We start from the raw sequence: 61,024 nt of genomic DNA, 5'->3' as shown, positions 1-61,024 counted from the left end.
ACAGACACTTCACCAAGGAAGATATACAGATGGCAAATAAATACATGAAAATAAATTTCACATCCCTTATCATTTCAGCAATACAAATTAAAGCAATGAGATGATACTACACATCTATTAGAATGGCCCAAAATCCAGAATTTTGACAATATCAAATGCTGGTGAGGATGTGGAGCAATGGGAAGTCTTATTCATTTCTGGTAGAAAAGCAAAATGTTGCAGACACTTTGGGAGATAGTTTGGAAGTTTCTTACAAAATTAAACATACTCTTACCATACAATCCAGAAATCAGCAAAGGGAAGAGTGGTAGGAAATGAGATCAGAGGATAGAAAGGGCCAGATCATGTAGGGCCTTGTAGGTCAACTTAAGGACTCTGCTTTTACCCTGGAGAGTTCTGAGCAGAGAAATGACAGGATTTGCCTATATTTGAGAGTATAACTCTAGCTTCTATGTAGAAAGTAAACTATAGAGTGTGAAAGTGGAAGGAGAGAGATCAATTTGGAGGACACTATAGTTAGGGTGATGGTAGTGGAGACAGTGAAGGATTGCTCTTGTTCTTTCAAAGGCCAAGCCAGTAGGATTGCTCCTGTGGATTTTGCAAGAAAGAGAAAAATCAGAGATGACTATAGAATATTTGCCTGAGCTATTTTAAGAGTGGGATTGTCATCACTTGAGATAGGGGAAAGCTACAGGACCAAACAGTTTGTTGTTTTGTTGGCATTGTGGTGGGGGTGGGGTATTAGAGTCATGTTGAGTGGAGATGTTGAGTTGGCAGTTAGATGCATCAAATTCAAGAACATGGTCCAAGCTGGAGATTTGAATTGGACAAGTCTCACTCAGCACATAGATGGTATTTAAAGGCATCAGCCTGGATAAGAGGACCAAGGGAATAGGCAAAGACCCAGAAGGAGAAAGTTCTAAGTACTAAGTCCTGGGGTTCCCAGCATTAAAGGGTTGGGAAAAGGAGGACCTAATAGAGGAGACTAGAAAGAGCGTTCAGTGAGGTGAGAAGAAAAGCAAGAGAGGATAGTGTGGCAGAAGGCAGAAAGTGTTTCAAGAAAGAGAAGGGATGATTCAGGGGACAGTGACTGAAGCAGAGACCTTCAATGAGTAAGAAAGTAGACCTCTTCAGCTGCATTTCCACCAACCACCAGGAGGGGGCTCAGTAGCAATTGCCCATAGCAACCTTGATGGGAAGCCCTTGGGAAAGGGTAGGCAAGATGGAGGCAAACTGTTAGTCCCTTCCTGGCTTTGCAGGGTGCTTGTCTGTAGCACTACCCTGCTTCATTAGTACTCCTGCTACAGGATGGAAGAGGAGATCCTTCTGGTTCTCTCTGAGAAATAGTCAGTGGCTCAGCGTCTGCTGAGGAGCCTGGGGAAGACTTTTTGGGAGGAGGATATCTGGGTCCAGCACAGTTAACACACTTCCCCAGGCCACACAGCTAGTTCTTGGCAGAGCTGGGGGGTAAGCCTTGGTGCCCTGGTTTGCAGCCTGCTGTACTGTCTACATCCCACTTCCATCAGCTAGGGTTAAGGCCTTCCCTCCAGAGTTCAAACTCTCCTATGGTACAACATTGGTGGGGGATGGAAGAGCATGAGGAAGCTCTCAAAATGCCAAGGGAGATATGACACGGATAGCACAAGAGAGCAGAGAACACTGTGGGCAAGGTGCATATTAAAAGTTAAGTTGCCCTGTTTCTTAGAGGAGACTTTGGGAAGTGAGTGGATCTGTCTAGTTAGAGAGGAACCACTCTGATAGAACTGGACCGTGTGAACATTTATGAGGGGCATGAGGTGTGGAGGGGATGGACAGAGGCCACATTGTTATGAGACCAGGGACGAAAACTTTGCTGCTGCTAAAGTTTCTGTTAGAAAGCCCAAGGGCCACCGCCTGGCGCTCCTGCCTGTGGAGTATCAGGTTTCCTATGAGAGACTGGTTGTAAGGATTTCTTAAGAAGTTATACTGTGATGATCTCATCATGGGAAATGAGGGAAGGAGAAGAAGTGACAGATATGTTATTGTGCTGAAAGTCCTGTTTCAAGAAAACAAATGCAAGATTGTATTCATCAGCAATCACTAACCATAAAACATGGAAGAAGTAGTTAGGCCAATAAGAAATAATAATCCACATCTGATGTAATAATCTTGGATGATTTGGGCCCCCCGGGTAGAAAGGATCACTTCTGGTAACAGAAACAGAATGGAAGGGAAATTATAAGAGGACTGACAGGTTCCCCGACACCCCGTGCTGGGGATGGACCTGGAAACTTGCACATACTAACATGTTCTACCATTGAGCTACACCCCGGGGCCCCAAGGGCTGGTGGATTCAGAGTGCCCCATTAGAAGAGAATGGGTACATTTCTCTCATCACTGCAGCAACTGAGCATTCCTTTGAGGGCTAAGACTATGGCAAGTTGCTCTGGAGATAACCAGGCAGTGCCGCAAGCCCGTCTGAAAACAAATGCCCAAGAGACCCTGTGACTCTGAAGACAGCAAGATTAGTAGTTAAGGTTCAGTATCTAAATTGAGATTATGATGTCTGGGTTTTATGGGGCTTATTTACTGTTTTCCATAAGGGTGTCAACCTTGCCAGCATCACATGCTGGACTCCCTGTTCTCCAAGCCAGGGCACTTGATCTTATTCTTCTGTCGGAATCCTTCATCATTCTGATCTGTACTCACTTCTTGGAGCCTGTCATGGTCCAAATCTAAGAGCAGGGCCAGGACTAGAGGAGTGAGGCAGGAAAGGACCCTATGGTGCAAAATTAAGGGAGGTGCCACTTTCAGGTGAGCACAAGTGTGAAGCCTGATTTGAATAATCTAATTATTTGTATATGGGAGCTATTAGTAATCAACAACTCCCAATAAGATGGAAAGTTTACCCTTGTATAATGACATTACCTCCATTTTGATCTGTTGTTTTGCCTTTTAACTGTCTCAGACCTCCTATTAGGAGGACACCGCTAACTCACTAGCAGCAGGACACAAGCTCCGAGACAGATTCCTGGTATTGGGAATGTTGTCAGCCTGGGCTATGGAGAAGGAATAGGAAAGGGAGAGGAGCCGGGGAGGGGGAGAACAAAATGGGAAAGAGTGAACAATAAGAAGAGGGCACAGTGGGTCAGAAGGAGGCTGCTAATTATACCAAGCTTGTTTATAGTTTGTTATTTCGTAGTGTATGGGTTGAAGTTGGGGTGGGGAGTTCCTGGATGATCCTCCTTGGAGGATCTGTTCCTCTCTCTCTTTACGCTGCTCCTGTTATTTTGCCTGCCAGATGCTTCCAGATGTAAGCATTTGGATCTAGACATGTGAAGCCTATTTTAAGATTCAATTCCCAGGAATAGGAAGATAGAAAGCAGGAACCTGCAGCGGTCACTGTGTCCCATACACAGCCCTATGCTGGATTCAGTCATCAGGGGGAAATGTGGTTGCCTTAGACTAGACTGGATGGAATGACTCTGGATGGCAGCTCTGTGAGCCCTAAGTGAGTGGGCAGAGCCAGGTGATGGGGGCAGTGGCCTTTGCCAAGACGTCAAGGACCCGAGGCCTGAAAATGCAAACAACTCGGGAAACCAATGCCAAATTAATTGGTTAAGTGTCAGAGCAACCCTCAAGAAAATGCCCAACTGGGGCCTTAAACCCAGGCATGGCCAAAAATTGATTTTTCTTTCTTAGAGAAGCAGACAAAATTAACAGATTTGAGTATCATTCTTAAGCAAGGCATCCCAATTTCTCTGAGCTGCTTTCTAAAAGATGGGTTGCTTTGCTGCTCTAAACAGCCAGGAACGTCTTTACAGCCCCCACTTTCAAGCTCTGAAGGGATCCAGTTTGTTTAAGTGCATTTAATAGATGAGGGAAATACTTGTCCTTTTATATGTCAAAGGGAGAAAAGAGAAGTAATTTCTGATTTTTCACAGTAATCTTATAATTTCTGCCCTGATGTATTACTCAGCCTTCTGGTACTGTAAGAAATAAATTAGATAATCCACTTATATAGAGAAAAGTTTGGACTGGGGATGTGGCTCAGTGGTAAAGCATTTGCCTTGTATGAATGAGACCCTAGATTTTATCTCCAATACTGAGAAAAGAAAGAGAGAAGGTTTATTTATTTATTTATTTTCTCCCAACTTCTGACCAGTGAGTTTCACTTTCATCTCATTGGCCACTCGAGCTGCAAGGGAATCTGAGAAAGGAAGTATTTGCAGCTATGCATAGAGCTTCTTAGAACAAAACTACTCTGTTGGTAAGGAAGATGAAAATAAATTTTAGGAGACCATTAATCTAAGGACAAATGAGAACAGTGGAAGGGCTTCAAGTGGCAGAGGGACAATATAGGAGGAGTCATAACTTTAGAAAAGTTCTCTGGCAGCTGTGGACTGAGGAATTAGAAGAATAAGCAATCCTCACAGCAATCCAGTGAGGACTGATAGGACCCCAGATGAGGCTGGGGTGGTAACAGGATATTCAGAGAAGGGATGGTTTCCCAAGATGTTCCTGTGCATCCCTTCATGCTAGTTTGGATATTGGCAGTGAGGGAGTGGGAGAAGTGTAGGCTGAATCCTGGTTTGGGGCTTGGGCTCTTCTGAGATATCTAGGAGGAAAAATGGTTTTAGGAGACAGGTGATAGTCCAATTTTGTACATGTTGAATTTAAGGAGACCAGAGGATGCCTATGTAGGGAAAGAAAGTGGGAGAAGGCCTGTCCCAGTCTGGGTTTTCTAGTTTTTAACTTCTTTGGGGAAATTGAGGCAAAACTGGAGACAGACTGCTCTGAATCATCCATGTCTGTGCTGGCCTAGGAAGCAGGTGGGGAGAAGGGGGTGGAGAGTTGTCCAAAACAAATTTCCATCCTGAATGTCTCTGCTTCTTATGGGAATCTCTGTGAAGCACCCCTACTCCCAATAGGCAACCAGAAACATTCTGTGAACTAAGGAGACTCCTATGTGCTGGGATGATCATGCTAGCTGTCTATGTCCAGGTGTCTGGCCCAGTGTCTGAGTGTCAGATGAACTAGTCCTATAGACATACCATCGGTGCCCCGATGAAGCTGCTTCTCTTTCCTGAGGGGTGAGAGAGCCCTAAATTCTGTTTCCAGGAATGACAGCTGAGACCCCTTTCCTTCCTTCCTATCCTCTGCTCTTTGTCAGTACAGACTGCCCTTACTGTTCCTTCATTATCCATCAAGGCTCACTCACATCTTCCCTGCCAGATTCTAAATCCTCTAGGACAGGACCTGTGTCACTAATGCAGGGCCCAGACTGACTCTTCATGAAAGGAAGGAAAATTCCTTTAGATCAGTTCAAATGCTATCTCTAGGGTTCTGCTGCAGGGTTCCTGGGTCTCTCAGCCCAGGGACACCTCTGCCTGGGATACTTCACCCCCAGGTTGCTGGGCCTACAGAGGACTACTCATTCTGAAACTTGTGAGGCCTAAGGGACAGTGGGAGGCAGTGTGGATTCATCCACAGTCCCTAGAGGTGATGACCATTATCAAATTCTTTTCAGAAATACTTGTGCACATAGACATAAATACAGAGAGTTGCTTGAGTGTGTTCACAAATATACACACCTGTGCCCCACTGCCCTACTCATACCTCAGGGATGAAGTTCAGTTTGACCACAGGCACATATATCAAGGGACAAATCCTGTCTTTTCCCTAAAGAGCTGAGTGTCCTCAGGTAAATTACATAATCTTTGTGTCTGAATCTTCTTATCTGTAAAAATTAGAATAATGGCATTCACCTGAGTTGCCATGAAGATTAAATGAGATAAAATGATGAAGAGCTTAAAATAGTGGCTGACACATCAGACAGACACAACAGTTTCATGTGTATTTCCTAAGTGCTCTTCAATACTGCTGCTGTCACTTGATGGCAAGTCTGGCAACAGAGCAAGGTTGGAATCACTTCGCCCCTCTGAGCCTCGATTTTCTCATCTGTAAAATGGGAATAACATTATTTTCTTAATAGGGCTGTTTTGAGGATCTAAGAGGTCCAGCACAGAAAGCTCCCAACGTAGACTCTGGCCTACAGCAGTCCCTCTACATTTGAGCCTTTCCTGATTGTGTGGGGAAGAACAGATCCAAACACAGGTGTGGGGGCCAGATGCACAGAGGTAAAATCTGGTAGGGCCTGACTCCCATCTCCTCCCAGGCTGGAGCTGGAACCTGTAGGGGCAAAGCCAAAGGCAGAGGTGTCAGGTCTACTCTTTTGGAGCCTGGGCTGATCAGCAACTTGGCATGGGGTCGGGGGTAGGGCTGGTCTCATAGTCGTGGGTGGAAGGAAAAGAGGAAACCAACTCAGTAGAAATTGCCCTGCGGTTGGCTCAGGCGCCCACGACACTGTATTTATAGAGAGCTCCCAGCAGCTCTTAATTCTCGCGGTCGAGTTAACCCTTTCCGAGCCGCTGTGCCTGCCTAGAGTCGAGGGAGAATAGAGGACTGGGATCGGACAGCCAGAATCCAGCTCTGCTCTGCCGCCAGCAGCCCGGAGGGTGGGAGTGGTCAACGGCCAGTCACCTGTCCTCTCTCACCGAAAAGAAACTTGGGCTTTTGAAGCGTGGGATACGGGTGGGGGAAGGGCAGTGAGTAGACCGTAGACCAGCGCCACCTTCCCAGAGTCTTTCCCTCCAGGGTCGCGACTGGGGTCTGGGGCGGGATCCAGGCCCGCGGCCCTGCCCAGCGGGCGGGCTCGCTCCAGCTTTTGCCCCAAACTGCCGCTGCAGGGCCAATCCGGCCTCTGGGGCTCACCCGGGCCGCCTTCCGGGCCCGCGGCTTCCTCCAGCCCGCCCCGCCCCTCGGACTCTCCGCCGCCCCCGGCCCTCATTCGGGCCGGGCCTCGCGGCGGCTGCGGCGACTTGGCTGCGCTCCGCCGCGTCCCCGAGTCCCGGGAGTCGGCGCAGCGCGGTGAGTGCTTTCGTGGCGCGGCACGGTGCGGAGCGGCGCGGAGCGGGGTGGGGCGGCCTTTGTCTGCGGCGGGGCCAGGGCCGCGCGGCCTGTGGCAGGGTGGCCGGAGCGCGGCCGGCGCCCACTCCCCCGCAGCGCCCCGCACCCCGGGCCCCTCCTGGCTCCGCACTTGTGAGCGCGCTGAAGCCGGGCCGCCGATCGGGCCCTGGCGCTCGGAGTAAGCTCCAGGGCGCACCGCACCCCTAACCTGGCTTTCCCTTCCCTGGGGCCGAGAGCCGGCTGGGGCACTGTCCCGCCCGCGTAGAGCCGCTGTGGGAGGCTGCGTGGGTGACTGTGATGACTGAAGCCCTGGGTGTGGAGCTGGGATGGGGGCAGATCTTGTCACTGTTGGCGGTTCTGGAAGCTTAGCGAAGCGGCTGTGCGGGGCTGGGAGGGAAGCAATCTCTGGGGCCCTGCCGAGGCAAACACTCTGCCTGCCAGCTCTGAGGAGGGGGAGCCGCGGAGAAGAGGAGGGTCCACCGTGTTTGACCCTGAAGAATGAAGGAGTGGATCATTGAGGGACTTCCACTGGCTGCAGTAGGAATGAGGAGAACAGATTCGGGGAAGGACTGGTAGGGGCAGCTTAAGAGGACCAAGAATATTAGGTGGTGAGGCGGGAACGGGATGGGGCAGTTTGGGCTTGGAAAGTCCTAGAGAGATTGGGGTGAGGTAGGATGGAGAGGAGTTGGGGAAGACAGTGGAGGGAAGGTAGGGGTCCAGGGTGGACACACTAGAGCAGAGGGGATTGAATCTCAGTGCCCCAGGGGCCCTCCATTGCTAAGATTTACTCACCAGTTGGCCGATTGGGGAGCCTAAGGCAGTGAACTGGCAGAAAAGGGGATTTATTTCTAAGCCAAGCCTGCCTAATGAGAAATGTGTGATGGATGACTCAGACATGGGATCTATCATTGAGGGAAAACATTAAGCAAATAGTAAAGCAAAGATTTCTGTGTGTACTTGGTGGGGGTGGGGTGTTTGATTTATTTGAGAAAACCTATTTATCCCCGTTAAAGTGATTGTGGATAATCTGTAAATGAGCCTGATCTCTTCATTGAATTAAGGCCCCAAGTCCTTTTCTTATGAGCATGTGTGTAGTAGTTACTTTCTATATTTGAAAGTAAGGAAGCTGTTTGAACTGTAAGAGAGCTCTTTATTTAGTTGAGCCTCCTCTCTAATTCCCTCTGGCCTCCCAGAAATCCCTAGGAAATCTGATGCTGGGCAGCAGTTTCCTTGTAGCTTAGGGGCCTGCAAATTGATGGGACATTTCTGAAAGCCAGGGAAATGGAAGTCTGTACTTGAAATTGAATTCTAAACCTGTGGGATGGGTTGGGCGGATCTGAGCAGCAGGCAGAGATGGAGGGCCCTGGGGCTGCTGGGTAGGAAGTGGTGGCTCAGGTTTCCAATTTGCTTGGGAATGGGAGTATTGTGGATGTATGCATTTCCTTGATTGCTGGAGTTTCCTAGCTTAAGCACTAATCCTTAGTTAACTGTGGGCCATGGGAATCGCCCCCCCCCCCCATGTTGGCTGTGCCACAGTCAGCTTAAAGAGTGTCCTGATGTTAATGAAAAATTTCCATGTGATTTTTGGATCAGCCCTGTGAACATCAGTTTTGGCTCTAACACATCATATGGCAAGGAGATTCTTAAGGGAGAAAGCTTTTGCTGGTGCAGTAAGTGGCGTCAGCTGCATCATTTGTCCCATGACTGATCTCCAAAGTTCTGTGCGCTCATGGCATCAGTGGGGTCTTCTGCACCCCTGCAGGGAGCTTTCTAATACACTATAGACTCCTGTGCTCTGAGAGATCAGACCATCGAGCTTGTGAGAGGAGAATCCTGAGCTAATGCAGCCTCAGTGTGAGAAGAGGTATTGGGATTTTGACCCAGTTTTCCTCTTGTCCTTGTCCTTTAGCTCTGTCCCCCGCATCTGATGGGGCAGGTTGACTGAATGTCCGAGATGCTCAGATGCCTGACAGCTGGGTTGGGTGCTTTAATGCTTTTGAGGGGAGTTATAGAAGTGGTGTTCTTTCAGAGTACTCCTTTAGGGAGTCTGTGTCATGATCCTAGTGAGGCTGGTTCTGAACCTTCCTGTGGGAATCCCCCTTCCTTAAACACTGGCCTTCTCTGCAGTAGGAAATCTTCATTATTTGGAGTAGGATTTGGATTTGATACTGAAGTGGGCAGTACTATTTGGGGTCAGAGATACAGTGTGATCCTAGAGCCATGAGTTATATTCCATACACTGGAAGAGGCTGCTAGGAAGTATTGTACAAATGCCTGTTGCCAGATGATTCTTCGTTGGACATACAGGGCTTGGGCCATCTGCAGAAAAATGACCAAATCCAAGCAACCTCTGAGATTATAACTGCATGGGGCTGCTGAGCTGTGGTTCTGAGTCACAGGGTCAGGGGAGAAGTAAGAAGGGAAGGATGACATCACTGCCCATTATCCTCTGAGTGGGTAGGACTTTTCATTGCTGTCCTTTTCCCATGTCCCTAGGCAGTAGGGTCAGGGAAGTCCACCAGCTAAAGAGAAGGGTATAGCCAGGGCCTGGGGGTGTGATGGGGTCAGAATGGGGTCAGATGTGGTCAGAATGGATCACACTTCGGGGGAGGGTCACAGATACTGTTAATGTAACCCTTGCCTGCCACCCTGTTTCAGCCAGTGCTGGATTGGAGCATTGGGTTTTCACATTTTGGGGACAGATCTATACTGGGTGTTTAATAGATGTAATCTGATGTGATTATCATAGCAGTCCTATGAGATTAGGGATCCTTAGCACCATTGCACAGACAAGGAAACCCTAGGCCCGGGGAGGGCAAGTCACGTGCCCAAAGACACACAGTTGGCAAATGGTGGAAGTGATCTATTGTCTGCCTAAAAACTGGCTCTTTCTGACACTCTGAAGGCAGCCGCCAGGTTTTATACTCATTTTGCAGCCTATCAAACAGGTTAAGTAAGGGTCCCCTAGGGTGGAGAAGACTCATCTGGGGAGCTAGGGAGAAGGACGCCCCAACCTGGAGACCCAGAGACTAGTGTTCCTCACAGTGTGGTCAGAGCCATTGCTGCTAGTTCTTGCTGTCCCAGAGGCCTAGTGTTTGTCACAGTGGTGCCTCCAGGAGTCCCTCCTACACCATCTGCTTCTGACTTATGCTACCACCACAGCTGACCCAACCCTCCCTCTCATTCTCTTTGTGATCCAGAGAATAAATGCTCTCTCCACACCCTTAATGTCTTTGGATATCTGTCCTTCCCAGGGGAAATGCTGGAACAGGTGCTTATGGGTAAGACCCTGTCCTGGGAGAGCCAGAGGGGTTTGCAGCTTAAGTGGAGAGATGTCAGCAGAGTCGTTCTGCCAGACTGAGTCTCTTTCTGGGTAGAATCTAAGAATTTGGAGGCAAGGAGGCATTGAGCAGAATGTACCTGGGGAAAATGTTCCCTTCCTTGTGTAGAGTCTGGAAAGGCTTCTGACAGGGGTGGGACTTGGAGGCCTGTTTAGGTGGACACCTGGCAGGGCTCTACAGATGGAGGTGCAGGTGCATGTGCTGAGGCCTGCTGGCATTTGACCTGGGATCTGCCCTCTGGTGTGGTCTCCTGTTCTCTCATCCCTTCTTTTCCCCTCTTGTTGTTCCCCTTGTGGCCATCCTTTCTTCTGGCTGGACCTCCTTTGATGCTCAGTGTGGCTTTGACTTCTTTCAGGTCTCTATGCCTTCAGGGGTGTGTGCATCCCTGTGCACATACAGGTCAGCTTCTCAGCCACTGCACAGATCTCTCTTCAAGATGACATCGCACCGGCCATGCCCATAATCCTAGCGGCTCAGGAGGCTAAAGCAGGAGAATTGTGCATTCAAAGCCAGCCTCAGCAACTTAGTGAGGCCCTCAGCAACTCAGCGAGACCCTATCTCTAAATAAAGTATAGGGGCTGTGGCTGTGGCTCAGTGGTAGAGCGCTTGCCTACCATGCTTGCCTAGCATACTGGGTTCGATCCTAAGCACCACATAAAAAAAATAAAAATAAATAAATAAGTAAATAAAGGCATTCTGTCCATCTACAACTACGAAAAAATTAAAAATAAATAAATAAAGTATATAAAAGAGCTGGGGATGTGGCTCAGTGGTTAAGTTTCTCTGATTCAATCCCTGGTACCAAGAAAAAAAAAAAGATGGCATCACACTGCCTTGTCAAGTGGCTGTTGGTCCCTAGAAGATGCAAACACATTTTGGGGCAGCCCCCTGGCCAGAAGAGAGTGATGGAGGCAGACTCGCTGCTGTACATGAGTCTCCCCATGTGCTCAAGCCTGCTGAGGCCTATGGTTTTGCCCCCTCCAGGTTCTGAGCCTTGACCTCGGTGTGGAAAAGATGCTTTAGTGAGGACAGTGTGTTTGGGGAGGCCACTCACTCTGTCCAATGCTTGTTCTGTTCCCTTCTCTTCCTTGTGCTTCCTCCAGGCATGGGGGAAGCAGGTGGAGGATGCCAGGGAGACCTTGGGCTACTCTGCCTGTCAGCCTTGATGACAAGCGGCAGTCCTGACTCACACAGAAATCACTTGGAGAGGAAGACTGGATTGCTCTCTTGGGTGGGATCATGGGACTGGGGTGTGGTGCCCAGTGGACAGCCTTGGACAAAAAAAGGCCCACACTGATTCAGATTGTCAGGAAAAGGGAAGGGCAACAGAAGCGCTTCCCAGGCAACTCTGAGACCCCACTTCCTTCTCCCCAGGGCCTCCACCCATTTATGGAGCCCCTAGTGTTCATTAGGTCTGTTTAGATCCTTTTACTCAGTTGAGTCCTATAATTATCCCCTGAGGATAGGGTTTATTATTCCCATTTTACAAGTGAGCAAAATGAGGATCAGCATATTTCCCTTAAGCCACCTGACTTTGGAGGTGGCAGTGTGAATTTGAACCTGGCTCTCCGACTCCAAAGTCATCTTCTTAATCAGTAGGGCTCATTTCTTGTGATGTCACCAGCCCAGCTTGTGATTATGATCATAGCAAGGGATGGTGGCTTGAGCTCTTCTTTGATGGTTGAGGGGATGAGGACCCAGAGAGGCCAGGGATTTGTCCTAGGGAATGGAGCAAGTGGGTGGTGGCACCTGGTCTGAAATCCATATAAATCGTCGATGTTGTGTTTTCCTTTTTATTTTTTCTTGTTAATTGCAAAAGAATTACATGTTTACTGCCAAAGTAGAAAGGAAATGTAGGCTCACCCTCACTCCCACATTCCAAGGTTGGGTTCATGGTCAGGTTTCTGGATCCTCTTCCCACATACAAACATCTGTCCATCCATCCGCTCTCCATCTGAACACACATGTACTCCTTCAGTGAGCAATGTACCAAGCTAGAATTAAGGACGTGATAGCCAAATAAAGCAGACATGGTTCCTATTCGGGGAGGTACCAGTATGACATGGGGACCACAAACGGAATGCGGTGGATAACAGGGACCTCCTTTGAGTGGCAGACCTCTGCCTTGGCTTTCCTGCCAAGGGCATCTTCAAGGTAAAGAGGTATTAGCCATGTCATCCAGGATGAAGGATGCATGTTGGCAGAAACCCTGTGAGGTTGGAAAGAGGGTCTTAGGATGTAGGAGCTGAAGCAGATCCCTGTCAACGCAAGGGGCAAGTAGGGAGAAGTGAGTATTGGGAGTTGGGCAGGGCCAAGCCAGACCAGGCTCTGTAGAGGCTGAGATCTTAGCCCAAGTAAAATGAGCAGCCCAGGGATTAACTGTCGAAGGTGGTTACTTGATGCAGTTTATGATTTTATAGCAGTTACTCTGGCTGCTGTGTAAAGCATAGGTCATAAAGGTGGGGGAGACAGTGAAGAGGCTTTGTAGTCCATCCAGGAAGAAATGATGGTGACTTGGAATAACCAGGAACAGAAGCAGAGGTGGAGAGAAACAAGATATATCCAAATATATTCAAGGACTCCTAGCTCAAATGGCCTTAAGAAAAAGAAAATATTGGTACAAGTATTTGTTAAATATTTGGGCAGCCTGCTTCAGGTATCAGAGCTTAAATCATGATATTAGGGTTCTGTGTGTCTCTAGTTTTCATCTCTGCCTCTACTTATTTGTTTGGATCTGTTCTTTAAATGTTTGGTACTGAATGGTTACTAACAGCCCCAGACCGTATCTTTCCCAGCAATCAGCAACAAAGAGCCTTTACTTCAGACTCTTTTGGCTCTTGCAGAAATGCTCTGGGGAAGTCTCGATTGGGTGCAGCTTGGCTCACAGCCCATTCCTGAACCAATCATCGAGAGGGGGTGGGGCAGGGGTTCTCCACTGAGTCAGATCTGGTCACATGCCCACGCTTGCTGCTGGTTGCAGGCTCCCTTTACCTTCCCCCCAGCATCCTACAGACTGGGTTCCTTGCAGGAAGGTGGACCCCTATTATCCGAAGGAGCTAGTCTGGAAGGAAAGGGGCATACTACGATGAAGAATACAGAGGAAAATAATTAATTGTTAAAGACTAGCTGCTAGAGACACGGATGATCTGCCTGGCAGCTGTTTTGCTTGTTTGTTAAGGAAGTAAGGAGCAGATATTCAGAAGGAATGGGATGCAGGCCAGGTGGGGAGGTGAGAGTCTATTTTAACTGGATTTGTAATCTAGCCCTTGGGGTTACCTGTCCCAGTGCTGAGTGAACTTGGAGATAATATCTGTGATAAGCTGTCAGGGATATTTCAGGACAGTCAATAGAAAGTGGGAGAGGGGGCGGAGGAGTGGTCACTCCTTCTCACCATTCCTGCTTTTCACCATGTACAGAATCAATCAATCCTTCCAGAATCCTTAACTGACCCCTGAGTACTTCCCTTACCTCATCTTTGACAGCCTCTCCCAGAGTCCTGTCTTCCTGGAATGTGATGTCATGTCCACTAGTTCATGCCTCTGTGACTGTTCCCCTCTACCCTCTGCCAGGCAGCTGAGTGTCCCCCTCTCTGTGCAGTTGTTACTAAGTCTCCCAACCCCAGTGAATTGCTTTACCCTGTGTGCCCAGATAACCTTGTATAAACCTAAACCTGTGTCAAAGATCTCATTACAGTTCTTTGTTTCCCAAACCCTTTCCCCTATTATGAAATTTGGCATTTTAAATATTTATGCCACTTAGCAGCTTTGTACCCTTGAGCAACTTATTAAATATCTCTCCATCCCTGAATTTCCTGTAAAGTGATATAATAATAGTTCGTAGCATGAATGAATGAATTAATGCTGGAAGGCTTGAAATGGACAAATAACCAGTTTTAGAGGGAAGAAGGCAGATTGCAGGAACAGGAAATGAGTGATCTGTGCTTGATTCCTGGCAAAGTTCTGGAACCAGTTATCGAATAAGCCCTTGAGGAAGAGCCCATCAGGAGGAGCTGGCAGGGCTTTACTATGGTTTTGCAAATGAGCCTTTTTCCTTGTTCTACACCATTTGATTGATCCCCAGCCAGAAATAGTGAAACCACTCCTGACAGCCTTGGGGATGAGATGGATAGAGGGCACTGGGTGGCAGCACAGGAGGAAACGTCCTCTGTCTCAATGATGAATTGTGGATGGCCATTAATCTGGGGGCAGATAGTTCTTTGAGCCTTTCCTATTCCTGTCCTTTCCCTGAGGACCTTGATGACATATGACCACAGCATGGAGGAGAGAACAACGTTTCTATATGATATTTCTTCTTTTTTTAAAATTTATTCACCAAAAATTATTAAGCATCTTCTGTGCACCGGGAACTATCGAAAACAATACTTCAAAAGCTCAAGGCATGGCTACACACACTGTCAGTTTGCTTACTGCCACTGAATTGTTTCCTTAAACAAGGTTAAAATTGTAAACTTCATGTTACAGGTATTTTACTACATTAAATAAAGAGATCATGGTATGAAGGGATGGACTTGGTTTATCTGGGTAATTGTAATAATAACAAATGGAACATTCTATAAGGCTCCACTCCCTCCCCAATTCCATCAGAGGAGGACAGCAGAGAGGTGAGATAGCAGCAATGAGTGCAGATGACTTCCACTTTGTTTTTTTTGCTTTTGTGGTACTTGGGATTGAACCTAGGGCCTTATGCATACTAGGCAAGCTGTCTATCACTGAGCTACATCCCCAGTCCTGCAAATGACTTGTGATAGTAGGCTGCGGATTTTATAGCCTGTTAGTTTGGTGACCCATGTGACATGGCTCCCCGGTGGTGACTTTGTCAAGATCAAATGGTTTAGGTCTATAAAGAAGGAGGCGTGCTTGTTCTTTGTGGTCCAAGGGATTGAATGTGTGGTTCATGGGATTGAGTGGGGTCAGTTGGACTATCATAGACTATATTAGAAGATACACATTGGCTCAGAATAAGGAAGTGCTTTCCACTGAAGAGAGCTGCCTGAAAGCAAGTGGACTATGCTAGGAGGTAGTTGGTACTTGTCACTAAAGAGGGTGAACAGGTGGTAGGGGTGGGCAGAGAGGGGTCCTCTGTTTTCTGTCTCTGTCTTTCTGAGCCCTTGCTGTGTGTCCAGGAGTCCATGAGGTATTTTGGAGTGGAAGCTCATTAGCTTGAGTTCAGTAGGAATTGTTCTTCCCCTAAACATGCTTCATCTCCAGGTTTCCCCATTCTATTCTGTGTACCTGGGACCATTTGTTCTTTTTCTTTTTTAATTTTTATTTTTTGGTACTGAGGATTGAACTCAGGGATACTCAACCACTGAGCCACATTCCCAGCCCTTTTTATATTTTATTTAGAGATAGGGTCTCGCTAAGTTGCTGAGGCAGCCTTTGAACTCACCATCCTCCTGCCTCTGGGATTACAGGTGTGAGCTGCTGTGCCTGTCTCATTTGTTCTTGACTTCAGACCATTCTTGACTCTTCTCCTTTTCAAACAATCCCCAGGTCCCTTCACCCTTGAAATATCCCCTGAGCTGGGCTGAGTGACTGTGATGAGACAGTCTCCAGTTCATATTTTGAGATACTTATTTTAGATGTGGTTTCCTTTTGTGGCTCTGAGCATGGCAATTTTCATAGCCTGGAGAGAGGGGGAGAAGAGAAGGGGGAAAGTAAGGGAGGGATGGTTCCCTAAATTAGTTAGTTTAGATGCTGTAAGAAAGACCCAAAATAACAGTGACTTATGCTAGAACAGATGCTTATTTCTCACCCATGTGACCGTCTGGGAATATCCAGGACTGATGCCGCAGCCCTGCAGGATCCTTCTGTCTTGCTGCTCTGCAGTGCCCAGAGTGTTGTCTTTGGCAGTGTGGCCCTGGAAGCCCCTGCTGTGTGCCAGCCAGTGGGAAGCGGGAGGAGAAAGAAGAAGATAAGTTCCTCCTCTTCAAGGGCATGACCAGAAGTTGTACATATCTGCTTCTCTCAGATCCTGTTAGCCAGAAGATGGTCATGTGGCCACATCCGCCTGCAAGGGAGGCTGTGATCTGTAGTCTATCTGAGTGGCCCTGTGCTACAGAATTCTACAGAAGGGGAAAATGGCTAGAAGGGAACTGCTACTGGTTTCTGCCAGTCACTATGTACATTTTAATGTGATGATGGCCGCTAATAGCCTGAAGTTTAAGGATATAGTACATAAAAGCTTAAAATACTGATGAAGTGCTATCAGTTTCTAGCAAATATTTTCTTTTAGAATGGGAACATGAAGCTCAGACAGGGGAAGGCACCTCATTAAGACTGAAGAGCAAGGCTGGGCATGGTGGGTGGCTCATGCCTGTAATCCCAGTGGCTCAGAAGGCTGAGGCAGGAGGATTTTGGGTTCAAAGCCAGCCTCAGCAACTTGTAAAAAAAAAAAAAAAAAAGGACTGGGGTTGTGGCTTAGTGATTAAGCACACATGGGTTCAATCCTAGTACAAAAAAAAAAAAAAAGATTGAGTAGCAAAATATCAGAGCAGGAACTGGAGACCAAACTTTGGACTTACTTTCTGCTATTTTAAGGAAGTCTGGTTGAGGGGGTGACAGAGCTAGGACTGGTCCCTTGAGGTCAGAGAAGGGGTGGCTTTGTCTTTCTCCAGCCTTACCTGGGGAGCTGCTCATTGTTCTTCAGGAGTCTTGGGGCTATTAGGACCCTGAGGTGCTTTTCAGGGGCCCTCACTATATTTTAAAATGTATCCTGTACTGAACTGTACCAATTTATGTGCATATCCATCTTCCCTGTTGTAGTCTGCTCCTTGAGAATAGACGAACTTGGTCGCCTCGGTCCCTACTGTCTCTCCCCCCCCCCCAGGCACTCAGTGAGTAGTTAAATGAATTTCTGAGTACATGACTGAATCTATATTGAAGGACTTCTTCAGTTGCAGATAATAGAAACTTGACTCAAATGGCCTTAAGGTAAAAAACAAAGATTGGCTCAAGTATTTGGCCGTCTAGGCATGCAGCTTGCTTCAGATATAGCTGGATCTAGGAGTTAAGATATTTTCAGAGCTCTGTGTCTCTCTGATCCTTCTCATCACTTTTGTGAGAAATTTGCCCAAGGAGCCTCTGCAGGGATTGGAAGGAGTTGGGGCTTGGGAGATTGAGTGATGCTGGTGGTCATGGAGGGGTTAAGCAGTTCTTATGGGGCATCCCAGGTTCAGGGCATTTTGACCCAGAGCCTAGTCTCGGCTCCCTTTGTTTTGGGTTCATGGGGATGCATCTTGGGTCCTCTCTTGGAGCGTCCCTGTGGCACCTACTTCTGCTGGGCTCTCTTGGTGCTGTGGAATTCTCAGTTCTCTTTGATTCTGGGCTGTCAGGCCACAAGGGTGGGCTTCCTGGGTCCATAGTCTAGGAAAGGAACCCAAGGAAGCAGGCCAAGTGCCCACCCATGAAAGCCCCTCCTCCTTCCTCTGGAGGAAAGGACAACTTGGCCCTTTGGGGAGTCCTGATCAAGAGAGGTGCTTCCTGTGCTCCCCAAATGCACAGAGTCAGCAGACATGCCCTGGTGACCCTAGGTCAGCAATCACCTTGACCAGTATGGACTACATGTACGGACTAGCTTGTCATAAGAAGGGTCTTGAGAAGCAGGCAGAGGAATGTGGGTTTCCTTCTGTAGTGAATAGGGAACCATGGGAGGTTCTTGAGCAGGGGAAGAATGTGAACAGATTCCTGTTTTGGATGCAGCTGAGAGAATGAGTTTGGAGGGGAAAAAGTGGAGGTGGCAGGCACCCGCAGCAGTGGGGCGGTGGGGGATGCAGCCCAGGAAGAACAGATAGGACTTGGTTCTGTCTGGGGGTGAAAGAGAGGAAGGAATCTGGGAGCTCCTTCGTCCTTAGTGCTGGTGCTTCCTGCGGAGTGTGGGTAGGCACTGTGGAGGCAGCTGCTGAGGTTGTCCTGTGGGCTGCGGTGGCCCTTGTAGGGGAGGAAGTGGTGCCTGCCAAGGGTGCCTTTATGAATGGAGCACGGGAGGCTGCTGACTCAGCAGGCAGCAAGGCTTTGAGGCCACCAGATTTTGGACCGGACGTGTCTGGAAAGGAAGTGGCTGCTCAGGGCTTCCCCACTGTGGGTGGCTGGGGCTGGCCAGGATGCACCCGGCTTAGCTGAGGGACTCCCTCAGCGCAGCTGCTGGGGATGGGGGAAATTTGGCAGGGATTGGAAGGGTTGAGCCTGGGCATCTGTGACTGGAACCGATGCTTTGGCTCTAGGTGAGGTTTGTTGCGTGGACAGGCAGAGAGGTAGCAGGCCTGGCCTCGGCTGTGTTAACTGGCAATTGACACGACATTAACAAATTAATTTATCTGGGCTGGAATTTTTTTTTTTCTCCTGCATAAATACAACCAAGTCATGCAGCCTGTCTGCCAGGGTCATTAGGAGATGGGGACCATTCGTATTCTTGCTGATCGGGGTCTGCTGGCATAGATGGACACTGTTTACGTGGCTTGAGCAATCAAGCCTGTGGGACACAGGGAAGAGGCATGTGCAGCCTGCCTGAATTGGGCACCTTGGGGGAGATCAGACTGGAAGCAGGGCTGTACCCAGGAAGTCTAGGGTCCCCTGGCCTAGGCCTGATTTGTGGCCATAGATCCACTTCTCTCTCAGTCCTGACTTCAGCCTTAGATGTCACCCCCACTCCTGGCCTCTTTCATTTCTGATGGGTCTTGGTGACTCAGTACACATGTGCTTAACTAGCAAATAAGCGTCTGAAGCCCGACACTCACATACTCGGCTACCTCCTAGTCCTCTCCCCTGGGAGTTTCTGTAAATTCCCACTTGCTTCACATGCCCATCATGGAACCCTTCCACGCTCTTTGCCTCAGTGAATGCCCTCCCAGTCATTGGGGCTCACAGCCAACCAAGGACAGCCTTGCTACTTCCTTTCTCGCTCCCCACATTCTCGACTGCTGTCACTTTTACCCAGACCTGCTTTGTCATTTTGGTACAGGTCCCCTTGATTATTCTGCAGTACCTGTCAGGTTAAACTTTAGGAAGCTCAGCCCTGACCATGCCATTCCCACTCTTCGAGAACCTTCAGTGGCTCCCAGCTGCCTTCAGGGCAGAGTGCACACCAAGGGCTGATCCCCGAGTCTGGCTGCAGTCTTGAGTTCCTACTGTCCCAGCAGTTCTTGTCTCGAGCCAAGGTGATCTGTGCACAGCCTTGACCCACAGCAGACTGGCCTTGCGTTCCTTGCTGCCTGGCCGCCTTCTCACATTTGGATGCTCACATTATAGGACTGAGGGTGGATGCCAGCTGCCCTTGCCCACCTGTCCTGGTCCAGCCTCCCCACTGACTTCCTCCTGCAGCTCCTCACCAGGCTCCCACAGCCAGGAGTCTTGCAGGTGAGGGCATTTGCATCCTTCTTCCAAGCCAGTCCTGGGGAGCTGAGAAGAAAGGGCCTGGGCAGGACCTTTGCAGACAAAGACCTCATTTCCTTTTCCTCTTCTCCACAGGCAGGGGCAGGGCAGTCTTCCACCACGGAGAGCCCAGCTGTCGACTGCCTCACGGGAAGATGCTGCACAGACCGGTCAGCCCTGGCATGGGTGTACATGTGGGCACAGCCCTGGGGGTACTGTGCTTCTGCCTCACAGGTGAGGGGAGGGTCAGCCATCATGGTAATGTGTGTGAGAGTACTCACTCCCACCTGGGCTCCTGCTAAGCTGGTTTGGCAGGCACACACTCATTTCCACCTCTTGGGATCCAGGAGGCAACCTTCTTTACCTTTCTTAGCATCTACTATCTTGTCTGTAGAATGGGTATGTGAGCACTGTGCACTAATGTAGTGATAGTGCAGTTTCCTGAACACACCGCGTGTTCCCTCCTCAGGTACCTTTGCACGTACCATTTCTTCTGCTTGGAACTTTCTCCCCTAGACATCAGCATGACTCCATCCCTTATTTAATTCAAGTGTTTGCTCAAATGACATCTCCTCTGCAAGGTTTCTCTGGCTACCTTGTATAAAATAGCATGCCACCCTTTGTCCCTCCCCATCCCCTACCTCACTGCATTCTTCCAAGTGTTCACTTCCACCTGACATACTGTACTTGGTTATTGGGAGCTGCTACCCTGCTCAAAGAGCAGGGTATATCTCCAAGATCAGGATGAGTATCTAACACATAGTAGGTACTCAGTAACCATATTGAAGGAATGATGTATACCACACAGTTCTTGGTACACTGTAAAGAAATGTCTGCCTCCCAGAGAGTCGTGTGTCTGGCGCCATCTTGTGGTCATAAGGAGGTAGTGCATGTCTCTACTGTGGCGAGTCTGATTTCTCAGTGACTCCCCAGGGGCTACTCCACATGTCCCTTAGAAGGGATACTCTGGTCCTGCTGGAAGGGGATGAGAACTTGCTCAAATTCTCATGGGTTTCAGTAAGAGATCCGGAGCTAGCTTAAGACCTTTTGAGATCTTCACACACTGCAAAGATTATGTGTGTAATTTACAGTAAAAATATTAACCATAAAATGCTGTTTTCCTAAACCGTCCATGGGTGCTATATTCAGTTAGCTTCATTTCAAGACCGAGCTTCACATATCTTGAGTGTGCCTACCCAGAGCCCTTGCCTAATGTAATTGTTACCTAAGAAACGGCAGTGCTAGCCTCCTGGAGAAAGGCAGCAGACCCTGCCAGTTTTCCAGAGCAGTGGAGGAGAGCTACAGCGGAGGCAGAGGTGCCTGGGTTGGGAGACTGCAGGGGAACTCCAAGGGATAGTGGCAGGAATGGGAGAGAGGATCCTGCCCCTGTCTGGGAGATCTGGACATGTCCTGGGGCCTGCTCTAGGGCTGGAGTTGACCTATGCTTCCAGGATTCAGGCTCCTGTCTTCCCCTCACCCCAACCCATCAGCACATTCTTTATTCTCCCTCCTGAATCAACTTTGAATCTGGCCACTTCTCTCCATCTACTTCTACTCTCCAAAGCCAAGTCACCACCATTCCTTATAGGGACCACTGATGTCACCCCTAACTGCTTTCCCTCCTGCCCTTCTACCGTCTAGTCTCCCTCTGCAGTGGAGCCAGAGTGAATTTTAAGCATTATGCCTGATTAACACCCCTGACCCCATGACTTCCCATTACAGATAAAAAAGCAAGAATCAAGCAAACAAACAAAAGCCCCTAAATTCCTTATCTGGTCTCTCAAAATTTTCTGCATATGGTTCAGACAGGCCCTCTCCCATCAGGGTACCTTCTGGATGGTTTCATTCTGGGTCCTGCCTCAGAGCCTTCCCACCTGCTGTTCTACCTGGGACACTCTTACACCGGCTTTCTATCTCAGCTGAATATGGACTCTTTCAAGAGCTTGTGATTTACCACCACCATATTTAAAGGCATGGCTCTTCTTTTTTTCTTGCATAAAAGCTAATGATATTTACTTAGGAAGAGAAGAAAAGAAAAAGCACTTGTCATCCTCTTATCCAGAGAAAATCGCTATTAGCATCTTGGTGAATGCCATCTTAGGTTCCACTTCCCAGTTTGTAAAACTAGAATATTAGGGAGCCCAGCAGATGCAAAGTACCTGCCAGTGGTGCATGCCTGTAACCCAGTGACTTCATGGGCTGAGGCAGGAGGATCCTGAGTTCAAGGCCAGCCTGGGCAACTTAGCAAAACTCTGTATCAAAATAAAATATGAATAGGGCTGGGAATGGAACTCATGGTAGAGCACCCCTGTCCCTGGTTTCAATCCACAGTACTACATACAAACACTTAAAACAGTACCCTCCAGATTTTGTAAAAAGCTATTTTCTTTCCATTCTAGGGGTAAACCTAGGGGAACTTTATCACTGAGTTACATTGTTATTTTATTTTGAGACAAATAAATTGCTGAGGCTGGCCTTGAACTTGTGATCCTTCTGCTTCAGCCTCCCTAGTCACTGGGATTAAAGGTATGCATCACTGTGCCTGGCTACCACCTTGCTTTCTAATCCATCCTCTGCTTCTTTCTTTCTTTCATACCCTAATCACAGGCCTGTGAGCATTTGTATGCTACTTTGTCCCTCTCTCCCATTAAGATATACGCTCTGCAGAATGTAACCTTGGTCTCATTCTCTGTTGCTTTCCTAACTCATGCTTGGCACATAGTAGGTGCTCATCATATTCTCCTTGACTGAATAAGGAACAAAGGCAATGAACTTACTTTGGGTCTCAGACCTAAAAGGCAGGGTGGACAGAGCCTAGGGAGAGCTGAGGAGAGAAGGAGGATCAGGGAGGCCCCTCCTCACCACCCACCCCATAACCCTTCCCCCAGAAGCCATGGCAATCCAGGTTCCTGAAGACCCGGTGGTGGCCCTGGTGGGCACTGATGCCACCCTGCACTGCTCCTTCTCGCCTGAGCCAGGCTTCAGCCTGGCACAGCTCAACCTCATCTGGCAACTGATGAACACCAAACAGCTGGTGCATAGCTTTGCTGAGGGCCGGGACCAGGGCAGTGCTCTTCCCAGACCTGCTGGGACAGGGGCAACACTTACCTGAGGCTGCAGGGTGTGTGTGTGGCTGACAAGGGCAGTTTCACCTGCTTAGTGGGCATCCAGGACTTTGGCAGCGCTGCTATCAGCCTGCAGGAGTGGATTGCCATCCTCTGCCCCACTGCCCCACCACTGATCCCAGGACCCTAGCCCCACTGCTGACCCCTGTGCTCACAGCCACACATGCCCTTGCCCTACTCTGCATCCCCCTACCCTTATTGTGTCCTTGACTCCCTGCTCTCTGCCATTCTCCAGCCCCCTATTCAAAACCCAGCATGACCCTGGAGCCCAGCAAGGACCTGTGGCCTGGATCCATGGTGACCATCACTTGCTCCAGCCACTGGGGCTACCCCAAGGTCAAGGTGTTCTGGCAGGATGGGCAGGATACATCCTTGACTGGCAATGTGACCATGTCGCAGATGGCCAATGAGCAGGGCTTGTTCGATGTGCGCAGCATGCTGAGGGTGGCGCTGGGTGCTGATGGCACCTACAGCTGCCTGGTGTGCAGCCCCGTGCTGCAGCAGGACGCACATAGCTCTGTCACCATCACATCCCACAGCAGCCCCACAGGTTTTTTTGTTTAAATATTCCTCTGAGGGAGGGGGCTTCTGGTTCTTTCTACAGGGGCTGGGAGGATCTAAATCTGTCTTCTATTACAATCTTCCAGAACAATGAGATGTCTGACAATGATGAGGAGAAAGCTGAGGGGACCCCAGGTGGTGGCATGGTATCAGTGTTTGTAGGCTTTCTTGACTCCAAGGCTTTTCAAACTTCAGGGTAGGATAGAGATGCATCCGGTCAGCAGAGAATCTTGGTATAGGAAGGGGAGCAGTCCTGCTCAGAAGGGGAGATTGCTGGCTGGAACCCCTGAGAATCACTCAGCCCCAGTCCTGGACCCCTGGGATGGATCTTGTCAGTCCAAGGCCAACCTGTTGTTTCCTCTCAGACTAGGGGGACTCCATATCTGAAAATCCTGTTTTGAGGTCTAAAGAGAAAATAGGAAGATGGAACAGGGACTGGGGTTTGATGGTGGAGGAGGCTGTGGGGGGTATAGAGTCCCTGCCCCTCCTCACTGCCTACCCCTCCGGTCTTATCCTCAGGAGCTGTGGAGGTCCAGGTCCCTGAAGACCCGGTGGTGGCCCTGGTGGGCACTGATGCCACCCTTCACTGCTCCTTCTCGCCTGAGCCTGGCTTCAGCCTGGCACAGCTCAACCTCATCTGGCAGCTGACGGACACCAAACAGCTGGTGCATAGCTTTGCTGAGGGCCGGGACCAGGGCAGTGCCTATGCCAACCGTACAATGCTCTTCCCAGACCTGCTGGCACAGGGCAACGCATCCCTGAGGCTGCAGGGCGTGCGTGTGGCTGATGAAGGCAGCTTCACCTGCTTCGTGAGCATTCGGGACTTTGGCAGCGCTGCTGTCAGCCTGCAGGTGGCAGGTGAGCACCAGGAGTGGGGTGCCATCCTTTGACCCACTGCCCTACCACTGATCCCAGGACCCTAGCCCCACTGCTGACCCCTGTGCTCACAGGCACACGTGCCCTTGCCCTGCTGTGCATCCCCCTACCCTGATTGTGTCCTTGACTCCCTGTTCTCTGCCACTCTCCAGCCCCCTATTCAAAACCCAGCATGACCCTGGAGCCCAGCAAGGACCTGCGGCCTGGGGACATGGTGACCATCACTTGCTTCAGTCACCGGGGCTACCCTGAGGCCGAGGTGATCTGGCAGGATGGACAGGGTGTACCCTTGACTGGCAACGTGACCACGTCACAGATGGCCAACGAGCAGGGCTTGTTCGACGTGCGCAGCGTGCTGAGGGTGGTGCTGGGCGCTGATGGCACCTACAGCTGCCTGGTGCGCAACCCCGTGCTGCAGCAGGATGCACATGGCTCTGTCACCATCACAGGTGAGGGGGCAGGATCAGTTGGGGAAGGACAGAGGGAGAAACTGCCTCTTTTTTAAGTAGAATCTCAAGGTGGTCAGAAAATTTTTTTAAAAATCACTCAGATTTTGGGTGTCTCAAAATCTCCCAAACAAGAAGTTCTTAAGAGACTTGCTTTAATGAGCTGATAAGAATCATTTATAATATTTGCTCTCTTAAGCATACTTGAGATGGTGCTTATGCTTCTTACATACAGGAAAAGTGCCTGCCTGGAATCTGGAGGAGTGGGTAGGAATTCTTGGGCAGCCACAAGGCACACCCAGGGACTTGGTGAGGGTGCTTTCCTATAGGAACTTTTCTGGGTGGTGTGAAGGCATTGCTGAGTCCATGGGCACCATTTGATTCTAAAGCTCTGGGAGACAGTGGGGCCTCCTCGGGTGGTCAGCCCCCTCACCTGGGTCAAGGTCAGCCCTTCTCCCTGCAGACTGGAGCTCCCTAAAGGCACCGGTTGGATTGGCCAGGGCTGTCTCTGCTGCCCCCATGTGGTCAAGATGCCCACTAGACCCAAACTGCCTGTTGGGTGATCCCTTAATCTGTTTTTCAGGTCCCAGTTAGCCCAGGTGCATACCCCTTGCATCTGGAGGTGCAAAGAGGGCTCAGATCCACCTTCAGGTCAAGGGAGGCAATCACCATCTGTGATTGGTCCTGAGAAGTCTCCGTCCAGTCCTTTCATAGCCTGTTTACTTAAGTCTGACTTCTCAGTTCCACAATCTGGGCCATCTGAGCTTTCCCAGGGACCTCCACATCCCTGAGGTCAGGACAGCAGGTCCTGTGTATCTGCTTCTCTTTTTTTCTTTTCATGACTTCTGCTTGACCTTCTCAGCCCACCCAGCTTCTTATCTCCTCTGGTTTCCTGTGTTTGCATAAACCTCAGGGCTCACTAACTTATTCCTGTCTTGCTTCTCCCCCTGGAATGTGCTGGGCCTTCTGTGGCCTTCACTTTTTTTTTGGCATAGGGGATTGAACCCAGAGGTGCTTAACCACTCAGCCATATCACCAGCCCTTTTTAATATTTTTATTTAGAGACAGGATCTTGCTGAGTATTTCAGGGCCTTGCTAATTTGCTGAGGCTGGCTTTGAACTCACAATCCTCCTGCCTCATCCTTCCCAGCTTCTGGGATTGCAGAGCTGCTGCACCCAGCCATGTGTCCTTTGCTTCTGAGGAATCCAGAGCCAATGCCCACCCTGCTAATCTTCCAGGGGGCAGGCTTATTCTTCTGTTTCCCTTAGGCATTTCCTTTCTGCCAGCCTAACTTCCCACTGCCCAGCCCCTCCCTAAGCCTGAGACCATCCTCTCCCTGGAGGCCCCAGCAGGTGCCTCGTGAGAGAGTCACTGTCTGTGTCCTAGGATGTTCTGAGCTATCTTGACCTTTCAGAGAACAGCATATGATCTGGAAGGGGAAAACAGTGTGTTCACAATAAAGACCAAAAAATGTAAGATAGAGTGAGGTGGACAGAGAACATGAAGCTCTCATTGGGGAAGAGGGAGGAATTTGAGATCATTTGCACGCTGGGTGCTGCTGTGTGCAGAAAGGGCTTTTGAGTTATAAATGTGATTGCAGGAAGAGCATTTACTCCACTGGAGAGAAAATTCTGTATTTTACACTTTAGTAGCTAAGATTTAAAGGGGTTCATTTAGGCTAGTGTTGCCAAATATGTTCCACAAATGAGGAAGCCGAGGTCCAGAGAGAAGAGGGTACTTCTCCAGGACCACAGACCAGCACTGTGGCTCTGAAACTTTTGGAAGTCAGGCACCTCTTTAAAAATTGAGTAAATGATAATTGTGATAGTTTGCATATAATTCAGAGGGTTCATGGCCCCTCTAAACTTGTCGGCAGGGGGTCTGTGAATCTTGGCTCTCACACTCTGCAGCAAGCTGATGAACCAGGATCTGAATCCAGCTTTGGCCTCCCAGCCTAATTTTCCCTCCTCCCTGCCAGCCAACCTCCTGGTTTTGTTAGAGCAGGTCTGGCCTACTTTGGAGCCCTTGGCCTGCATTTTGTTCGGGCAGCTTTGTGCTTTGTAAAACATTCTGGGATTCAGACTCTCAGTCCTCCAGCTGGTCTCTCCCACACCTGATGGGGGTTAGCGATGTTGAGTGTGCCATGCCAAGCCTCTCCACGGAGAGGACTTTCTGGACCAGGATCTGGACATGGGGCCTGAAGAGGAGAGTCTGGGCCCCAGCTGGCTCTGTCCTTTAATAGGTGAATGAGGGCGAGTCTGATCTGTGTTCCAGGGACCACCATTAGCTTATAGGTGAATGTAGAAAGAGACATTCCCTTTGAGGATTTCTGCAGTTCTGTCCCCTCCTTTGCTGCTGAAGCCCCATCCTGGGATTTCCAGATATATTTTCCTTTTGGGGGGGGCAGTCCTAGGGATTGAACCCAAGGGTATTCTACCATTAAGCTACATCCCCAGCCTTTTTAAATTTTTTATTTTGAGTCAGGGTCAGGCTAAGTTGCTGAGCCTGGCCTTAAACTTGATATCCTCCTGCCTCAGGCTCCTGAGTCACTGGGATTACTGGGGTGTGCCACTGTACCCAACCAGGTTTTTTTTTTTGTTGTTGTTTTTAATGTGTGCTCCTTGGACTGGCCCTCCTGGCTAGCCATGTCAGCTCCTGCTGACCTGGGTGTTGGGCTCCTTGGCTCACAGTGTCCAGAGAAGCAGTTTTGCCAGCCACGCCCTCTGAAAGTAACATCTGCTGCAAGCAGATGCAGTGGGAACTTCCATGAGCTTTTTTACTGCTTATGGTGCATCTGTCCGGGTGCCTCTGCAGCTGAACTGTTACGGACCCTGCTGGCTAAACTGCTGGTGGCTTCTGAAGAAGCTGCTGGCCCTGTGCTGCTGATGCCATGGCCATGTGTCTGCAGAGAGTGAGGAAGGGAGCACTGTTTTTGTTAGATTTTTTTTCCCCAAGACTCTTCCCAGGACCCATAAAGGGACCTAGCTGGGGGATGGTGAGGGTGATAGGCTCATGGAGGACTGCGCTCAGAACAGCTTCTGATCCTAACCTGGCTTGGGGTATGCAACTCCTTCTCTTTTGACACAAGATATCTAACAGGATAGTTTTCAGTGTTTCTCATGACTGTTCCCCTGGCAGGGCTCCCTCAGACCTGCATGAATCCTTGAGGAAACTCAACCCTCTCTCCAGGGCCCTCATCTGGTACAGAACTAAGAATACATTTTCTGAAAAGGACCAGAGAGTAGTAAATGCTTTATGGGTCACATACACTCTCTGCCTCTGCTTCTTTTTCCTTCTGTTCTTCCTTCTCCTTCCTTTTTTTTTTTTTTTTGGTAACACTTTACAAATGTAAGAATGAGTAGTAGTAGCAGCTCAGGGGCTATAGTAAAACAGGCCACAAGCCAGATTTGGCCCACAGGCTGTAGTACTGACTCCTGATTCATAGGATGGGGATATTGCCAGGTGGGGCCGGAGTGGTCAGGAGGCCTCCCTGGGGCATGACTCAAGCTAGGTGGAGAGTTTGGGAGCACTCTTTGGAAAGGGAAACTGGCAATGGTGTGGAGGCTGGAAGGAGCCAGGTGTCTCTGCAGAAGGTGGTTAGGATGCCAGTTTGGCTGGAGTCGAAGTTCCTGCAGTGAAACTAGAAGGAGAGGCTGGGAGAGGGTAAGCAGCAGCCAGATCATAGAGATCCCTGAATCATCCGGAAAAAATTGAAGCATTATTCTAAAATCAGTAGGGACCCTTAGAAGGCTCTTAAACATTACTCAACTGTAGATTTCCAGGTGGAGGCCTGTCTTCGACAGCTGTAGCCCTGTCAGGGTTTGGCAGGTGATTGGAGAAGAGGTAGCGGGAACTCAAGTGAGCTTCATTCATGGTGTTGGGGGCAGGGAGGGTGGGAGCTGCTGTTTGTACCTTGCAGTTAGGGGGTGCTGTCCTCAGGGGTGTGGGGCCAGGGATAACAGTTTCCTTCTCCCCTCTTCCCTCTCAGGACAGCCCATGACATTCCCCCCTGAGGCCCTGTGGGTGACTGTGGGGCTCTCTGTCTGTCTCATTGCACTGCTGGTGGCCCTGGCCTTTGTGTGCTGGAGAAAGATCAAACAGAGCTGTGAAGAGGAGAATGCAGGTGAGCGAGGGGGTGCATGTGTGTACACACACGCGGGTCTTGGGATATGTTGCTGTCTTGATTCATTTTGTACTCTTATAACAATATCAGGGACCAGGTAAGGTAAAGAGCAGAAGTGTATCAGCTCATGATTCTGGAGGACGGAAAGTCCAATATCAAGGTGCTAGTCTTGTTGCATTGTCACTTGGCAGAAGGTAAGAGGGGACAGCACCAATCCAACTCATGATTATACATCATGGGGTAAGCGTGTGTCTGCCTTGGTGTGCAAAACCTTAAGCTGCTGCTGTTGTGGGCTGAGGGTCAATGCGAGTTGACTTTGGGGATTGGTAGCTGGGTGAGTGGCCATTGGTGGGTGGTACATGGGCAAACAGATAGAGGCATGAGCCTAGGTGTCAGCAAGGAGAATGGGGAAGAAATGGGCCAGGTGCAGGTAGGTGGGTGCCTGTGCTATGGATGTCTGGGTGGGTTAATGGAAGCCTGGTGGGTAGACAGAGCTGGGTGCTCATGTTGGAGGGTGGCAGTTGACTGGGTTGGTGAGTGAGTGGGCAGGTAAGTGTGTGGGGTGGATGGACTGGCGGAGGAGTCAGTGAATGGGCCTTGGCTAGGTGAGTGGTGGGCTGCAGGCTGGGAGCTTGTTCACACTGTCCCAGGACCAGCTCTGCTCTAATCTCAAGCCCCAACCTTGTGCCTGGTGTTTGGATTGTAGGTGATGTCCCAGGTGGGGCAGTGCAGGGATGAAAGTGGGGCTGAGAAAGTATTTTGTTTACTCTGAGTTCTTGTCTTCCAGGAGCTGAGGACCAGGATGGGGATGGGGAAGGATCCAAGACAGGTGAGTCTGAGCTTGGAGCTGGTCCTCTTGCTTAGGGGAACACAAGGGAAGGAGAGCAAACTTGGGGAGCTGAAGGGGCCAGATTTGCTTTGAGGTTTGAGTGAAGTGCATCCCTGGACTGAGGTCTCCTATCCCAGAGTCGACTCTTTGCTCAGAGCTAGCTCTCCTGAATCCCTCCCTCAAACTGCTCCCTTTCTCCTGCCTACCTTGGCCCAGATGCCAGAGTTGATGACACCTGATGAACCTTGCACTGTGCATTTTGGGGGCTTCTAAAGGGTGGGAGCATGGCCTCAGGAGACAGGGCAGAGTGGGCTGTGTCCTCCAAGCAGTAGCCTTCGGCAAGCCACTGTGCCTCTCTGGCCTGTTTCCTCTTGTGTAAAATGGGGATAACAACAGGTCCTTAGGTTTTCTGGGTTGATTTAAATGGGATAATACATATGGAAGAAAATGTAGTACATACCTGGTGCCTAGTAAGTGCTTAATACACTGGAGTCCTGTTGCCATTAGGCAAAGAGCTGTGTAGCTTTGGGTGAGGTGCTTTGCTCCTCCAGGCTTTAGTTCCCCATCTATAAAATATCAACCTGGTCCTTCCCTGATGGCACCAGTGCTCTTTTGAAGCCTTCTCTAGTGACTTCATAGGAAAGTGCTTTTCAAAGGACGCGGAGCTGGAAGACCTGGAGACCTGCTTGGGGCGGGTGCTGAGGCCCTGGTGCCCCACAGCCACTGGAGGCCTCACTTCCAGGAGCACCCGGGCTGGGGGCGGCAGGTTCTCACTGAGCCGTTTGGAATGGTTCCAGTTGACACCACTTCCCTGCCCACCCCCGCACGAGGAAGGGCAGAAGATTGACACCTGGGGACTGCTATAAATTATGCCAATTAATTCTCACGTGTTGGTGCCCATGTGGCAGGCGTGGAGACAGCCCTGGGATCAGGCCTCATTTTTCATGCTCAGAGGCAGATGTCATTGGCAGAGGGAGGGAGTGGGGAGAACAGGTGGGGCGGAGAGTTGGGCAGCCTCCGTTGCACATGATCCCAGGCTCCCCTGGGGACATCTGCAAATACACCAGCCTCCTTTTGCTCCTCACTGCACTGTCTGTACAGTGAGCTCAGTGCAGCTCCACTTCTCCAGCAGAGCAAGGTGTTTGTCCCCAGTCTATAGATACAGAAAACTGACAGAAAGGGGAATGACAAGACACAGAGAGTGGAACTGGGACTTATGGACTAAAGCTTAAGATGGCTTCCTAGGGCTCCTCCCCTGGTGCAGTGATGGTGTCCCCATCCTGCCCACCTCTTCCTCCTGCCCCTTCCTCCAACCTTTCCCTCTCTCACTTCTCCTGCTTCTCCTGCACCCCCATTTTCCATGGTTTCTCCCTCATCTTAGCCTCCTCCTCTTTTTTTTTTTTTTTTGCAGCCCTACGACCTCTGAAACACTCTGAGAACAAAGAAGGTAAAGTCCTATGGTGCTGAGCCTGCCTGTCTGTGCATTCATGCATCTGCATAAAGGAGGGTGGGTGGTAATCACCCTTCACTGGTGACCTGAGGCTTCCCCAGAAAGCAACCTTCCCCTGGTGAGATGGCAGAGGGCTGAGTAACCCAAGTCCTAGCTAGCTGCTCTGATAGGACCCATGTGACAGAGGCTCACCCAGGCCAGGTATTTCTTTCTCTCTCGTAATAGTCTGAGCATAATGAGTCATAAAGCAGCTGATGGGCTGGGCCAGTTTCCTCTTTCTAGGATTCTGTCCTTTTCAGTTTGAAGCTTCCATCCTTAGGTCCTCAGGCCACTCCAGCTCCACACCCCTCCAGCTTCACACCCCCTCCAAAGGCAAGAGGGGAAAAGGAAGGAGGGAAGTGTGTCTTTCTAGAGTGTGACTAGAAATAGCTCCCTTTGCTTCTGCTTGCATCCCATTGGGCAGGACATAGTCATGTGATCTGTAACTCAGGTGAGACTGGAAATAAAGTTCCCAGCCAGGCATTCACATTCCTGGTGTTTAGCACTTGGTTAGTCAATATCAATTGTTGTTAAACATATTATTTTAACCTCAATGGTTATCTTAGGGAATGTAGGGAAAAAGTTGTCTTCCTCCTTGTTGTTTGGAACCAAATGAACATAGAAGACTCTAGCAGATGGGGAGAGGGTGCCTGCTTGGTGCCTGAAGACAGCTGCGGGGAATGTGGCCCTGTGGATGAAGCAGTGGGCTTCCTGATCCCGCCTCGCAGGGAGGCAGCCTGCCTGCTCTCCCCAGGTGTCTGGCCAAACTGGATAACCACAGAACAGTGCCCGGATGGGAGAACTACTTTTCCTGGGGACACACAGAGAGGGAGGGGCAGGGTGACACAAGCCCCTGAGGTTTTCTTCTAAACACTCTGCTCAGGCCAAGATGTGGACAGAGGCCAAGTGGGAGTTGTCGCTCCGCAGGGAGGTCAGAAGCCAGAGTGGAGGAGGTTCCTCTCAGCTGTGTTCTTAGGAGCATCCATGTGGGAAATTGAGGAGGGGCTTCCTGCTGGAGGAGGGGGAATTGAGCCAGGCCTTGGAGGGCAGGGCAGAGGGGCCCTCAGGAAGGAGCTGTGCCGGGTGAGTGGGCTGGTGGGGATTGAGAGGTGGTCTCCCTCAGGGCCCTTCCTCGTCATGCCTACTACCCAACTCCTGTGTCCATGTCTGGGCCTCTAGCACAGAAGGCTGTCAGCCTTAAAGCCCCCTCCTCCTTTTTTTCTTCCCTCATGAAATGCAGATGATGGACAAGAAATAGCCTGACCAGGAGCTGCTGCCCCTGCCTGGGGGCTCCCACCCTCTGGCTGCATTGGGGCCTCCGTGTGAGCCTTTCCTCAACAGATGAGTCCTGCTCTGACAGGTTTGCCTGTTCTTCAAAGGATGCGGTACACAGACTACCCTGCAGCCTTATTTCTCTCATGGACACGATTCCCAAGTCATCCTGCTGCCTTAGAACTCCAGAAACACAACACCAAATCTTCCTGCTGCTTTTTCTAATGGACACAATACACAGACCACCCCACGTCCTTAATCCCTCCAAAGCCACATGAGCCATCCGGCTGCCATTTTTCTCCAAAGGACACAATATTCAGACTAACCTCATGCCTTATTTCTCCAAAGACATACTACACAGTCACCCATCTTGTTTCCCCATGGCTCTGATACACTAGTTACCATTTCTTAGCCCTTTTCCTATCCTGTGTGTAATCATATCTTCTTGAGTCTTGAAACTCTCTCCTGCCTCCTTTTGCTCTGGCCCTGGCCTTGGCCTTTTCCCACCCCCACTGAGACTGGGCATGCTCCCGGCCACACACACAGGTGTGCAGAGGCCTGCAGCAGCACGTGCTGGACCACGTGTCATTCCCCCACCCACCTGGTCTTCCCTGTGCCGCCCTGGGCTGTGTCCTCTCCTCTGCCAGCCTTCTGGTAGGAAGCTGGCATTGGTCACACTGGTTCTCTGGGGGTCTGTAGAGGGCTCCCCGGGGGTCAGCTTTTATTCCTCTGCTTTTCCCGCCTTTAGAGGTTTTGTTCCTTTTATTTACTCTGTAAATTAATGTTCGTTGAGCAACCACAGGGATCAGCCCTGTGTTAGATGCTGAGGGCCCTGTGTGGGAGGCTGAGTCCCTCCTGCAGGATGTCTTCCTCCTGCTGGGAAACAGCTCACTGTGCTGTGGCCTGCTACTCCTGCCCTGCTCCCTGCTGTGCCCTCTGTGCCCACAGCTTCTGAGATACCTCACCCCCATCCCATCTGTGTCCCTCACCCAGAGCCTGGAATGGGACAGAACCCTGGAGAGAGAGACGCCCCCTTGCCACACTGGAGAAGCTGGTGGTTTTGGAGGGTCTTCCCAGGTGCAAGCTGCAGGCAGGAGGCTGAGGCCTCTGGACCTTGGGTAACAGCCTCACAGGCAAAGTGGGACACCTCTTCTCACTGACTGGAGCCCAGGGAAAGAAGGGACTGCTTCCTCATCACGGTGCTATTCTGAAGCCAGTGCAGACACCTCCTGGCTCGTCTCTGGCCAGCCCCTGGCCTGCAGTAGAGTAGAGCTTCACATGTTCTGGTCCTCCTGATACCATCTCTCCTTACCTTGGGAATGGAAGACGTGAGGATTTCTAATTTAAATGTGGGACTCTGTAAACTGGGGATGTACTTTGGGAAAAATAAATGCCTTGGTCAAAAGCCTTTCCTCTGTGACGTGTCTGGATGCTGTGGCAAGGGCCTCAGGTCTCAGCAGGAAGGAGCCCTCCTGGACATTTCAGGCTAGAGTCGGGTCTCCGTGGCCCTGTAACCCCGTCAGTTTTCTGGCCTAGTTTCCTTCTTGAAAAAGTGAAGTTGACCCACCAGGAGGCTAGGCTCTTTGTGAGGGGCTCATCCCACTTACAGGAGTGTCACCAATTTCTTTGCCTCAGAAAAGTAATCCTAGGCTTATTTAGGGCCTCTGCTAAAGTCCCCATTTTACAGATGGGGGAGCTGGGGCCCAGGAAGATGCTGACACCAGGAAAAGGGGTTCTACATGATATTATCTGACCAAGTGGAATGGGTACCAGGCTGGGACTCAGAGGCCCAGGCTCAGGCCCTACTTTTTTTTTTTTAATATACAAAGGATTGAACCCAGGGGTACTGACCCACATCCCGAGCCCTTTTTAATTTTTTATTTTGAGATAGGGTCTCACTAAATTGCTGAGGCTGGCTTTGAACCCATGATCCTGCCTCAGCATCCTGAGCTGCTGGGATTACAGACATGCACCACTGTACCCAGCCCTAGGCCCTACTCCTGCCCTGTGATGCTGAGCTGGACACTGACCTTTTCTGGGCCTTGGTTTTCTTGGATGAAAAATCTACTGAAGTTTTAATTATTGTCCACGCAGGAAATCTAAGAGGGGGGATGAATGTGGCAGGTTTCCAGAACCAGACTCAGGGATGTGTGAGCCTGCAAGGTGTATTCCTTTACCTCTCTATGACAGTATCTCTGTACTGGACCAGTGGTCAATTTCAGAGCTTTGAAGGTCCTGGGGCAGCAGGAGGAGCCTAGGTGGGAGTCAGGATGTTTGGCTTTTAACCCTGACTCGGCTACTAATTTGTGACCATATTCCTCATATCCCTGAACCTTAATTTCTTCATTGAACCGATGACAAGTCCTCTCCTTAAAAGCATGTGACATTCCTTACAAACTGGAGGTTTTGGTGTAAAGCTAATGTCTCTGTAACATAAGCCATCTTGCTCAAAGTCCCATTGGTGCTCTGGGTAGATTTTAGAATCAAAAGACTAGTGGGGGAAGGTTGGCCTTTGCCCCTAAACACACCCTCATGCCCTTGAATGTGTTACTTCACCTCATGGAGCTTGGATCCCCTCCTGAAGTGGGTAGGCAATAAAGTGCTTGTTTCAAAGGATAAGAAGTTCCAGCAGAGTGTGAAGTGCTGGGTACCTGTGTGGGTGAGTTCTTCCCCTTTCCGCATCCAGGGCTACACACTGTTGCTCTCTAGGTGATTTTGTAGATTGGACACAGTAACCCAGAGCTGTCTGGGCCTCTTGGCCTATCTGAAAATAGGCATAATGACCAATGCTTTTTCTTTCTGTCAGGGCTGGAGTAAGACTCAGACATGTTGTATCAAGGGCTTGAAGGAGGGACCCATCAGCTGTGGGATTTGCCTGTGAGCTGAGGGGTGAGGAGAGTGGCCACCAAGTTCCCCAGTGACGAGTGCCCTCAAGAGCAGTATTTTTAGCTGCCCTTCCTGGGCAAAGCTCCAACTCCTGCATTTTAATGGAGAAATAATTCTCACAGTGCGACAAGCTGTAGCCTGCAGGTGTCACATTCATATTAAAGAGGGGACAGAGTGAGGGTTCATTTGCCTCGCTCGGTGTGACCGGAATTCGCCTCCAGGACCATTTGTAACCAGGACTGTGAAGACCAATTAGTGGGCCTGACCACTCACCACATGTAGGGAGGAGATGGGGGAGGGATGAAGGTGGTGTGCTGGGGACCCCGTGTCGTCCTGCTTCTTTTACTTGCTTGTTACAGAGTGCTCTGTCTACACACACACAAACGAAGGATGCCTTCCCGGAGGGTCTGTTCAGGGAGACATGCCTGCCCTTGCCTTGTCCCAGGATGCAGTTCCCGTGTGGGCCATTGAACAGAGACCCTAGTGCCTTCCGAACAGGGCAATGTAAAAAGATCCAGGTGCAAAGTCCAAATTTTAAACAGAGACATGAATCTAAGTTTGCCCTGAGTAGCCAACATGCCTGGCCTCCAAATGCAAGGGACTAGGAGAAGCAGGAGCTGGAGGAGGTTGGGGGACTGGGGTTGGGGTGGGCATGGAGTGGAGCCGGTGGGCAGCAGATCCGAACAACACATTCAGACCATACGGAAATGTAGAAGGTGGTTGTCCTCACCTCTAGTTCCTCCACTCAGAGGGAAGTGTTCTTTAGGATTTGCTATCCTTCCAGACTTTTCTCCAGGCTTCCACATTTACAAAAATGCAGTCATACATATTATCTTGCAAGTTTTTCTGTTTTTCCTTACCATTTTCCTAAGTCAGGTCTGGAGTGCCCTCCTCGCTTCAGTCCTCATATTGATGTATAACTCACATCTAGTGTTTAAAAGATGCTGATTCCCAGTGTGTGGTTCCATGAGTTTTTACACAAGCTTCTACTACTCAGATAGGGATGTAAAATAATTCTGGAATTCCAGAAAGTTCCCTTGCATCCCTTTCCAGTCAGTGTTGTTATCTGGAGATACTCTTCTGGCTGCTTTCCCCTTGGATTAGTTTTGCTTGCTCTTGAACTTCACATAAATGGAATCCTACAGTGCCTGCTATTTTGTATCTAGATTCTTTCAAAGACCTTCTTTATTCCTTTTAAGTGGCTACGTAGCATCTCAGTGCTGCTGTTCTAGAATGTATTTTGCCAGTTCCTGTGGTTTGGATATAAATAATGCAGCCTTGTACGTCAATTTCCACAATATGGAGTTGTAGAAGTGGGATCTCTGGATGCATTTTAAATGCTGGTAGAGTTGCCAGTTATTTGGGCTGCCTTTTTAGCCAGTCCCACATAAGAAAGTGCCAGCAAAGAACACAGGGCCATGAGCAAAACTGATTCTAGACAGGGTAAGAACTGTGCTTGGAATTCATGCTCTGGCCGGGCTCTCAGGGATTCTCAGGGGTGGACAGGGCCTATGGTCATCCCATCCTCACATCTCCTCTGTCTTTGTGTCTGAGGACCCCAGTCCCTGGGTGAATGTGTCTGCCTCCTGCTGGACGGTGTGGGTGCTGCACCACAGTCTGAGTGTGTGCCAGGGCTGGACTGAGCTCTGTGCCCAGGAGAGTGGCCATAATTGATGGAGGAAGTTCATCAACATATTGCTGATGTAGGTGCCTCAGGGCAAGAGAAATCTTCTGCACTTATGTCTGAAGGTATTCATGACATACCATTTGGCGCCACCAGCTCCAGGGAATTATGGTGACACCATTTTATCATTAATGAAGCAGTGCTCTGAGAGCAGAGAAAAAGCCTGGGTTTCATGGAAGAAGGTCTGTGATCTTTGCCACCAGCCTTTCCCCAGTATCTGAGCAGCATAATATCCCTCTCCCCTCCACCTCCCTGGAGGTATCTCCACCCCCATAACCCTCCTCTGGACATGTTTCACAATTGTTCCTTTTAAATTGAGGCCCTGACTTGCATCATAATATTTCTGCTCATAATTGGCCAGCCCCTCACCTCCTCAATCCTGTTTACTATGCTCCTAGTGATACAGTTCCAGATCTTATTAGTCCAGTAGTTTTCAACCCTGGCTACTCATTAAAATCACTTAGGGGTTTTTAATAATGCTGGTGTCCTGGCTGCTTCTCCAGAAGTGATGATGCAATTGGTTGAGATCATTGCTAAATATTTGATGTGCATACCCCAGGGGCTCCAGCCTGGCTTTCAAGTTAATGCAAAATAGAATTCAGAGGGACAAACCTTTGAGATTAGGCACTTGAGAAAAGCCAGCTGTTCTTAGTGATCACTGTATCAGACCAAAAAAAGGTGATCAATTTTAGCATGGAGAAGAGGAGGGCTCTATTCACAACATGGGTCCAGGGGACAGCAGGAACCTCAAGTTTTTGCCATCAGACCAGACACCAGGCTCCAGGAGAGCAAGGATGGGGTGTCACAGGTGACAGCTAAATTCCTTTCAGCTCGGTGTATAGGAAATTAGGGTCCCTCCCTACTCCTGAGTGTCACCTCCTCCCTCTTCCACTGCTTCCCTTTCTTCCTCTGTGCCTCTCTCTTGTCGCCCTTGGGCCTCCAGATGTGCACAGTCACATGGCTGGTTCAGGCTCCCTCCTCCCTCCAGCACTGTGTGCTCCACGGAGGGAAGGACCATCTGTCCTGCTCCCCTTAGCTGTCAGTCTGTGCATTTGTGCCAACCTCAGAGGGAAACAGCTATCTCTGTCTTCCTGCCCCTTCCCCACGTCATAGGTGTGCTCCTCCCAGGGTATCCTGGGATCTCCACTATCCCATAGACCTGAAGTCTCCTGAGTGACCAAGCGCAGCATCTGGAGCTCCTCTACCACTGTCTCCCACCCCACAACCTCCTGCATGTCTCTGGCCCCTAGTTCTTCCTGTTTCAAGACTTACCTACCTGGAGTCTACCTCCCGAGTCCCAGGATTCACAGGCCTCGCGTTCCCTGGGTCTGAGTCTGCACCCTGTTCTGTTTCCTTCCTGCCCTTGTGTCAGCATCCTCTCAGAAAAAGCCCCTGCTCAGCGTGACCCCACTCCGCCCCCACTGTTGGGGGTGGGAGAGGGCATCATGTCTCTGCAGAATGCCAACCACTGATCTGATGTTTTGCCTTACTGGCTAAGATAATTGAGTATAATTTGCTGTTAATGAATGAACGCACTTCTTGTTCCTATTGCTTTTGTAATTGCATCAAGGTCCATGTGCTTGCCGATGGCAGTTTTAGTGGACATTCTGGGAACTGAAGCTGGTCAGGTTACTTAGGTTGCTCAGCCTCCTTAGATGACCTGGTCAGGGGCCTTGGTGACCTGGGAAGCATGGCCAGGGTGCTGATTTCCTTGGTGCCTATGCATGCTGTTCTGAGAGTCGTACAGTCTGCGGCAGCCAGGAGGATCTGGGTCAGCCCAACGGGAGATCATGCTGGCAGCTGGATTTCCGGACCTAGAACATGGGTGGAATGGACTCTGCAGGGCTGGGAAAGGAGAGTGCCTTTGGAGGACAGGGGATGGGGAAGTCAGGGTGGTATGAAGAAAGAGACGAGGAGGACTGACTGAGTGGCACAAGTTGCACGTCCCATGTTCAACTGTGTCTGCAAGCTGGTGCTCAAGTTCTCCCTTCCTCCAGGGCCGCCCTCTCCTCTCTGCCTGTGCTCATCCTTTACTCTCCCTCCCCTTGTCCCCAGATCACAGCCACCTGAAACACTTGCCCCTTCATAGCTCCCTAGGAGGGCCTCTCCCTCTCCCTAGAGGGTGGCAGGTTGGAGCTCTCTCTCCAGCTCGGTCCTGGGCACAGAGCAGCCCATCCTCAGATTCACTGCAGTCAGGGAAGGAGCAGAACCACATTAATTCAGGTCTCTGAATGCAACTGACTATGGCTGGAGTTTACTTCTGCACTAGCCATGAAAAAAGGATTTCCCAGCAAATGAATAATGTAAATGAGGCTGCCAAAGGGTGCTTAACCTATTTAAAGGCATAATCTATTTTAAAAATCTTTTAGAAGCCCCTATTTACCCAGAAACAATTGATATGGTAATTGCAAGTCATTCTTTTTCTTTTTCTTTTTTTCCTTTTATTTACCAGAGAAGGCTCCTTAGGTTCTGTTGGCCCACTCCCACGCTCTGTGGCTCCGTGGGGGGAACACTACCTGCCAACCCACAGGGAGCTGGTTCTGAATACTGTGTGTCCTCACAGCCTGCAGGTATAAAATAGAGTCAAGAGTAGCCAGCCCCCTTTCCTGGTTGACTAAAGGGGAGAGAGATTGCCCAAAGGACAGAGCCTTCATGGGGCCACCTCACTTGCATTCCGCAGGTCTGTGCAGATGGCGTTAGACTCGGCTAGGACAAAGGGGCAAGATTTGACCTGAGCCTGACAGTGGATGGATGGTCAGATGGGGTGTGTGTGTTGAGGGGCAGGATGGAGATGGAGGCAGAGATTGCCCGTTGTTGGCTCAAGATGGCACTCGAAGGAGCCCCAGGCACCCCAGGGGAAGCAGCCATGGCCCCCTGAGTGCCAGTACTGCAGATCAATGTAATTTCTTGGCCTGTAGATCGATGCTCCTTTCTTAGAGTTTAATTGGCTTGTTGGCTTTGGCTCCAGGAAGAGAAAGAAGCTCTTTCTCAAGGAGAGGAGCTGAATTAGAAGTGGCCATGGTGTTTCCATACCTGCTACAGTCCCCCCAGATGCATGATGGGTCAACAGACAGTACATCCGTCTTATCCCTCCCCAGACCCCAGCCAGTGCACTACCTGCCTGGTGGTGTGGGACGAGGCCCACCAAGCTGGCTTGGCTGAGGGGCTCCTAAGGACGGTAGTCTAGCCCTGTCACCTGCTCTGCGTCGCCTGCTCTGCCTCTCCTGCTCCTGATGGCCCTGGATGGTGGGTGGCCTATGATGTATGTGTGATTGGGCAGCAGGGAGGGAGGGGAGGGAGTAAGAGTAGGAGGACAAAGGACACCATCCACAAATCTAGAAATGTCAGCCTGCTGTGGAAGGGATCCCCTAGTCTCTTTTCTACTGTATTGTTGAACTCAGATGAGGAAGAATTGCCCAGCAATTGAGGATTAAGCCCAGAGTATCACCCAGGAGGCATCTGCCCCAGCTTAGTGCCATGTCCTAAGAATTCTGCTGTATACCTCCATGGGGTTCCATCTGAGGACAAGAGTATGAGTATGGGAGGTGCCACTTCCCCGGAGGGAGAGGGATCTCAACAAACTCAAAATAAACATCCCCTCTTTACATGCACAAGACCAGTCACTCCAAGTGGGTAAATGTGTTATTGGTGGCAGTAGGGGTAGTGGTGGTGGCAGCTGAAACCTTACAGGGCACCTTTCCTCCCAGTCTCACTAACCTCCTCTCTGCTCCTGTGGTTTTCCTAATAAACATCTCTAAAATATTAATGGAGGCAACTTCAACGAAGTAGCACAACATTGCTTTAAAATGATTTTCTTCCAATAGGAAGTTTGAACATGAACTCAAATTCCCAAGCTTCTCAGGGCAGCCCCTTCAGGGTGAAGCCCCAGGTGGGCACTCAGGTTAATGAGCTTAGTATGGGGATCCCTTTCCTTTCTTAGGGAAGAGGGGTCCAGGCCTGATGGTAGGGGTGGAAGTATGGCCCTGTGACAGGGGTCAGCAACTGGACTCTGGAGTCGGTGATGAGGTGGTCAGGGAGGCAGGCGAGCATTCTGGAAGAACTTCTGATAAGGGAGAGAGCCAAAGACGGAGTTGCTATAGAACCATGGACAGCACCTCCAAACTCTGCCCCTGGGAAACAGAAGCCCAGGAGATTGGGAGCACATATTCCTGGACCCAAGCCCCACCTTGTTGATAGGAATGGGGAAGGGCTGTACTATAGCAGAAAGTGACAGATATCATGGGTTGGTGGGAAGGAACCTGGGGTACCTTGACTCCCAAAGAGTTGGAGGCTGAACAGGGCTGCAAGAGGTCATGATAGCAAAGCTTTGAGTGCACGTTATGGGAGTAGTTTCTTTTTTCTTTTTCTTTTCTTTCTTTCTTCTTCATCTTTTTTTTTTTTTGGTGTGTATGTGTGTGTTATTTGGGATTGAACCCAGGTGCACTTGACCACTGAGCCATATCCCCAGTCCTTTTTATTTTTATATATACTTTATCTAGAAATAGGGTCTTGCTGAATTGCTTCACTAAGTTGCTGAGGCTGTCTTTGAGCTTGCGATCCTCCTGCCTCAGCTTCCCCAGCAGCTGGGTTTACAGGTGTGCAGCACCACGCCTGGCAAGTAGTTTCAAATATGCATATGGACCCCAATTTGTTTCTCTGGGCTGTGAAAGTCCAAGCAACTCTTTCTTGCCCTCCTTGCACAAACTCCTGAGCTGTCCTCTCCTGTCCAGCTAGGATGGCACCTAGTCCAACCTCCACTTGGCATAGATGGGGAAATCGAGGTTCCTCTCCACCTCTGCCTCTTCCTAGCCAGAAGGAAAACCTTGCCCATATCTCTGTGGCAGGCAGAGAGACAGGAGGCCTTGATGGAGAAATCTGAGAAGAAGGGCTCTACCCTCACCCCGCTGGTCCCCAGCAAAGTCTCTTTCTAACAAGAGCTGTTTTCATCCCCATCACCTAAAGCCAGAGCTGCTCTAATTATGTGTCAGCCTGGAATCTGACAGGAAGCATTTTAATTATTAATTTGAAGTGTGCCGAGCATCAGGATGGAGGAGGGCTGGTTCTCTAAGCTCACACCAGCTCCGTCTGCTGGGATCTCATTAGTGACACCTCACGCCTCCCGGCCTTCCCTTCCCAGCCGGGGCCTCTTTCCTGCCCCCGCCCAGCATCCTATGGCCTCTCCCTTGAACTTCCCTGCCTCTCCCTTTGCACTGCCCATTCTTACTTTCTGTTTTTCCTTATGCTCTTTGGCACAGAGTCTTCCCATTAATGGATGGAGGAGACTGAGACCCCGGGAACGAAGGGGTCTGCCCAATGTCATGGTGTGTACTAGTCCCAGTCAAGGTGCGTCCTTGGGTTTTCTGATTTGGAACTCTGTGGTTCTTGCCTGCCAGTGAAGGTGGACTTCTGCAGGGCTGTCCCTAACCTATTGTGTGCCATCTTCATAGCACATCATCAAAAGTGATGAAGTTTCTCCATTTTTTGTTTGTTGTTGTTCATTTGTTTCTTCAATGTATCTGACATTTTAAGGAAGTTTTCTTGCTCCATTTACACCCATGCCCTCTGAGTTCTGGGGTTCCACTGCCTGTCCTGTCCCATGAGAAGTAGAGTCTCAGGGCCTGTTGAGGACTAAGGACATTGATGCCTGTTTCCTTTCCTGCCTCCAATCAAAAAAGATTTTATGATTGGTTGTCAGCTCACTGGTTGTTTTCTGGATTTAACTCCTGACACTCTCCTGTGGGGATCTGACTCTTCTGTCACAAGTCATTGTTTCTGCATTCTGGATTCTGGACCACAAATCCCCAGCTAGAATGTAGCCCAGGGGCTAAAGAATGCCTGGTTTCACTTGTGTCCAGCTTTGATGTGGCGGGTGAGGTTGAGGTGACTTTCCTATCCCTGGTTTCCCTCCTTGTGCGGTTGGCAGATCCTCCGCCTTCCCAGGGTGTCCCTGCCTCTGCTTGTATCCAAGGCTTCATGCTTAGCAACCTGTACTCAGCGGAGGGCCCCTAGTTTTTTTCTTTATGCATCCTTCCTCAATGTTAGTTTTCGTGTTTTAGTGCATGAGAAGTCATAACCTGCTAGTAGGGATAAACACTTATGCTAATTTGATCTAGGAGGACCTGTGGGATCCAGAGGAGGAAGCAAGGAACCTTGGAGAAACTGGAGAAGACTTTGCAGACATGGTGACATTTGAGTTGTGCCTGGAGAAAGAAGTCTTGGCATATCAGTCATGGTGCAATAAATGGAAGATACTGTATTTTAAGCAGAAAGGAATTGAAATCAGGGTATTGGATGCTTACAACATTGTTGGATGGGCCAAAGGAGCCATCTTGAAGCTAGGTCTCTAGCAATAACTTCCAGAATTTAGACTATTATATTCTGGAACTAACTAGAACTGACAGGCCATGGAGCAACTTCCTTGGCAGTAGTAACCTGAATAGTGGCCCCCAAAGATGTCCATGTCCAATTCTTGGAGACTGTGAATGTTACCTTATAGCAAAAAGGACTTTGCAGATGTGATTATGTTAAGAATCTTGAGCTGGGGATTATTCCAGATTATCCAGGTGGGCCTCATAGCATCACAAGTGTCCTTATAAGAGGGAGGCATGAAAGCAGAGTCAGAAAACCAAACAAAACAAAAATTGGAGATGGGATGAGAAAGCCAGAGCTGCCCTGAAAAGAAAGAAAGGGGCCAGGAGGCAAGGAACCTCCAGAAGGAGCCCAGTGCTGCCCACCTTGACTTCAGCCCAGTGAAATTGTTCTGAACTTCTGACCAGCAGAATTGTAAAAGATAGGTTTGTGTTGTTATAAGTCTCGAAGTTCATGGCAATTAGTTATAGGAGCCAAAAGAACATGGAGTGTGGGGAAGGAATCACTGGAACCATTGGGTTCAAGAACACGCTTCCAGAGCCTGATCCATTGCTGCTTCCTCTCTACACCTGGGAATCAGAAAACTCAACACAGAATCACTGCTGCATTTCCATGGTCAGTTTTGCTGGCTGAAAATAGCCAAACGCAGCCTCCAACTCTCTTCCACGTCTTGCCAAAGTGCCTATAATTGCTGGAACCTGATTCACATACAGAGCCTCAGCTGAAAGGCACCCACATTTTTAGCTTTCCAGTCACCACAGTCTAACCAGGCTTGAGGACATGGTAGGAATGGAATGTTGAGTGTTAGTCAAAGGTGTCAAACACAGTGGGAAATAACTCATGATTAAAATGAGCAACTGCGTGTTCACACCTGTCCAGGGTATCACAGTGGAGAGATGGCACCAGCTGAGGCACAGGAGCTGGAACAATCTTCCATGTCAAGGTGAGCCTAAGCTATTTGCCCAAAGTCCCCCAGCAAGGAAGTGACGGGTTTGAATCCAGCTTTGGTTAACTTTAGAGCTTGGGCTTCTAAGTAATCACAGTACTGAGGAGGGCCAGGGCCAGGGGAAGTCATGGAGAACACAAGAGCACAAAGGAACTGGGTGCTTCAGAGAATGTGGGCAGCTTGTATACCTTGAACAAGAGCTTCATGGCAGGAGTGTCAAGGAATAGGGAGGCTATCAGACGCCAGGTGACAGAGGATTGAAAGTGCCTTGATAAATGCTGTAATAAAGGCCACAAAGAACTACTGAGATTTCATTTTCTTTTTCTCTTTCTCTCTCTATTTTTTCTCCCTCCCTCCCTCCTTCTCTCCCTCCCTCCCTTCCTTCCTTCCTTTTCTTCTTGTTCCATAGAAGTTTTGCATTTTGTAGTGAAGAATGATTTACAGTAGAGATCGGGAAGCTAAGGTGGGGAGAGAAGACTGAACCCTGACCCTGATCATACACTGAGCCCCACTCTTGCCCTAGTCTGAATCCTATCCTTGGCCTCTACCTGGGCACTAACTCTGATTGTAGTCTGGGTAAGTCCCATAGCAGAATCCTTCTCTCATGCATCCTGGGAAGACAATCGGACAAAAGAATGGTTCATTCAAGGCAGCCCTTCTCTATTGCTGTCTGCAGCCCAGAGCTTACATCCTTAAAAAGCTTAAAAAGTGTTAGTTTCTAGGATATGAAGGATGACTGGATAATGTTTGTTTAGCACTTGATGAATGGAGGAGGAGGAAGGAAAGAAGGAAGTGGGGGACAAGAGGAGGAGGAAGAGGGTGGGCCCAGGAGGGAGACCATAGGAAGGTGAGACCCTAAAACATTTGGTACCCTTTTCTACAATGAAGGGGGCTCTCATTACAGACCTGAGCTCCCTGACAACCAGATGGGGGTAGGGGGGGTGTAGTGACATGGGCCTCTAGGAGACAGTTCAGATCCCAGGCCCTGCCATAGCCATCGGCCAGTGGGGTCTTAGTGAGAGGAGGGCTGGAGAAGCCTGTTAAGCAGGCTGTCCCTCCCTGCCCCTTCCTGGCATCCACTGGCAAGGCATAGGCCGGCTGTGGATGGAGGCAGCAGGCAGAGTCGAACCCTGGGGCTGAGCCCTAGGGAAACAGCCCATTTTTCTGAAGTGAGGTGAGGACAGGTCCTCACAACTCTGGGATCAGCCAAGGTGGTCAGAGATGAGGTGATTCTCCCAGGTGCTGAAGCCTTGCATGGCCTCTCTGTGTTCCACCTTTCCTATTGTCCCTTCCAGCTCTAAGAGTCATTTTGGCTATGCCTCCCTGTCCCCATGCAGATTTCCTGTTTTACTTCCAGTGTAGGGGAATTCTGTCCTTCTGGGACCTTTCTCCTGAGCTCAGGACATTTCCCAGAGCCAGTGGGACAGGAAGCAGAGAGCCTTTTATAAGGAAGGACACATATTACTTGTTGCATCCTGCCATCTGGGCTTTGCACAGATGTCACTGAGCCTTCACAGCAGTGCTGTTGGTAGGTCTGACACCCTTAAGAAAGGGAAGTTCCAAGAGTAGGAGACAGGGCCCCAATTCAGATGTAGTCTCTGGCTCCAAAGACTGAGACCTCACAATGTGTCACTTATAGGCTAGTTTCATCACCTTCTACAGGCAGCTTCTAAATTTGGCGGAGGAGTCAGTGATTATGAACCTCCAAGCTCTGGGACCCTGACTGCCTGTCTGAGCTGCCATGAACCTGTTCTCAACATCTGGAATTTTGGAATGAGCTCTCTGCCACGGGTAAGGGGCAGTGATGTGAGAATGATGGCTCTCTGGGATCAGCCTGGGTCAGGGCAGGGACCCTTTCAGTGACACACCTGCCTCCTGTTCTGCTCCTTGAGGAACCTCTCCAGACCACAGTGCATGGGATGAAGGTGTTCAGGACAGGTGGAGTTCAGAAAGATGAGCTAAGAGGAGGCTCTGAACCTGGACCAGTAGGCCCCAGTAGTCTCAGCTCAGAATCAGGACCATGTGTCCTTGAGGTCCTGTGCAGATGTGAGCATCACTATGTTTTCCAACTGCAGGTGGCATCATTCCTGTGGTGTCCTCTGGGGAGCTGTGCTGAGGGGCCATGCCCATGAGGTACAACATGAATGGTGTTCCTGGCAGATACCCTCAGCACCTCCCAGTGAAGGACATTCTGATAGGCTTGGGGGCAGAGTCAGTGGGGTGTCTTAGAGGACTTCTGGAATAGCACCCAACCCTAAGGCACCAGCAGCAGGGAAGCGGGGGGACACAGTGCTGATGTGGTCAGCTAGACCTATCTTGTCTGGAGCTCGGCTGGGACTTCAGAATAGAGATGAGAATCACCTCTATCTCTGACCACCTTGGCTGATCCCGCCCTTACGGGGTTTGCAGTCTGCTAGGGGAGACAGCTGGATGTATATGTATGTGTGTGGAGGCGGGGGTGGGGGGAATTAGAGCAAAGGCACTTGTTAAGCAAAATTCACTTAGCAAACACTTCACAATATCCCATCCAATACTTGAACAATGGTAGTTACTTAGTGAATGCATTGTTTCTGTGGCTGATACTCTGGTGGATTGATGGAATAGCAATGAGAGCTACTTGATTTGAAGATCCCTTTATTAAAAAATGTGAAATCATTCCTCAGCTATGAAACGATGTTTTGATCTTTAAAAAATGGCAAAAATAAAAACAAACAAACAAAAAGAACCCCCCAAAACAAACCAAAATGGGGTGAGTGCTTCTGAAATTCCAGCAGAGGCCAGTGGCCACAAAGAGTAAGAAGTTCCAGCAAAGTGGCCGCTCAGGCCTCCGCTTCCCCAAGACCCAGGATGACATCCTCTCCTTTCCCATAAGTCTTCAGGAATCATGACCCCCTACACCTGGAACCAGAAGAGACGTTTAAATCCTGAGGGCCAAGGAGGTGCTATAGAGAGCTGGAGTGGAGGCAAGAAGTACATCACTGAGAACTTGCCATGTGAAGCACATCAATTGTTCCTGCCCTCATGGGGTTTGTAGTCTGCTAGGGGAGACAGCTGGATGTATATGTGTGTGTGTGGAAAAGGGATGGGGGGACTTAGGGCTTCATGGTGCACATCTGTAATCCCAGCAGCTCTGGAGGCTGAAGCAGAAGGATCGTGAATTCAAAGCTAGCCTCAACAACTTAGCAAGGGTCTAAGCAACTCAGCAAGACCCTGTCTCTAAATAAGTCATAAGCTGGGTCCCCACCCCACCCAGACATTCTTCTGTTCAGCTCCTGCTGACTTGTTCAGTGAGTGAGTGCCAGCTCTGTGTTCTCATATGTACTGATTTTTTTTCCTAAAAAAATCTAGATATTTATGTAAAATCTTTTTTGAACAATGTGGGAAGCAAAGCAGGTGTGCAGGCTACCAATTTGCAATCTCTGAATGAGAGGAAGAGAAATGCCCAGGAAACTTCAGGGTGGGTAGGGTCAACTTGACCTGAAGGAACCTCCAGGCTCCAGAAGTTTTCAGAGTTCTCTACCCTGGGGCAGAACCCTGAAGCTACTCTACCCTGAAGCTACCTCAGCCTCTAGCAGAGTACAAGGAGCCCCTTTATTAGGAAGCCCAAGGAAAGGGTCTTCCTCAAGGAAGGTCACAACCTTGGGGAGACTCACATGCTAAATAGGCAAAACTGGACTTTATATGGTGACCACCCCAAGAAAGTTATATTCTTTTGACTATACCAGCTCTGGAATGGAGTCTGTTTTGACAGAGGCTGGCACCCTACTCTCAGGTACCAGAGACATTGCAATGTGACCACATTTCAGTGATACCAGGCAGAATTTCCCAGGGAATAGTACTAGAGCTGTCTGAGTTTGCCAAACTAAGCAGCTTTCTCATTCTCCTGGCCAATATATAGCCCAGGAACCTCCCGGTGCTCCCCTGGTATGTCTGGGATCACAGGCCAACCCTGCCCATCCTCACCCTAAGAGTGCTGTATTCAGCACTCCTGGGATGCATCTGCCTTTATTGGGTGATTTTCTGGATTTAACCCTTTACACTCCCTGCTGAGTTGTGGAGGCAGATGTGCCTCCTCCTAGCAGTGACCCCACAGTCATTATCTGGGGGGCAATGGGGAAAGATGGTACTCAGTTCCTTGACTATGAGGGGTTCCATAGTTCTGTAACTCTCCCTGAACTCCTGGGTCACTACCTATTAGTGAGCCTCCTCCCCCTTCCCCATTTCCCCAAAGTGCACTCAGCTCTGGCTACCTCCTTCTAGAAGCCTCCCGCAATCAGTCTACTGTTCTGTTCAGGATGAATTCTCCACTCTCAAGGGATCTCCTGGGAGGGCTCCACCACTGGGCCAGAAAGAGTCAAGGAAACACCACAAAGATCAGGTCCTCCAGGCCTCTTTCCTTGGTTCCTCCACAGGCTGTACCTTATCGTGAGCCCCACCCTGTCCTGCTTTCTTGAGGGTGGAGGACAGGTGTGGTAAGGCCTGGACACTGGTTTTCTGTGGCTTTTCTAAAATGGCTGTAGGGGAGGATGCCAAGGTGGGTCTGTTCCATTGTGGGTGGCTCCTGACCTCTGCACATCCCAACAGGAACAGGAGGGAGAGTAGAGCTGCAGGCAGGTAGGTGAGCTTGAGTGTTCCTGGCAGGGAGTCAGATCTGATCAGCACAGGGCCTGGGCTGTGGGCAGCATCAGCCTGAGGTTACCCATCAAGACTCCTTGGTTTCCTTGGCTGCTTGGCTGGATGCAGGTAAAGGGGAGAGGTGTGTGGTAATGACAGCTCTGTCGGGGTGCAGGGCAGGCAGATGGGATAAATCAGGTCACATTGGAATCCCAGCTAGTTTACATGTACAGAGGCAATGAGGTCCCGATGTCCCACCCTACTGACCTGAAAGGTTGGGAATGCATTGTAGGAGGGATGTTTAACTTGCTGTGCACGATGAAATTATTTTCAAGGGTTCTAACATGATCACACTACTTACCAATGTGCTTATTTGCTGTTCTATCTTTTAAAGGGGTCCCTATCTCGTTAGTCTCTATGGATCTATCTAGTCTACCAGACTAGACAGGCCCACAGCCTCCTTCCCCCTCAGTCAGGAGGATGGAGTCCCTCCAAGGAGGCTGGAGGGCTCTGAAGTTGCTTGCTGACAGTGCTCTCTGCTTTCTCCGTTTGCACCAATGTGCACCCTTTGTTCAAACAAGTCCTTGATACTGTCCACCATATGGGTCATCTTCATCTGAAAGTCCTACCAGCTCCAAATGCCCTGCATTCCCCCTTCCCCCATTCAAGGAAGCTTCATTTCAAGTCCTTTCTTTTCTCAGAATCCTCTCCTGAACACCCCAGTGCTCCCTTCCTGCTTTCAGAGCCCCAAAAGCCCAGACCAGTAAGACCTCGGCATTTATAGTGTAGACGGCAGGCTGGTCTTCTGGCTGTGCCTGAGACAGAAGAGGAAAGGGCACTTTGGACCTGAAGCTGTTTTTCTCTGGGTCACCTAGTTAGTGCCCCAGGCTCACTGGCAACTGGGGGTAGGGCTCTAGGGCTCCTGCCCAAGCTGAATTGATGAAGGTGGGCCTGACCCCTGCTGAGCCTCATACAGAAAATCACATGGCAGGCACTTCATAGACACTAGCTCTCAATATATAGTGTGAATTATAATAGCTGTGTCAAGTCCCAGCTCTGCCAATCTCTGCCTGTGCGACTTTGAGCAAAGTCCTTATTTGTTCACCAGTTTCCTCACCTGACTTGTAAAATGAAGACCATGGTTAATCCATTTACTCAATAAATGATTATTGAACAACCTATTCTGCACTGGGCCCAACTAAATCCGCCATTTAGTGTTAGTTAAAATGTGTGATCCGGAGCTTGACATTTGCTAAGTTGTCAATAAGTGCCAGTTTTCTTACACAAGTCTCAGCAGAACAGTCAGTAGGAGCTGAGCGTGGTGGCGCATGCCTATAATCCCAGCTGCTCAAAGCCAGCCTCAGCAAAAACGAGGTGCTGAGCAACTCGTTGAGTCCCTGTCTAAATAAAATGAAAAATACGGCTGGGATGTGGCTCCGTGGTTGAGTGCCCCTGAGTTCAATCCCTGGTATACACAAACACACACACACACACACACACACAAAGAATGGTCAGGAGGTTGGAGTAGGTTGGGTAGGAGGGGTTGGGGCAGGAGAAGGGGAACTCAGAAGGGAGGATTGCAGGGCTGGGCCTAACTACCTCTTATTTTCCCAGCATGCCCTTCTTTTCCTTCTTGTTAACATACTCATGCTTTGTCTCTAACAGGGGCTGATTCTGGAGTCTCTGAATAATATGCCTTCCTTTCTGTCCCTTGGTTTCACCAGACCATGTCTGTAGGCTGCATTGTCTGTCCCTTGTCTATAAAGTGGATACAGGGATGCCTCGTCATTCTTAGACACTTGGGACACCACAGAGTGCCCACCCTATAGAAGTGGCTAGGATCCTCTATCCCTGTAGAACATGCCCCAGAGTGGCCACCTCACCAACCTGGTCCCCTGCCTCATGCTCCTGGCCCCCTTTTTCCTGGCATCACAGGTTGGACCCAGTGTCATTTCTGGCTTTTCTGTGCTGAAACCCCAAACCCTTCAGTTTTGACTTTGCCTAGTCCCTGCTCACAAACCTTCACAGGGGAGGGGGATGGGTGTATGTGTGTGCTTAAGTGATACAAGACCTAGCACATAGGTGATCCTCAATAAAGGTTGATCAAATTAATGCACAATGGATATTTCCTCTGCAAATGGGGTTCATTCATTCATTCAACAAACATTTATTGAACCCAAGACCCATTCAGTGCCAGGCTCTGAGTCAGGGGTTGTGATATTCAGGCTGATGATAGCCAAGTTCTCCAAACTCTGCTCATAGACTTTTCCCTCTCAACTCACTCCCCAAGGTCCCCCTGGCTCTCAGGCCACTCAGCCCTCATCCTTTACCCCCAGAGACCAAAGCACTGGTTCCATCATGCATTTGAACTGCAGCAGAAGTTTGACTGCTAAGTCACTGAGTTTGGGGTTGAATCCTGATCCATAACTCATCCCGTGTGATCGTTAGCAAAGTGACTTAACTTTTCAGAACCTCAGGGTCCTCATTAAAAAATAGGCATAAGTAAAATGGCTTATCTCATAATTTACTATGAGGAATAAATGAGATAAGGCATATGCTTAGGACATTCCTCAGTCCTAGTGCATGATCAATGACTCAGAGCTATTGATGACAACTCCTTTGTGTCACCAGTGCCTGGCTCCCTCCCACCTCTTCCACAGAACCATGTAGCACAAGACTGTGAACACGGTAGGTGGTTAGTGGACTCAGACCTCCTGGAAGCAGACCCAGCGGGCCATTCTGGAGAGGAAACCCAGGCACCAGGGAAGGTTCAGAGGCGGGGAAGAGCAGGAAGCAATGCATATGGCTGGAGCTGGAAGGTCTGGAGGAGGGTCCAGGGATGGCTGGACAGGGAGCTCACTCCCTGGACAGCCATTCTGTGGCTCAACAGCTTATTATGATAGTTATAATTTTTTCCAGTGGACACATTCTCTATTTCAAGTTATGAGAAGCAGTAGGGATCCCACCTGAGCGGGCCACTGGGTATGGCAGCCAAATACTTTCTGGGCTTTCAGCAAAGTGAACTTGTATCCATTTCAAAATCCACTCCACACTTTCAGGACACACTTGCTCCATTTGGGTACAAGTGACAGACACTAGCCAAAACCACATACAGTCTTAATAGAGCCAGGCCGGGGGGGCGGGAATCTCCTGGGGGGGGGGGAACATATCCTTACTCAGGGCTCTCTCAGAGACCCCTGGCTCCAACCCTCAGTTTTTTCCTTTGTGAGATGGAAACTATTCTATTGGATTTTTTCCCCTGACTGTTGGAAAGATCAGCACCACCTGCCTGGGGCTTCCTGGGGCTGATAGAGGGACTCTGCCTGCTGGCTCACAGACCTGGATTGACTCACCCCGTCTTTGGATTTCCACTCTGGAGGCTGCATCCGGGTGGCTCTGTAGGGCTCTGACCTCACCATGGCCCAAGGAGCGAACCCACACTACAGAACACTCTAGATGTGCCGATAGCCTCCCAATTCTATCCCCTCATCACTCCAGACTGGCCTGCACAATCTCGCTGGTTCTCCGTGGCCTGGGCTGGTAGCACCCCTCCAGGCAGGGGCAGGGGTGCTGCTGAGCCTGCTAGTCAGACCCTCCTTAGCCCTCACATGGGGTCCCCTCTGGAAAGGCCCTGGAGTGCTCTCTAACCACCTTAATTGAAATATGCAGCAGGGAGGCTTCCAGGAGCCAGGTCCTTGCTGTGCCTTTGACCCCACCTCTCTGCTCTTGGTAAGGAGTAGTAAATCAGGTGGTGGCCATCTCCTGACTGACAGCTGCTTTGAGGGACAAAGCAATGTGGTGCTTGTGACTGAGCGATGGCCTCTGGTTGGAAGGGAGCAGTTTCTTTTCTCCACCCACTCATGACTCCTCTGCCCAGGATATCACTGAAATGTGGGATGGGGGGTCACACTGACTTCACTCCATCCAGTGCCTATAGTTTATCAAGTGTTTTCACATTTACCATCTTACTGGAGCCCCATAGCAGCCACTGAGGTAGATGAAGACTATCAGACCCACTTGACAGATGAGGTAGAAAGGCTCAGAGAGGCAAATGAACTTGCCCAAGGTTACACAGCTGCTAGGTAGCAGAGTCATGAACAGTCTGGAAACCACTTGCTCATTGGGGTAGGATGGCATAGGTTCTATAACCTAAGGCCAGTTACTTAACTTCTCTGAACCTCAGTATGCTCAGTTGAAAAAATGGGAATAATAGCTATCTTGTTGGGTTATTGTGAAGATTAAATGAGATAATGCTATAAAATGTATTTGGCATAGTAGTAACACAGAGACCTGCTCAATAAATGTGAGCAATGATAGTGATTATCATCCCAAGGATATTCAGATGCTGTCCCTGTTAGCAGGTCATGCCCTGAGTGAAGCCCTGATGCCTCTTGGCTTTTCCCTTGTCTCTGCTCAAGACTTGTTAATGTGGGCGTGGGAGTTGGGTGTGGAAAAGCAGGGGCCGAGGAGGACCATTGCACTCCCCTCCCAGCTGGCTGCCTGGCAAAGGTGGCTGAGGGCTAGTCTGTAGCCCCGGTTCACAGCCTTGTCATGACTGCTGCCTGTTACTCATACACAACTCAGTTCTGCCCAGGGACAAGCCAGAGGCTCTGCTCTGAGGCTCTAATCCTCAGATGAGCTGAAAATGGGAACTGAAAGGATCAGAATGATCCAGACTCTCCACAAGCCCCTGCCCTGCCCAGCCCAGTCCAGTCCTGCAACTTCTGTAGAAGCTCAGCTTCCTAGCCCCTTGGGAGCAATTTTTCCCTTCCTCTATGTCCTGGGAAACCCTAAGATGCAAGGGGGTAGAGTGGGGTTGTATCAATCCAGGTAACTTTTCCTTTGAGAAGGAGAGGCCTTGGAGTAGAAAGATGGGGGTGCAAGTGATCCAGGGCCCAGCGGGAGCAATGCCACCCTTGGGCCCTGAGTCCTGCAGTCTCTCGGCCATCAGACACTGCTCTCTTAGAGCCTGCCTTCTGCAGATGGGTCTCCTCCAAGACATGGCCCAGCCAGCAGCCACCTAGTACCACTGTGCTTACCGCCTACCAGGTTAGACCACCCCCATCTCACTCACATACTTTTAGATATCTCCTCAGGGGCCCTGCAATGAGAAGGGATGGGGGGTGGGCTCTGACCATGCTTCCTGGGACTGAGGAGGTAAGTGGGCATCTGTGTCTAAGATGAGCTCTGTAAAAGCTTTGGGGCCTGCGGGGCCGGATCCTTAGCATTTTAAAATTTTATTATGACTGTGTTTGTTTAAATATATATATATATTTATATATATTTATAGCTCTATGTGCCAACCCCCCCACCCCCTTCCCCAGCCCCTAGTTTTTCCCCCTGGCTTTCTGTCTGGTGGCCGTGTAGGGCAGCACTGTCTGAGTGCTCTTGTCTGACACTGTCTGGGTGCTGCTGTTCCTTGTGACCCTTCGGGTCTGTTCTGGGGCCAACGTGGGCCCTGAGTGACGGCCAGTCAGTGGAGAGCGCCTTGTCTTGTGGGGGGCTGGGGAGGGCTTGAGGGGGGTCACATGGGTCTCCGTATGGGGCAGCTCAGGGGGCAGGCCCACCTCCTCCTCCTCTGCCTCCTCCTCACCGTCCTCCTCCTCGTCATCGCAGCACAGAGCGTGGTAAAGCACTTTGTCACTGAACCGTACCCTCTCTCGTGTCCCTGGAGTTCGTTGGGGCAGCTGGCCCTTAATAGGGCCAGCACTGAAAGCCTCCTCGCTGGAGGAGTCGGGGGTCTCCACTCGTGGCCCATTGGGGATGGGCATGCCTCCATTCATGAGCCGGTAGTCAGGGCCAGGCCCTGGCCGCGTTGACTCAGGGCCGTCCACAGAATCTGAGGGTGTGGAGACGTCCAGGAAGGAGCAGAACTCCCAGCTGTCCGAGAGGATATCAGCTGTCATGAAGTCCAGATGGCCCAGGTCAAAGGGGCCACCCACGCCCGCCTTGTCGCTACTAGAGGTGCTGCTCACAGTGGCCGTGGTCCAGTCGTCTGGCTCCAGTTCAAAGTCGAAGTCAGAGGTTAGCTTGTCAATCTGGCTCACCACCTAGCCAGGGAAGGGGAGAGGAGATGAGAGGCGCCAGGTGGGGGCCTAGTACAACCTGGATATGAGTGTACCTCTGCCTTGCCCTGCTAGACTCCCTGGCTGGTAACCCTAAAGGAAAAGACTGGACTTGAAGTCATAGGTTTATGTGTCCTGTTGAGGTCCCAAAGGACCAGAATTGGACGGGGATGTACAGAATTTGTTATGGCCTTTCCCAAAGGTCAGTTTACAAGTCTTCAGTCCCTTGGGGGGAAGGGGAGACTGCTTTCCAGCCCTGCAATCCATCCATTTACACTTTCCTGTCCCAAACAAAGCTGCTTCTGGGGAGCTGTTCGTTCAGGGCTTGATCCTCATTTGCTTTGAGAGGGGGCCATTTAAGAGGGTTGAGAGAGTCCAGCAAGCCTATTCAGAGGCCCATCCATCCTCAGAGAGGAAATGATAGAGGGTGGCCATGAGAAGGACCCTGTTCAGGCTTCTTAAAGCATCCTGGACAGTTCCTGCTGCTGGTCACGGACTTTGCCTTGGCTACTACCCACCAGCCCTTCCAGATAAGAACAGAGGTGTGTGGCAGTGGCTGAGTTAGTTACTCCTGTGCCCCCAGAGCTTCCTCCCTCCTTGCCTTTCCTGTTCACCAATGAGCAGAGATCCATCCTGGCTTGTTGGGAAAAGGAATAAAGTGAGCATTATTTGGTAAGCAATAAAGAAACCATCCATCTTGGGCCCAGAGCTGCTTGTTAAATGCACTCAGGAGGCAATTCGGTTGTGGAGGTCACTGCACATCCTGCTCTGCCCTGCAAAAAGTGAAGCCCTGAGCCTCCATGCAGGTGGCCCTGCCTTAGGACATCCCCTTGCCTGGGCCTCTGTCAGCACATCAATCAGGGTGAAAGACTGTGAGGGAAAGAGAAAGGTCCAGTCAGAGACCTAGGGAGATGACAGAGCACAAGAAAGGAGAGAGAAGATTCAGTCCAAAAACAAAATAGCTAAACAATAAAACAAAGCAGAGGGACCCAGAGTCAGAGATAAAGAGACACAGCAAGTCATCTGGACCAGAATCCAGCGCCCCATGCCAGTTGGTGCTCTTTACCTGGAGTCACAGTAGTCAATCAATTAATTAACTAGGCCCTTAATTCAACAAACACGTATTGAAGACTATTGCTGTCAAGAAATGTGCTAGATGCTTGCCAAGGGGTGGGGTGGTGAGTGGCTAAGGTGAAAGAGGCAGTGGGCAAAAATGCTGTCAAAAGTAGCTGGGACCTGTGGGAAGACTGCTCCATCAAAAATTGGAGGTCAGGGGCAGGTGACCTGGTTGGCCCTTTTCCTCCCTGGGTCTTTCTCAATTTGTAAAGAGAGAGAGGAGATGAACTAGTTTTATCTCCGAGATTCCTCTACCTTTGGGATTCTAGGAGACTTGTGTTTGTAGAGGTGAGTTTAAGTTGTTTTGGGAGTCACTGCCTAGGAAGGTCCACTCACCACAGCCCCAGACCAGGAGTGGCTGAGGCCTGCAGAAAAGCTGGAGGAGTCAGGACACCAGACTTAGCTTAGACATTGCTGTGTGTCTTTGAGCAAGTCACATAAACTCTCTGCACGTCAGCTTCATTCACCACCAAGTGGGTGTGAGATTCCCAGCCCTGCCAACCTCCGCAGAGTGTCAGGAGGAACAAGGAGAAGGGCAGTGGAAAGACTTCAAGGAGCTTTGGGAATAAATGACATCATCTCCCACCTCTGACCACCTACTATGTGCCAGGCTTTCCTACCTTTCCTATTCCTGAGTGTCACCTCCACCCATGAGATCATTATGCTCCCTGCTGCTGCTGCTGGTTCAGGGACATATTTTGAAGACCACTAGTCTGGGTACTGGGGATTTACTTCAGGTGAAAACACAAGCTGGGCAGCTCTACCCATCCCCCAATCCCCAGGGCTCTTGAGAAGCTGCTGCAGCCTGAGGGGTGGGGGGTGGTGCTGCCAGGAGGGATCTGGAGTGCAATGACTTGGCTGTGACCTCTCAGACTTCACAGAGACTAAGAGGAAGCCCTGATGCTCAGTGAGGATGACACCAACCGGCCTCAGGCCTAGACACGCTCTTCCCATCCAGGGAGCTGAAGCTGGCCACCTGCTCAGAAGGCCTTCCCTTTGGCCCTTCCCTTCTTTAGTGTGCCCCTCTTGGGTTCCACTTTGGAGGTATGGAGGAAAAGCAGAGAGGCACCTGGGTTCAAGTCCTAAATCTGCCTCCTCTTGGCTGTGGGAACTTAAGCAGATATGATAATACACCTCCAAGCTTTGGTCTCAGGCCTATAAAAAGGGATGACACTCCTCTCCTTGCTTGGTTGATGAAGATTAAACAGATTAAAACTGCAGAGTTAGGACAGCCAAAAACTTAAGAACCTGTGCTCTGGCCAGGCGGCTGTAATCCCAGCAGCTTGCGAGCCTCAGCAAAAGTGAGGTGCTAAGCAACTCAGTGAGACCCTGTGTCTAAATAAAATACAAAATAGGGCTGGGGGTGTGGCTCAGTGGTCAAGTGCCCTTGAGTTCAATCCCTGGTACCAAAAAACCCCCCAAAAAACAAAAAAACAAAAGAAAGAAAAAGAACTTGAGCTCTGGAGCCTGACCTGTAATGCTGGCCAAGTTACTTAACTTCTCTGTGCCTCTGTTTCTTTGTCAAAGGAGAATTCTAGTAGTACCTACTTGATAGGGCTGCTGTGAGGACTTAATGACCTAATGCTCTTGGGAAAGCATGTAGAAAAATGTAGCCTACCAATATCTGCTATGCACCACTGGGCAGGAGTGCATGTCCAGGCCCCGGGCATCAGGCCCAAAAGCGAATGGGAATCAGTTCTTCACCAAAGGAATGACACTCTAATAGGGAAATTTCCAAGCCTGGGGAAGAACACTGGAATATAGTGGGCCTTTCACCACCTTGACATGGGTAGTACCAATTTTGCCTAAAGCAGGTCTCTCTCTAGGCTGTATAGAACCAGAAGGTCCTATTAGCCAAATGGCTGTGAGGTTTGCAGGCAAATCTGACCAGTCTATTAGGTGGGGCAGGTCACATCCACTTAATCAATGTTATAAATTTGGATCAGAAAGGAAAGCCATGTGCCCAAGGGTACCTGGTTTCTACGCAGGGACCTGAGTCAGTCCCTAAACCTTGCTGCCCTTCCCTGGTGCTTCATCTCATGGGCCTCAGGGAGGGCAGGCATGGGGCAGGCCTTGTGCTACCTGCCTCTCTGCTTCAGATGTCTTGAAATCTGTGGTTTCTCTCTGTGATTTAATAATAATTTTGCCTACATGTAATTTGGGTTTGTCTTGGAGTACAGGGAAATAATTATATACACAGAAGGAAAGAGAGGGGGAGAGAAAAAAGTGGAAGCATAAAAATCATAAAATCATAGAACCTCAAAGTCACAAGGCTGGAGAGGCACTGTTGAGTCCACCTGTCTCATTGTGCTTGCTGATGGGAAGCTTAGGCCCAGAGACTAGAAGGAGTGGAGCTGAGAACAGAAGTCAACTCCTGACTTCAGGGCCTTGCACCTTAAGACCAAGAATGACCTACTCAGGAGGGACCAAGAGCAAGCACTAGAGAGGAAGGACAGGGCTGAAGGGTGTGATAGAACTCACTGGGGACCCCAGGCATAGCCCAGGCCCCTGTCCCAGGGGTGTCTCCAACCTCTGTTCTGGTCACAGCTTTAGTTTCCCTCTCCTGAACAACTGTACCCACCTCATTTTCCCACTGACAGCCTTCTCCATGCTATTGCATCCACAGAATTTTCTGGTCACCCAACAGGACCACGTCACCCCTCTGCTTGCAGCCTTTCCCTGCTCCCCAAACTCCTGAGCCTCCCAAACACAATCCCTAATGTTCCCTTTCCTCTCCAGCAAGCAGGCTCCACCTTCCCAGGCCTGCCCTCTCAGTACCCCTCCGCACTCCACTGATCTCACATCTGCCTCTGGGCCCTCCCTCCTCTCCGACTCCCTACGTCTATCCACACTTCCATGAGGAAGCCTTGCAGTTGAGGGCAATATTTGACACTGGTACAACTCTGTGCATACATGGTATGATACAGTTGATATCTGTCTCCCCGTGACAGGCAGTGCTGGATGGGTTTGTTTTGCCCACACAGCTACAGACTGGTGACTAAAGGCTTCATAAGAACTGCTGGGGGCTTCTTTGTTAAGGAAGAGTTCCACAGTCTTAGGCACCTCTGTGTTGCTTGGTCCAGTCTTCCTTCCAGCTCTGGCTTGAACCCTCTCTTCAAGGAAGGCACCTCTGTGCTCCCTAAGGCCCTACAGCCTGGACTGAGGACCCAGGAATGCCAGACCCAGCAAACCCCACCCCTACCTCCCCTGATAAGCTGCTGTCTCCTTCCCTCTCTTCCAGCTCCCCGGGCAGCTGGTTACATAACTGGAGACTCTGCATTATTTATGACCACTGATTATTTTTTAATTCTGTGATTACGTTGTTTATTATCTTCCTGGGGGGCTGTGGAGTTGGGGAGAGACAGAGTGAGCTGACCGTGATTCATGGCTCTCATCCTGCAATTTGGCCTAATTGGCCAGGGAGCTTCAGTGAATCTGTCCGAGTAGGAGAAAGCAAAGGGAAAAGAGGCAGGCAAGAAAAAAAAAAATAATAATAAAAAATCCGCGCAATTCGTGCTGAGCTGTGGGTGATGCAGCTGACCCACTTTGGCATGGCCCTCTGGTCCCCAGCCTCTCCTTCTCCAGCTGCTTCCTGACTGGGCCACATTTATTTATCTCAGGCTCGCAAGGCCCTTGGCTTTCGCTGCCACCTTCATACACAACTCCTTGCCAACGGGACTGCACAGTGGGGCAACCAGGAAACAGGCTGCCACTATGCCTGCTTCCTGTGAAAATCAGGAGGGACAGCCCTCTACTGCCACCCCAGGCTGAGGAAGGACTATGCTCACCCCTTCACCCTCGGGCTAAGGTGGGCAACTGCGCCTTTAAGTTATGTCTGTCCCAAGAATTGCTGATGATGTGGGAGATACAGGTGGTCAGCACAAGGATCCCCTTTGATCCCCCAGGGAGGAAGAAGCCAAATACCTGCTCAAGGGGTGCTCAATATCTGGCAGGCCAAGGACAGAAGGATCCTGAACCCTGCCCTTGGGAGGTTTGGGTTGGTGGGCAGGGTTCAGCAGGGAAGCAGGTTCCCTCCCAGAAACACAACAGGAAGTTCTTGAAGACAGTATGTGATTCTCACTGAGGACAAATCCAGATTCCAGACCATGCTCAGCAAGAGGCCTTGGAGTTCACCCCTCATACCCGGTGTAACCTTAGCTTCTGCTCTCTTCCCTGCTCATTCTGCTCTAGCTGCAGGCTTCCTTGATGATCTTGAACATGCTGGGCACCTCTGCCAAGACCTGGTCCAGAGCTCCTGCTGCATGCCACGTTCTTCCCCTGGGTAGTCATTCACCTCCCCACCCTCTCCCCCACTTCCTTTGTTTTCTCTTCTTATTAGAGACTCCCTTCTTACCCTGTCACTGTCTCTATCCCCTTTTCTTGCTGGTAAAAAAATGGTAATGGAGGCAACACCAACAGGCCCAGGCCAGGAGGTCAGGACCTGGCTGTGACCCTGCTCCTGGCTAAGAAGTTGGTGTGGCTCCAGAAAACCAAGTTATACATGGAAATGAGAAGCACGTCAGTGCTAGGATCATTAGTAATAATACCTAACAGAGGGCCAGGTGTGCCTCCCTGGTGGAGCGCTTGCCTAGCGCGCACAAGGCCCTGGGTTCTATCCTGTGCACCCCCAAAACAAAAACAAAAACATAACAAATATGGAGCTGGCTTTGGGCCCATTGTGGCTAAGCACTTTATGTATAATATCTCCTTTAATTCTCACAACAACCCTGGGACAGGGGGTGGGGGTGGTGTAAAATTTGGAACACAGAAGCACAGAAAGGTAAAGTAACTTTCCCAAGTTCACACAGGATGGAGCTCACATCTGAAGCAAAGACACGTGGTATATGACCTGTGCTCCTAGTCCCTGGGCTGTGCTACATCTCTAAATTAAGATCCATGGAATTTTGAGGAGCTTAGAAAGCCTGCTGGGACTGGCCTGGTATC

The 61,024-nt window shown here is 50.0% G+C and overlaps 2 protein-coding genes across 2 annotated transcripts in view; one reads left to right on the top strand and one right to left on the bottom strand.

Annotated features, from left to right (window-relative positions):
- Positions 1–6,576: 6,576 nt before the first annotated feature.
- On the top strand, positions 6,577–33,808 carry Cd276 (CD276 molecule). Its single transcript, XM_046428107.2, is given in 12 exon segments — positions 6,577–6,909; positions 19,775–19,912; positions 22,567–22,747; positions 22,749–22,773; positions 22,775–22,898; positions 23,039–23,353; positions 23,884–24,222; positions 24,393–24,689; positions 28,676–28,810; positions 29,598–29,639; positions 31,051–31,086; positions 32,369–33,808. Coding segments are annotated over 11 exon segments (1,596 nt in total). The 5' UTR covers positions 6,577–6,909; positions 19,775–19,833; the 3' UTR covers positions 32,392–33,808.
- Positions 33,809–54,117: 20,309 nt separating this feature from the next.
- The window catches only part of Insyn1 (inhibitory synaptic factor 1), a 12,224-nt gene continuing 5,317 nt past the window's right edge, over positions 54,118–61,024 (bottom strand). Inside the window, exon 3 of the mRNA XM_046428068.2 lies at positions 54,118–54,949. Within this exon, the coding sequence (XP_046284024.1) occupies positions 54,227–54,949 (723 nt within the window). The 3' untranslated portion in view covers positions 54,118–54,226. The remainder of the gene's footprint in view (positions 54,950–61,024) is intronic.

This window comes from Marmota monax, unplaced genomic scaffold (assembly GCF_021218885.2).
Source record: "Marmota monax isolate L192 unplaced genomic scaffold, Marmota_monax_Labrador192_F-V1.1 WCK01_AAM20220418_F8-fsc00111, whole genome shotgun sequence".
Classification (NCBI taxonomy): Eukaryota; Metazoa; Chordata; class Mammalia; order Rodentia; family Sciuridae; genus Marmota; species Marmota monax.
This window is presented reverse-complemented; position numbering and strand designations above follow the sequence as displayed.